Source organism: Cupressus sempervirens, chromosome 5 (assembly GCF_028749045.1).
Source record: "Cupressus sempervirens isolate cs-2001-9-10 chromosome 5, ASM2874904v1, whole genome shotgun sequence".
Lineage (NCBI taxonomy): Eukaryota > Viridiplantae > Streptophyta > Pinopsida > Cupressales > Cupressaceae > Cupressus > Cupressus sempervirens.
In genome coordinates this window covers 259,323,413-259,390,260 of record NC_143122.1, presented here as the reverse complement: position 1 = coordinate 259,390,260, position 66,848 = coordinate 259,323,413, and the positions used below count along the sequence as shown (strand labels likewise).

The window sequence follows — 66,848 nt, the reverse complement described above, 5'->3', positions numbered from 1 at the left end:
ACACTAACTAGCTTGCTTGACACTCTCTTATGAACTTAGTTAGGCTATACAAATGACTTAGCTAAACCTTACATCTTTGATATGTCTTGGTGTGTCTATCCTTTGTGTCTTAGAGTATGTCATCAATACACTATTTCATTAATGGCTTAGCTGATCCTTATACTTCATTACAACATCATAACTTCAACCTTTTTCTAGGTACTCTAGTTACATCTTATTGATTGCCACCTCCTTGTCAATCAACCAACTTGTAGTATTTGGATTACTAAAGCAATTGTCATTCCTGCAAGTAGCAAGTTTGACATCAATGACAAAGCAATGGTTGAAAACATTCTTTATTAGTTCCATTACTCCTCAATCATGAGCTTTTCAATCATTTCCAACACAAATTACCCAAGCTTCTATTCACAACCTATGTCTATCCATCTATCTATGGATGGAATATAGAACTAGACCTTAATTCAAGACCCCTTTTCTTCCACAAATTCTTCCAAAAATAACCAAAAAACTTACTATTTCTGTTAGAAATAATACTTCTTGATAATCCATGCAATCTCAAAATCTCTTTAAAGAAAATTTTAGCAACATGCTCAGCATTGGATGTCTTTTTACAAGGTATGAAATGAGCCATCTTAGAAAACCTATCCACAACAAAATTTATAGAATCATACCCTTTCACTATTTTAGGAAATCCAAGAACAAAATTTGTATTGATGTCACTCCAAGGTTTCTCAAGAATAGTAATAGGTGTATACAAACTAGTATTTTGACTTACTCCTTTTGCAACTTGACAAACTCCACAACTCTTCACAAATTTTTGAAAATCCTTATACATTTGTGGCCAATAATACTTATCTTTTAGAAAACTCAATTTCTTATCAATTCCAAAATGTCCAACCAATCAACCACTATGCTTTTCCTTGATCAAATTAACTCTCATAGAACTTCTAGGGATACACAACTAAATTCCTTTAAACAACATAACTTCTTAAATGAAATATTTGTCATACTTATGTGATTTTTTAAATTTGGTGCTTTGCACTCTCTCTACGCCTCAAAAAAATCAAGGTCGGTATTATACAATTCTTTCATTTTATCAAAACCAAGAACTTCAGCCTTCATCTTAGTCAATAAAGAACATCTTTTCTCAATGCATCAACAACTCTATTAGTAACTCCACTCTTATGTTTGATAACAAATGTAAAATTCTGCAAGTACTCAACCCACTTCATATGTCTTTGATTCAATTTATGTTGACTTCCCAAGTATTGTAAAGCTTTATGATCAGTATAAAACACAAACTCCTTAAGAATCAAATGATGTCTCCACTTCTTCAAGGCTTGAACAATAGCATTAAACTCTTGATGATACACATAATACTTCCTTTTAGCATCATTCAACTTCTCACTAAAGAAAGCAACAAGTTTACCTTCTTGACTCAATACAACTCCTATTGCACTACTACTTGCATAACATTCAACTTGAAATACCTTATTAAATTAGGTAAATCCAATATAGGTAACTCAGAAACCTTTTGTTTCAAAGTCTCAAAACTCTCATCATCTCCATGTGTCCATTTGAAACTCGTTTTATCTGCTCTCATTGTCTTAGTCATAGAATTACAAACAAAATTGAAATTATTTATAAAATTTTTGTAAAAACTAGCCAAACCATGAAATGATCTTACCTTGCCTACATTCTCAAGTGTAGGCCATTCCAAAATTACTTTAACCTTCTCAAGATCCATCTTCAAATCATTAGCTAAAATCACAAATCCCAAATATACAATCACTTCTTGCATAAAAGAACACTTCTTCAAAGTAATCATCAACTTCTCCTTTTTCAATCTCTACAATACTTGTCTAACATGCTCAAGATGTTCTTCCCTAGTCTTGCTAAATATTAGAATACCATCAAAATAAACAATCACAAACATATCCAAAAATCTTTTCAGAAATTCATTCATCAATCTCATGAAAGTACTAGGTGCATTAGTCAAACCAAAAGGCATAACCAACTATTCATATAAACCATCTTTTGTCTTCAAAGCATTCTTCCATTAATCACCTTCTCTGATTTGAATTTGATGATATCCACTCTTCAAATCAATCTTGTTACAATACTTTTCTCCATTTAAACAATCCATTATGTCATCCTTCCTCGGCATAGGAAGCCTATATTTCATTGTAATCTTGTTAATATCTTTGGAATTAGTACAATTTCTCCATTCTCCATTCTTCTTAGGTGCCAATACAATAGGTATAGGACATGGACTCAAGCTTTCTCTGATCAAACTTTTCTGTAAAAACTCATGCACTTGTCTATAAAGTTCTCCATTCTCTATAGATGTCAATCTGTATGGTGCTCTGTTCGGAAAACTAGCTCTAGGAATCAAATCCATACAATGACTTATATTTCTCATTGGAGGTAAACCATTAGGGATATCCTCTACAAAAATCTCTTTATACTCATTTAGCAATTCTCCAATTTCTTCTGGTACTCGATCACTACTATCAGTTGTCACTCGATCACTACTGATTGGCACTCGGTTAAAAATATTTTTTGGCATTCGATTAGTATTGACACAATTCAATTTTCTTGGAATTATAGTAAAACAAACTTGATTGTTTTTCATTTCTTTTTAAATTATTTCCCATTAACGATGAAAATTCTCACAGTAGTATAATTAATTTTAGAAATAGTAGTCTACCAATATAACTGGGGGGGGGAGGGTGAATTAGTTAAAACCCCAGTGGCAATGATGCCCACAAAATGATGTACTAATATGAATATTCCTTATTAGAGGATGGACCCTATTAGGATTCTATTACAACACTTAGTACAAAGAGTCCCTATTAGGAGACCTTGAATCCTTGTTAGGAGATTCCAACCCTGTTAAGAGTTGTAGAAGGCAGTTGAACTAACTATCCAAATAGTTTTAGGATTAGATCAACGAACCCACTATCCAATTAATCTAGGAGCAATTCCTTTTCTAAATAATATATGTGAGATAATCTTTCGCTTCTTCCTCTATCCAGTACAATGGACTTCTTCACCTTCAGATCATGCAATCAGATCTTGAGCTTAGTATCCATCAATAGTAACCCTTAAGGTCACATACATGCATTAGAAAATTACTCTACTCTGCTGCTTTACAATTTGCAATTCTTCTCTACTTCACGATCTCAATCATGATATCTAAAACTTGGAAAACATCTTTCCTTTATACCTAACTCAATATTAAATCATTGAGTTGGCTTCACATTTTATCATATCTTAATCAAATGAAATGCAAATTTAATTAATGTTGTTAGCTCATAGTTATACCCAAACTTTCACACGTGTGACTTCTATAGATGTGTACTTGCTGACATCATCAGTGGTTAGTGTATTACCTTCAGTTAACTATGCAACCCTTAATTCTAAATACTATGCGTTGTATTGATTATACAATGAAATTGTTTTCCCAATGCTCTGTTTCCATGTAGTTCTCTGTAAATCATTAATATTTTTTGTACTCTATTGATTCAAGTTCTGCACACTTGCCTATGTGTCCAATACATACTATAGTATGTGCTAGTAACTACACATAAGTAGATATGTAATGTAATGGCCTTAATACAAAGATCATAGTTTGTTGCTTTGTCAGTCTTTACAAACTCATTACTATGTTTTCATCAATGACAAACACAATCATAACAATGTTCTACAATGCTCCCCCATAGCATTGGCATTCATGCTAACAATATCCCCCTTTGGCATTGATGGCAACATAGATGAAAAAATCTAGTTCCAAGAATACCAATAAATCTCTTCATTAATCAGATCTTGTTTCATGCAAATCATTTATTGCAACACTTCTCCCCCATGGTACAAACTCTCTCCAATGTTTTTCATGTCACTCTCTCCCCCATTGACATCAATGTTAAAGATAGTACATAAATGGTTTAGTTATTTGAACATAGAATAATCTATCAACACGACCACAAGGTGGTCTATTGCTTTACAACTTTTGCATATATCTCTATAAACAATGCAAGTGTATAAATACATTGTTGCATACCAATTACCTATTACCAAGAGTCCTTGACTGACTCTATTCATCATAGATACTCCCCTATTGAGGAAGCATCAACATTCAATCCATTCTAATAATGGTGCTATATACCTTGGACTGATGCACTTTTGCATCTTCTATTTTGAACTAGGCAGGGGCATAACCCCAAACATACCACTCAGGTACTCAAATGTATCCTTTGGTAAGGCCTTTGTGAAAATGTCTGCAATCTATTCCTTAGTATTAATGTACTCCAGTCTAATTTCTTTCTCAACAACTTTCTCTCTCAACAGATGATATTTTATGGCAATGTGTTTAGTCTTAGAATGCAAAACAAGATTCTTAGACATGTTAACTATACTTGTGTTATGACAATAAATGATAATAGGTTCCCTGAATGTAATTCTAATATCCTTCATCATCTACTTCATCCATATGACTTGATTATAGTTGTTTGCTACTGCAACATACTCTGCCTCTACAATACTCTGTGAGGTACAATCTTGCTTCTTGCTGAGCCAAGAAACTAATCTCCCTCGAAGGAAGAATGCTCCTCCACTAGTGCTTTTTCTTTCATCCCTATCTCTGGCCTAATCAACATCTGTATAAGTGCAAAGAGTAAAATCATTGCTTCTATCATACCAAATGCCATAATCTGACGTTCCTTTCAAATAGCCAAATACCCTCTTTACTGCTGCATAGTGATATTCTTTAGGGTTAGCTTGAAATCTTGCCAAAATTATAATTGCATTAGCTATATCTGGTCTACTATGAGTCAGATACTACAATCCTCCAATCATAGATCTGTACTTCTTCTATTCAATAGAAGGTGTCTCATCCTTGCTTGATAACTTGTGACTAGTTACCACAGGAGTTCCAATAGGTTTACAATCTTCTAAGCTGAATCTTTTCAGAAAATCTTTTAAATACTTTGTCTAAGAAATAAGGATACCTTCTTTGTTCTGAATAGTTTGCAATCCTAAGAAAAATTTCATTTCTCCTATCATGCTCATTTCAAACTCATTCTACATGTCTTCTGAAATTTTTTTGCTAGCTTCATCATTTCTTCCAAAAATGATGTCATCAATGAATACAATGATTATTAACAAACCATTTTCTCTTTCTTTTAAGTACAAGTTACTATTTGTTGTTCCTTTAGCAAATCCAAGCTTTGCTAAGTATTTATCCAATCTTGCATACTAGGTTCTAGGTGCTTGCTTTAATCCATACAAGGCTTTCTTTAATTTTCAAACCATATCCTTCTCTTTTGTCAAAGGAAAACCTTCTAGTTGCTCAAGATAAACTTCTTCTTTATGTTCTCCATTCAAGAATGTTGACTTAACATCCATCAGATATACCTTAAAATTCTTATTTGTTGCATATGCCATGGACATTCTGACTACTTCCATCCTTGCTACAGGTGGATATGTTTCCTTATAATCAATTCCTTCCTTCTGAGAGTGGCCTTTACATACAAGTCTTGCTTTATTCTGTATTACTTCTCTTTGTTCATTCATTTTATTTATGAATACCCATTTTTTGCCAATCACATTTTTGTCTTTTGGTCTAGGAACTAATTCCCATGTGTCATTTTTAATTATTTGCTAAAGTTCCTCCTCCATTGCTTTTATCCAATGATCATCTTTGATTGCTTCATCTATGCTCTTTGGTTCTATTTGAGATATTAGAAATAGTTCTTCATTAATTATGCTTCTTGTCATTACTCCCTTTTCTTTACTTCCTATTATCTGATCAACATGATGATTTCTTATCAAATTCCTATTTGGGGTAGGAGTTGCTGCTTCAACTCTTATTTTAGGTACTGTGCTCTGTTATTCTCTTACTACTTCAGTTTATAAATTATTTTGCAAATCATTATTAGTTTTGAGAAATAGTTCATTGCCTCTATTGGTCATCCTAGAATAATCATCTCCATTAGAGTTATGATCCATCCTCTTTTCCTTAGTGCCAAAATTTTCATCAATTTTAACATTTGTGCACTCTGCTATAGTTTTTGTTCTATATTTGAATCATTTGTAAGCTTTACTTATTAATGAATAGCCAAGAAACATACCTTCATCACTCCTTGAATCAAACTTATTGATATCATCATCTCTTTTGATTTAAAATTTGCTTCCAAATATCTTGAAGTATTTGAATGAAGGTGAGTGACCAAACCATAGCTCATAGGGTGTTTTGTCCATATCTTTCCTAATCTACACTCTGTTTAGTGTGTGTATTGTTATATTCATTGCTTCTCTCCAAAAGGTTTTTGGTACATCATTCTCAAATAACATAGCTCTTGCTACTTCAACAATTGAGTTGTTTCTTCTTTCAGCAATCTCATTCTGCTCAGGTGTATGGGCTGAAGATACTTGTCTCCTGATACCATGCTCTTCACAATAGATATTGAATTCTCTAGAAGTGAATTCTCCTCCTTTATCAAATCTTAGGCTCTTGATTTTAACTTTAGATTCATTCTCAATTTTATTCTTGAATATCTTGAATTTCTCAAATGCCTTTGATTTTTCTTTAAGAAGAGCTACCCATATCATTCTAGTAAAATCATCAACAAAAATCATAAATTACCTTTCTCCATAGAATCCTCTTGTTCTTCCAGGACCACTCAAATCTGTATGAACCAATTCTAGCTTTTGTGTAGTGCAAGACTACTTGCTAGGAAATGAGACTCTTTTCTACTTAGCCAAGATACATTCCTTACAAATAATGTCAGTGTGTTTAGTGATCTTAGGTAAATCTCTCACATCAAATGTATTACTGGCTTTCACAATGTTATCACAGTTAATGTGACAAAATCTTCTGTGCTATAACAAACTATTATCAATCTTAGCTACCAAACATGTTATTTCAGTGGATTTTAAGTGAAATACATTACCTCTGGTTCTTGTGCTAGTACCAAATAGTTTTCCTTTCTTATTTTTTATAATGCATGTGTCATTACCAAACTACAATTGGTAATGTTTGTCCATAAGCTGTCCAACACTCAATAAGTTATGCTTCAGTCCATCAATAAAATAAACATCATCAGTCTATGTTTTACCATCTAGTGTAATAGATCCAATTCTTGTAATGTGACCGGTTGCATTGTTCCCTACTCTAACAATTCCTCTATCGTGGCTTCTAAATTTGACAAACTTGCTCATATCACCAGTCATGTGAACAACCACTATCAATGATCCAATCTTTCTTTTCAACTTGTGAGATCAACACACTTTCTTCTCTAATTTATATATCAAGATCATCCTCCTTTATAGCTATGAATACAAAGTCATCTTCACTTAAGTTTTGATCAAATTCTTCTTCCTCTTCTTCTTCATTAGCATATAAGCAATTTCTAGGTCTTCTAGACTTGAATCTTCTCTTATACTTTCTTTCTCTTTTAGGACACTTAGATGCATAATGACCTTACATGTACAAAATTTAAAGATATTCTTACCATCTTTTTTTCTTTCCACAAGAAGATCCACTCCTTCCTAGATCCTTTCCTCAATAGACTTGTTGTTGCTAGCAATGTCTCCCTACACTTTTGTGTTCTTTGCTAAACTAGGTTTGATATTCAGTGCACTAAATGATGTCTCAACCTTTGCTAATTCTCCATATTGTTTTAAATAAAATTCTACAGCTTCCAATCTACTAAGAAATGTTTCTTTGGTGAAATTAGTAGTACAGGGTATCATTAGCTAAATCATTTGTGCTACTATCTTGAAAGGTGGTGTCAGACTTTTCAAGATCTTCCATATCACTTCATCATTAGATTTCTTTCCATCAAGAGATGTGATTCTTGCAACAATCTCAGATATTGTGCCAACATAGCTTCTTACATATTCATCTTCCATTATTCTAGCATCTCAGAATGCACAATACAATTTTGCAATCTAACCCTTTTTGCATGTGTATCACCCTCATAATTAGCCTCTAAAGTTTTCCAAATTCTGTACTCACCTTCAAGTAGAGTTGCTAATATTGCTTCTCTTTCCCTTATATTGCACATAAATACTTCTCTCTATTCCTTGGTATAGGTTTCAAGATTATATTCTTCTACAATGTTCTTAGATGCCTTGGTTACAAGACAATGTCCTAGACCCATGCACAAGAGATGAGTCTTCATTTTATCCTTCCAGTTGCTGAAGTTTGTGCCATCAAACCTAGAATTTTCCTTCGTAAACAAATTCACCATGGATCTCCCAAAGTTGTTAAACTTCCTTCAAGGACTTGAAGCTCTAATACCAATTGCTAGAAATAATAGTCCACCAATACAACAGGGGGGGGTGTGGTGGTTGAATCAATTATATAAAAAATTGAAACATTTAACCTTTTAAACAATCTCAACCATTCAATCAAAGTAAACTATAACCATAAAGAGATGCATATACATAATTACACCAAATATGTTGACTAGGGAAACTCTTGATCAAAGGGAAAACTTCGATGGGAACGATGTCCACAAAATGATGTACTAATATGAATATTCCTTGTTAGAGGATGGACCTTGTTAGGAGTCTATTGCAACACTTAGTACAAAAAGTCATTGTTAGGAGACCTTGAATCTTTTTTAGGAGATTCCAACCCTGTTAGGACTTGTAGAATGCAACTGAACCCACTATCCAAACAGCTTCAGGATGAGATCAACAAACCCACTATCTAATTGATTTAGGTATAATTCCTTTTCTGAATAATAGATGTGAGACAATCTTTCACTTCTTCCTTTGTCCAGTACGTCAGACTTCTTCACCTTTAGATCATGCAATTACATCTAGAACTTAGTATCCTTCAATAGTAATGCTTAAGGTGACTTACATGCATTAGCAAATTACTCTGCTCTACAACTTCACAATTCACAATTCTTCTCTGCTTCACGATCTCAATCATGATATCTAAAATCAAAAAACATCTTTCCTTTATACCACACTCAGTATTAACTCCTTGAGTCAGCTTCACATTTTATCATACATGAATTAAACTAAATTTAAATTTAATTAATTTTTTTGGCTCATAGCTTGTCATGTCCCCTTTTCAAATAATTAAAAATAATAAACTTTGCTAAGGCAGGCAGGCTCCAAAAAGGTGAAGTTTCGAAAAAAGGGGCTAATCTTTGGAAACCAATGGACTAATAAATAAAAATTATTATTAAATTATATTTTATTAACCCCTCTTGGATGTGAGTTAGGGTTATGTCCTCTTTTAAAGGGTTTGGAGGCATTTTGGGTTCATTCCAGAACTTGATTTTCGCTTATTGCTTTGTTGTTCTTCAGAGGCTGCTAAACCTATGGAGAAGGAGACCCAAGGATGGGATTTTGTAGGTTTCTAGGAAGGATAAGGATGGGATTTTGAAGCCATTCCATGTGCAAGCTCATGCAGAGTTTTCCCTTGTGTTGAACAGTGCAAATTTGTAGGTTTTCGAGTGTGTTTTTTTTGTAAGAGTTTGGTGTTTCTGGTTGAGTATTTCATATCATTTTGGTTTTCTGCTATATTTTAGAGTTTTAGATGTTAAAATAGAGCTGAAGATATGTATTGGGTCATGGTTAAACTTCTATGATAGATTACTAGTGTTTTGTGGTGATTTCGGGCTAATTTGTGTTATTTTCGGGAGCCCGATAAGCATTGTTTTTGTCCTCCGTTTGGGAGCTGTTGTGTAAATGTTATACAGATATAGAAATTTAATTTTGTACGCTATTATGATGCTGAAATTTATATAAAAATTTCCACTTTCATATTTATTAATAATATGTGAAGTTGTGAAGTTTTTGGCACTATTTTGGACATACCCAATTTGGCGTTTATTGTGAAATTGGTGGATCTTTGTAATATTGGTTGTTTGATTTTGAAAATCTGATTAGAGGGTTGAAATATCATATAAATTTAGAAAAGGGGACATTTCAGTGGTATCAGAGCTATGATCTTTCCAGCCTGAGGGTTTGTAGAAGTTTGCATGCAACTAAGTGAAAGAGAAAATATATATTTGCAGCGAGAAAAGAATAAAGAAATTTTGATCAAACCTCTAGTTGAAAGTAAAAGTACAAAATCCAAGGAAGGGAAAATTATGGCTGATCCAGATGAGATGGCAAAGAAATTCTTCCAAGACATCCAAAATACTCAGAAGCAAATAGTGGATAGTTTGGCAGAAACTAGAGAGGCTTTGCGAATATTGACAGAAAAACTACAAAGAGTTGCATCTATTAATGAGAAAGGGAGCACTCTAGAGGAGCCAATAAATCTGAAATCTACACCATCTAAATCAACCAAAACTATTTTCTTACATGCAGATGAGCCACTAGTACCGAATCCAGCCCTTAATCCCGTGGAAGAGGTTACAGGTAACTTGATTGCATTAAGAGCTACTTACAATGGCTTAGATGATGACTTTTGCAATTCGGTTCTTTTTAGAGAATATGTGGATATGATGAACACTTTGATGCCCAAGAAAGAGAATAGGAGGGAGCATGACATAAGTGGAAGAGAGCTCAAAAATAAAATAAGAAAGTTTACAACACCTACTTTTGATGGAACAAATAAAATTTCAGCTAGAGCATGGCTACAAAAATTACAGACTTTCTTCACACTTAACCCCATGAAGGAGAGTGATGCTGTTCAATTTGCAAGTCTACACTTGGAAGATGCAGCCTATGATTGGTGGTATCATGGAATGACTACTCAAGGTCATGATTAGGTAACTACATTTGATAATTTTAGTCAAAGAGTGATAGATAGATTTGACCTCAAGGATGATGAAGAGTACTTTAAAGAATTGTCAAAGTTGAAGCAAACCAAATCAGTTAATGAGTATATAGAAGAGTTTCAAAAAGTGGTTGTTATGGTACCTGATATGAGTGAAAAGAGGATTTTTTATCTTTTTCTTGATGGTTTAGAAGATTCTGTTAAGGGTTTGGTTAAGGCTTTCTCACCCTCAACCTTACAGGAAGCTATCAAAAGAAGCTTGCAACTTGAAACTTGTGTGCCTATGAAACCAGTCATTAATCAAAAACCCCAAAATCTTTGGTAACATAAGGAAAAATTTTAGAAAAAGACTTTCCCAACACTACCACCAAAATATGTGATGAATTTGGCAAAAAATAAGGTAGATGAAGAGACTAGGAGTGAATTACGAAGGAAAAAGCTTTGTTTTACTTGTAGAGAACCATGGGTTCTAGGACACAGATGTTTGGGGAAAGGTCAAGTGCACTATATTGAAGTTTCTTCAGAATTTGATTTAGATGAGCATGAGCAATTTCATAACACTAAGGAGGAGGTAGAAGAAGAGAAAGAAAAAGAAATCAGCAAGGATGGCACTTTAGCAACATTATCAGGAGTCCCAAGATACCATCCCTTTCGAATTCGAGGGGTACTAGCAGGGCAAAGGTTGATAGTTCTTCTTGATAGTGGGGCAACTCACAATTTTATTGATGAGGGATTTGTCATGAAAAGAGAGCTTAAAGCAAAAGATTTTGAGGGATTCAATAAAACTGTAGTTGATGGATTCACTATGCCTTGCACACGGGTGGTGAAACAACTCAAGATGACCTTAGGAGATTATGAGTTATGTGATGACTTCTATATGGTTGGTATTGGGGAGACATATCTTGTATTGGGTGTTCAATGGTTTCACTCTATTGGAGGCTATTACATGAACCATCAAACTATGGAGTTTAAATTTCATTCCAATGGGAAAGAAGTCATATTGAGAGGCTTATCGAATGGAGCACCTAAGGCAGTCTCTGCAAAGAGGATGGAGAGGACTTTTCAAAGAGGACAAGTAGCATGGGCAGAAGGAGTCATAATCCATCCAACAAGCTCTCCAAAGAATCAAGGTAATTTCCATTTTGAAATTCAAAATATTCTTGATAAGCATAGTATAGTTTTCAATGACTTGCCTCTAGGATTACCACCAGATAGAGGTTTTGAGCATGTTATAGAGTTAGAACAGGGTGCCAAACTAGTTATAACAACCCCATACTACCATCTAAGAGGTTATAAGGAAGAAATTGAAAAAACTATTAAAGAACTCCTGGACATGGGATTCATAAGGCCTAGCTCTAGTCCATTTGCATCATCTGTGGTACTTGTCAAGAAAAAGGATGGTACAATGAGAATGTGTATAGACTACAGGGCTCTAAACAAGAAGACCATAAAAAATAGGTATCCCATACCACACATTGATGAACTCATTGATGAGTTACATGGTGTTGTATACTTCTCAAAAATTGACTTAAGATCAAGGTACCATCAAATTCAAATGAGGAGTGAAGATGTGGAAAAGACTACTTTTAGATGTCACTATGGGCACTTTGAATTTCTTCTTGTTATGCAATTTGGCCTCACTAATGCACCTGCAACATTCCAATCTTGTATGAATAAGGTATTCATCCAGCATCTTCAAAAATTTGTTTTGGTATTTTTTGATGATATCTTGATTTACAGTAAGACATGGGAAGAGCATCTAAAACACATAGACACTGTTTTGGGAATCTTGGAGTAGCAATCCTTCTATGCTAACCTATCTAAATGTGAGTTTGGTTTGACAAAGATCTTATATTTGGGACATATTATAAGTTCTAAAGGAGTACAGGTTGATCAACAAAAAATTCAGGCAATTTTGGATTGGCCTCCACCCACTAATCTTACACAGTTGAGAGGTTTCTTTGGGTTGTGTAGCTACTATAGGAGATTTGCCAAGGGATTTTATTAGCTTGCTGCCCCCTTGACTGATTTGACAAAGAAAGGAGCTTTTTCTTGGATAGAAGAGGCATAAACAACATTTGATAAGCTTAAGGAGGTAATGAGTTCATGCCCTGTGCTTGCAATTCCAGATTTCTCTTTACCTTTTGTTGTTGAATGTGATGCTTCTGGAGAAGGTATAGGGGCTGTCCTAACTCAAATGGGACATCCAATAGCATTTGAGAGTAGAAAATTAAATCAATTAGAGAAAGGTTACTCCATCTATGATAAGGAAATGTTGGCAATCATGCATGCAATTCATAAGTTTAGACAATATTTGGTATGTGGGAGATTCATTGTAAAGACAGACCATAATAGCCTTAGGTTCTTCTTGAACCAAAGGGATTTGAATGATCATCAACAAAAATGGGTAAGCAAATTGCAAGCTTATGATTTTGATATTGAATACATGAAAGGAAAGAATAATGTGGTTGATGATGCTCTCTCAAGAAAGCCCACTTTGTGTTCCTTAACATCTATCTCTACTGATTGGAAAGTCTCCATAATTTTAGAGTATGCTAAAGATTCCTTTCCCACCAAGATTTTGGATAAGTTAGTGAATGATAATAGGTACAAGGTTGTTGATGAATTGATTTATTACAAAAATAGGATCTTCTTAGTGCCAAGATCAAAAACTGAGAGGATATTGAGGGCCTTTCATGACACACCTTTGGCTGGTCATCAGAGATACTTCAAGACATACAAGCAATTTCGAGAGTAGTTTTCATGGAAGGGTATGAAGGAGGATGTCCTTAAACACATTAAGGAATGTATGGTATGCCAACAAAGAAAGAGTGAGCAAAATTTTCCTGCAGGGTTGTTGCAGCCACTTCCTATTCCTGAACAAAAATGGGAAAGTATTTCCATGGACTTCATCACTGGGTTGCCCAAGGTTCAAGGTAAGGATTGCATATATGTGGTGGTAGATAGACTAAGTATGCACATTTATTTCCTATCACATCTGATTTCAAGGCATCACAAGTGGTCGAATTGTTCTTCAAGGAAATTTTTAGATTACATGGCTTGCCTAGAAACATTGTTAGTGACCGGGACAGTAGATTCCTTAGCTCTTTTTGGAAGGAGCTCTTTCATTTAGTAGGAACTGAACTCACTCCCAGTACTAGCTATCACCCTTAAATAGATGGACAAACAGAGATAGTTAATAAATGGATAGAGGGATATTTGAGGAACTATGTTTCAAATCAACATCATGCTTGGGTGAAATGGTTACACCTAGGGGAGTATTGTTACAATACATCTCATCACATGTCTATTGGTATGACTCTTTTTCATGCTCTTTATGGTTATGATGCCCTTTCCTTTGTTGATCTAATACTTTCTGATAGCAGAGTACCTGCAGCAAGTGATTTCATCAAGCAAATCAAAGACATAATAAGGTTCCTCAAGGATAATCTACAACATGCACAGAACCAACAAAAGTTATATGTTGATAGGAAAAGGATTGAAAGATCTTTTGAGGTGGGAGATTTGGTATTTTTTAGGTTGCAGCCATATAAGCAAAGAACCTTGAAGAGGAGTGGGGCAGAGAAAATCAAGCCAAGGTTCTATGGGCCTTATAAGATCATCAAGAAGGTAGGAGAGGTAGCTTATGAATTGGAGCTCCCACCAAACAGTAAAATATATAATATTTTCCATGTATCTTTCCTAAAGAAGGTTCTAGGCCAGCAAACCATAGTATCTACAGAATTACCACCTCTTGATGATGAAGGGAAATTAGTTTTGATACCAGAAGAGATTTTGGATACAAGAGAGAAAAGATTGAGAAATAGGAGCGTCATAGAGCATTTGGTCAAATGGAAAGGATTACCACTAGAGGATGCAACTTGGGAAGGAGAACATATTCTTCAGAATTCCAACCTTCATTTCTTGAGGACAAGCAATATTTGGGAGGGGAGGACTTGTCATGTCCCCTTTTCAAATAATTAAAAATAATAAACTTTGCTAAGGTAGACAGGCTCCAAAAAGGTGAAGTTTCTGAAAAAGGGGCTAAACTTTGGAAACCAATGGACTAATAAATAAAAATTATTATTAAATTATATTTTATTAACCCCTCTTGGATGTGAGTTAGGGTTATTCCCTCTTTTAAGGGGTTTGGAGGCATTTTGGGCTCATTCTAGAACTTGATTTTCGCTTATTGCTTTATTGTTCTTCAGAGGCTGCTAAACCTATGGAGAAGGAGACCCAAGGATGGGAGTTTGCAAGTTTTTAGGAAGGCTAAGAATGGGAGTTTGAAGCCATTCCATGTGTAAGCTCATGCAGAGTTTTCCCTTGTGCTAAACAGTGCAAATTTGTGGGTTTTTGGGTGTGTTTTTTTTGTAAGAGTTTGGTGTTTCTGGTTGAGTATTTCATAGCAGTTTGGGTTGCTGCTATATTTTAGAGTTTTAGATGTTAAAATAGAGCTGAATATATGTATTGGGTCATGGTTAAACTTTTGTGATAGATTACTAGTATTTTGCGGTGATTTCAGGCTAATTTGTGTTATTTTCAGGAGCCCGATAAGCATTGTTTTTGTCCTCCGTTTGGGAGCTGTTGTGTAAATGTTATATAGATATGGAAATATCATTTTTTAGGCTGTTATGCTGCTTTAATTTCTATAAAAATTTCCACTTTCAGATTTATTAATGATATGTGAAGTTGTGAAGTTTTTGGCACTATTTCAGACATACCTGATTTGGGGTTTATTGTGAAATTGGTGGATCTTTGTAATATTGGTTGTTTGATTTTGAAAATCTGATTAGAGGGTTGAAATATCATATAAACTCAGAAAAAGGGACATTTCATAGTTATACCCAAACTTTCACACATGCAACTTTCGTATCTATGCACTTGTCGATGTCATCAATGGCTAGTGTATTACCTTTAGTTAATTTTGCAACCCTTCATCCCAAATACAATGTGTTGTATCAATTATACAATAGAAACTATTTTCCCAATGCTTTGTTTCCATGCAATTCTTTGTAAATCATTAATATTTTCCATACTTTATCAATTCAGGTTCTGTGCACTTGCCCATGTGTTTAATACATACTATAGTATGTGCTGGTACCTGTGCATAAGCAGATACATAATGTAATGTCCTTAATACAAAGATCATAGTCTACTGCTCTGTCAATCTTTACAAACTCATTACTATTTTGTTATCAATGATAAACACAGTCATAACAATGTTCTGCAATGCTCCCCCATTACATTAGCATTCATGCTAACAATAACTTCATTTGGACTTTCAATCAAATGTAGTAATATTTACTTATTTGCATTCACCCAAAGAGTATATTGATTCAATCTTCTATCATGTATAGCATGTCTATCATATTGCCAAGGTCTACCCAATAGAATATGACAACAATCCATAGGCATAATATCACACAAAAATTCATCAAAATATTATCTAATCTTGAACTTCACAATGCATTGCTCACTTACCAATATCTTATGCTCATCTTTGATCCATGAAACATGATAGGGTAACTTAGGATGCCTCAAGCCTCTGTAATTGCAACTTTGTAACCAACTCTTCTGATGCCAAATTTGTAGAAATTCCACTATCAATGATCACTTTGAAACATTTTCTAGCCATCTTACATCTTGTCTTGAAAAGACTTCTCCTTAAAATAGGTTCCTGCTCACTTCCATTATTATATAAGGTTCTTCTCACCATTAGATTTTCTCTCGCCTTAGGTCCACTTGGTGAACCCTCATCATCTCCTTGAATCACAAAATTTCTATTACCTTGCCCACTTTTGCAGGATCTACATTCAAAAGATCCATGCCCTTCTTTACTACATCTAAAAAAATTAACACAAAATCCACCTCTAGAATAAGAATTACCTCTTCTTAGTAAGAACTAGTACCTCCTGGATAAGAATCATCACCTTTCCACTTGGTCTTGCCTTTGTCATCATTCGTCCATTTATATTTTCTCTTATCTTGCAAATAATTTTCAGATCTACCACCTTCTCCATAAGATCTACATCTACCTCTATGGAATCTACCACCTATACCTCTTTATCTTTGTGCATGCTTCTTTGTCAAGATCTCCTCAACTTTCAAGGCATATTGGTATGCTTCTTCCACACCTTGCAATTTCACAAAACTTATTTCATCTTGGATTTCAAATCTCAATCCATTTATGTACCTCACAATTTTCTCAACATCATCATCCACATGTCCAGATTTGATGTCCAATCTATAGAATTCCTCAAGATACTCCTTCACAATCATGTCTCTTTGCCTCAAAGTTTGCATCTTTCTCAACAAGCTAACTTGGCAATTAGTAGGAAGGATTTGGTTCTTGACTTTGTTCACCATCTTCACCCAAATTTTGATCTTCTCCTTTCCTTTCCCTTGTCTATGAATTTGCAAATTTTTCCACCACAGTGAGGCATGTCCTTTCAACCTTGTAACTGCAATTTTCGCGTTCATTAGGAGTGTTTTCATACTCAAAGAACTTCTCCATTTTAGAGATCCAATCCAATACAACATTGGTATCCAATTTTCCATCATAAGGAACAACTTCTACAATAGGCTTTGACTTTTCCCTAAACAACACTCTCAACAACCTTGCTTCATCTTGATCTTCATTAGGTTCTAGATTAGGGTTTGGTGCTACTAATTCATCATCACTTACATCATCAAGATGTGCTCCTCTCCTCTAGCCAGCCTCTACAACATCTAATTTGGTTGTAATTTTTCTCAATGTATCTAATATTGCATTATTAAAATTTTCTCTACCTTGAACCATCTTTCCAAATTAGGTTCCTACAAGATTGTAACCATCTACAAGTCATTGGCCAAATCCTCAGATTTGCTACCCCACAACCAATTCACTTAGGGTTCTAGACAATCCAATATCCAAAAAGATGAACCTCAGGCTCTAATACCACTTGATGCAAAGAGGAATGAGAATATACTAGGGCCAGAGACACACCCAGGTTTCAAAACCACCTTGCAAGAGTTAACATAGCAGAATTATAACACAAAGAACAACCAAAGGAGGAAGAAAAGAGAACACTTATTGATTCATCAAATAATTAGCATACATGCCTAACTGTAAGGCCTTCTAGATTATGACCATGTATCAATTCAATTACAATCCTCGATGATCCCATTTCGCATTCCTACTCCTATATCTCTCTAAGTTCTCTCTTTTTTCTCCTCTAAAACTCAATCCTAGACCTCCTTAAATACTTGTGTGGCTACAGGTCAGCCTATCACAAGATTAAATCTTACATTAAATGCATGCAGAATCATAAGTTGGCTCACATCAAATATTAACTACCAATATCAAAATTAAATACATGCAAGGTCGGCCCAAACTGGAACCAGACACAGACAATGGTCAGACAAGGACCAAGACAAATACTAGCACTCAACAACCAAATGAACTTGGCTTCCACACAAACTCGGTATCCAAATGAACTGGCAACTGCAAAAACTTGGAAAGCATACAAACTTGAAAACTACATGAAATTGACAACCATATGAACTTGACATCCAAAGAACACTTAGTAGCAACTATGAAATTGGCATCAACAAGGAAGCTTGACATCCATTAAACACTCGACACCCACTAGGAACTTGACAAATGAAGGATAATTCGGTGGTAACTGAAACTCTGTAGAAACTAACATAAAGAAAAGAAAGTGTAGGATTACAAGGAAACCTAGGATGCTCCTACATCAGTAATAGATGGAAGTGTAATGGTGGAGCTTCTCCTTCTCTCTTCCTAGGTAGGCCTTGTCAAGCATGTCCTTTGATTCAATAGGATATTGTCTTCATCTTCTTCATCCACCTTAGGGATGGTTTCCAAGACTAGAGGAATAGGTACAACCTTTCTTTGTATATTTTTCCTTCTAGTCCTTCTGACTGTAGGTCTAAACCTATCGTTCTTAGCAGTTGAGGGAGATGCATTTTCCTCTTGTATAGGTGGTGATGCCTCTATGCTTCCTACTCTGGTTCTTGTTCTTGTTCCTATTCCTATTCTAGCAGAGGCACTTGTGGAATATCTTGAGCTTGAGCTACTTCTCCATTTTGAGTCTCTTGGTTCTCAGGTGCTTGAGCTACCTCTTGGGCTTGAGTTTCTTTAGCTTCGAGCTTAACTTGCTTAGTAGAATCTCTTTTCCTTTCATTCTTATCTTTGTTCACTCTAAAGTACCCAACATCCCTATCATATTTATATACTATTTCTAGCCTAACTGGAGATTGGGTAGGGAATATTGGCATTATAACTTTTGCACCTTTACCCTTTAATGGGCATGTTGTGGCTTGGAAGGTGATAGTTTAAGGAATTGGGTCTAGCTTAAAGGACTTCAGGATCTAGTCCCTTGTCAATTGGATTATATGTCTCACTCTATGATTGATATCTATATTCTCCTCCCTATCAATCTCTGTATTCATGATTGGCCTATCAAATATCTTGTAACAATTGTACAAGGGATCCAAGGCATCTTGAGTGTCTTGTTGGACAATCTTTAGTGGTATCTTTATATTCAAGATTCTTTGTGCCAGATATAAAGTCATCCTACAATAATACCTAATCTGGATATTAGTCATCTATCATATTTATGCAATGATCTTCTACTACATCTTCATGAAAAAATTACTTTCCTACCAAATGTTGAACTCTGCCAATATTGTTAAAATATGAACGATGGGAGTTGCAATCTTCCAAGGTATATTGATCCCATTCTACATCAAAGGTCATGATATCCTTATTCTACTTTGCTTCAAATGCACCTATATTAATGGGTCATACCCATGTCTTCTTATGTTGTTCCTCACTTTATCATATGTAGATGTGAGTTGTCTTGCAATGTCTAATAAGACGAGCCTATCCGATGGATACCTTGGGAGTTTCTTCAGATTCACCATTATACCAGCTACCCTTAGGTAAGTGAATGTCTTGAACTAGATGTAGTAGGCACCAATTTTTGCAATCCTTGTTTCTGCCTCTATTGACATCCTCTTAGCATAATCACCCTCTATGAATTATATGATTGAAAAAATGTAATGCATCATTCACTATCCTGCATTACTTGCTTTGGTAAAATAGCTTCTTCTTCACCAATTGGGGGTGTACTACATAAGGCCATGCATAAGCATCTTGCATGCTTCCCCTCTTGAATAGTCTTGGATAATCAGTCGTCCTTTTTGCCAGTAAATACACCAAGTATGATGTCATGTAAAACTTGGGGTTGGCTTTGAATCCTACTAGCTACTCATCTAAGTTTTCACTTAGTATTGTGGCCCAATCAATTGGCATTTTAGTTGTTCTGATGGTCTCTCTGAAATATACCATCCAAATTTTGAGATGCCCCACTGCTGGTGGACCCATGACTCTACTCAAAAGTGCAATGGAGTATTTGATATCATCCTTCATATATCCTCTAGTCATATCTAGCTTGTCTACTTTTCATCCCACCAATGTTCTATCTATCAAGAATAATGATTGTATGATTTATGTTTCCTTCTTCTCATTCTCCCTATGCCATCTTTCTTCTTTATGGTAAATTATCTTCACATATTGATCTGCTCTCAAGAGATGAAAAAATTTATTGATGTTCCTTGGTTTTAGATCTAAGCCGATCTCCCCTGTGATACTCTTCACAACTCTTTCTTCTGACACATATTTTTCTACTAATTCCATTACAAGCTCTAAAGATTGTACTAATGTTGGATGTGATGTTGCATTGACCGACCTTAATCTAATCATTTCTGAGACTGTTGGGAACCTCTCATTAGGTTTATTGTAGAGTACCAAGAATGCATTCTATTCGATGTGTCCTAACTCAATATCTCTAATCTCAGAGTGTGCATCTTGAAAGCATGATTTCTTTGGTGCACCTTGAAACTTGAAGACTAGATTTTTGGAGCAATGTTCTCTGCAAGTGAGGACAATGAGGAAGACATTTTATCTGCATAAAAACATTAAAAAATGATAATCCAAAAAGTCAAACCCTAAACAAACCTTAATTACTAAAAACCAGACCTAGAACACCAAAACCCTTGAAAAACCACTAAAAACCCCCTTCTTAGCTCTAATATGAAGTTTAGTGCACCTTGCAAACCTTGATGGTGTGCTAGGTGCACTCAATAACACGTAAAAGGTTATTTAGTGTACAATGGTGCAACAACACAGGTGTGTACCCTTGCACTATTGTGCACATTGCATCTCTATATGCACTTAAGGTGGGGGGACTTAGTTGGATTTACTAAGGGTGAGCACATGCACACCTTGATGGAGTGTGCATGTGCACACCCTTAACTAGTGTTCTAGTGTTAAGGGTTAAAAAATGGTGTGCACATGCACACCTTGGAGTACGCATGTGTGCACCTTTCACATAAGTGAGTTAGTTCTTTAGGTTTGTTGTGTTGTTTTTGCTAGGTATGTGAATAGAGGTGCATACATGCACACCTTGGGCAGGTGTGGATGTGCACACCTTTATTTTTTTAACCTTGTCTTTGGTGTGTGGAATTTTGGAGAGTTTTGCACACCTCTAAGGTTGTGGAGGTACGCTTGTGTAATTATCAAAGAATATAATGGGGAAGAAGGGAGGGTGGTCCCGGGCCTATATATGCTCAAGACCATGTACACCTTTGTGATTGGTGCATGTGTGCATGTGTGCAGGTGTGCACCTTAAAAGGTTGTGCATATGCACTAGTTTATCTAGTGCACTTGCACACATATGATAGGTGTACATGTGTGCTAGGTGTAATAGTGTGCACCTGAACCTCAAAATCACCCTTTATCTCCAAATTTTTTAATTCTAACAACTAGGTTTTTCAACGGAAGGGCTAAGGCTTGACCTAGAATCCAAGTAGAGTCCCAAAAATGACTCAGACCTTGGACCAAGGGTCTAGGAAAGCAAAAAAAATTACTAGGGGGTCCCCATTTCTAGGAGAAATGAGGCATGTGTTGTGAAACCACTTGACATAATCTAGTAGTGGTTGCCAAATTTTCAAAATGTTTCATTTCATATCTTGTAATGAGGCATCAGATGCACTACATGTGGATGAATTATTCTTTAAGGACTACTGAGATTACATGGGTTGCCTAAAACTATTATTTCAAATAGGACTACTAAGTTTACTAGTTATTTCTGGAGAACATTTTGAAATAAATTTGACAATGAGCTTAAGTTTTTAGAATTGCTTTAGAATAACTAAGAGGGGGGCTGAATCAGTTATTCAAGGTCCAATTGTCCAATTCAAACTTTCCTTCAAGTGTAGTGAACTAATTTATCCATTCATTCATCCAAGCTATGACTTATCTAATCAGCAAATTACTTGTAAATCAACATGCAAGTATAACACACAAGAAATCAACACATGACATGGTGATTTATGTGGAAACCCAATTTGGGAAAAACCACCAGTAACATGCTACTCAATTTTCACCCTTTTGAAGTGATGCCCTATTAAAAGCTTACAACACACTATTAAGTGTGACCTTGTTAGAGGATTTAACCACCCTGTTAGAAGTGGGCCTGGTTAGAGGACTTTAGAACATTCACTTGGAATGCCACCATGTTAACAAATTTACAACTAGCTATAAGGCCAACCTAAGTCCATAGGATTTTTTGATCTAATACAATTGCTAGAGAATATTAGAAAACCTTGACCTAACTATAACATACAACTTATCTTGCAGATCTCAAATCACTTCTTAGCTCATACCCATGTCTGGCCTTCAATCTCTGCAACTCTAAACAACTTGCCCTTTCTTTCAAGCTTTGTCTCCTTGAGTCTTCATACTTAATTTACTAGTACAATCATCTCTTCATGACCACTCGTAGAAGCAGAGTCTCTATGCTCTTCCTTCTCCTAAATGTCTCTTTCCTGACACCCTTTCAATCACTTCGCAGATTTTGGCACTTCTGTAGCAACAATATTAGCAGCTCTTTGCTTCTTGGTTTATGACTTCTTAAATAGAAGTCCTAGAGTTCCTTTTCCCACTCGATTCTTTCATTTTTCAATTTCAATTCACATGGGTTAGGTAGGATTCATTTTATCTAACCCATATTCTATTTCCTCTAGAAACTTCTTAAATAATCCTTTAGAATTCACCCAAAAATGGTTTACATAAGATTCTGTGCCAACAACTCATTATTCTTATCTTCCAACTTATTCACAAAATTCAATGCAACTACTATGTTGGCTCAGATTTGGCAAATCTTCATCATTTGAAATAATGCAGTAGCTCGGCACTATTGAAATACTGGTGCTTGACACATACTATGTTACTCGGCATCAACTACGTTTTCCCTAATGCTCAGCACCTAAAGATCAATCGGCACTAATTGGAAATTTTATGATGCTCGACACTTGATCTTTACTCGGCACTTGAAGATCACTCGGCACACACTAGAAATATCTATTACTTGGCTTCTACTAAGAATTTTCTTGGCTCCAACTGACTTGCTCAGCACCCACTAATGATCTTAGTTAAAGTTTTACAGTCAACCTTGTTACAACTTCTTCTTCCAATGTATCTAAGTCTAACCAACCTCTATATCTTTGAGTATGTCATCAATACATTGCTTAACCATTGTCTTAACTGGTCCTTGCACTTCATTACAATATCATAACTCAACCTTTCCTTTAGGTACTCTTGTTACATCTTGTTGATCAAATCCTCTTCATCAATCAACTAAGTAATAGTGCACGAATCTTATAAGCGAATATCATCCCTACATTTAATAGGTTTGACATCAATGACAAAACAATGATTGAAAACAATCTTTTACAACAATGTCCCTCTTTGATCTTCAATAACAATGAGCTTTTCAATCAGATTTCCAACATAAGTTTAGTTTTACATTATATCCAAATATAGATGGATAAACTAAAGTTGTGAATATGAGTTTGGGAAATTTACCAAGATGTTTGGTTGGAGATAAGCCTATTAATTAGGATTTGATTTTATCACAAGTAGAGTTTTCATACATCAATTATGTGAATAGAAGTAAGAATACACCTTTTGAAATGAAACACATCCTAAAGGAACTACTGATCTAAGAGATTTGTATACTCAAATGAAGAGAAGTGTCAAAGGAGAGGAATTTATGGATTTCATGAAGACTCTACATGAGGCAGTGAAGAAGAACTTAGAGATTTAAATCTTTTGAGGTTGGTGATGAGGTTATAGTTTACCTTAAGAAGGAAAATTTTCTAGTTGGTACCTCTAGTGAGTTGAAGATGAAGAAGTTTGTTCCTTGTAACATTATGAGAAAGTTTGACAGTGGAAATGCTTTTAAAGTGGAATTACTAGAAGATATCGATATTTCATTAATATTTAATATTGCAAACATATTTCAGTATTTTGAATTAGATGAGGAATTAAAATATAGCCTAGATTATCCCAAGAGGAAGGTTGACAACATTGAGAAGGTTTTGAATAACAAAGTAAGTAATAGCACTAGAGGAAAAGACAACATAGAGTACCTTGTTTAGTGGGAAGCTGAACTAGTGAAAGAGAGTTAATGGATAATGCAAGTTGACTTGGATCTTTATGATTTAGGTTAGAGCATTAGGGTTCCCTAAAGTGGACGTTAGTTCTTTATTTACTCTAGGTGTCTAATGTGGGAGCATCTTGGGTAAGTGAGAAATCTCGCATCAACCAAAAATATTGTTTTTTTTTTAATCACATTTTTTGTTCATATAGTAGTTGTTGTTACTCATGGTTCCAAGTTTTGCATAATTGGCATCTTGTTTTGGAGCCACAAGTGATACTTACATTAAATGCACGAAATCCAGTGTTCATTGTGCTTGGATTTACATGCCTCTTTCTTTTCTTTCTTTTCATTGTGTGTTTCAGGTAGTGCATTATAGAATTTATTCAATGTATTTCCTTTGATGATGTGGAATATTGCACGGTTAAAGGAAATCTCTTGGATCATGTATGGACCTATTCTTAAGAGTACGAATGCTATTTTAATCATTGATTGTTCTATTGTGTTATCTTCCAAGGTAGGACCTATTTGTCATTAAATGTGTGATAGTTCATACTTAATGCATGGAAGTATCAAGGAAGAGATAGGAAGAGTTATGATAGTATAAATATAGTAGAGAGTAGATGGAAGATGAGGAAGATGAGATTTTATCCATTTGATTGCAATTTCTTTGTGTTGGTCATAACCTAGAAGGCATCATAGTGGGCATGTTGGATGTTTGAAATTATAATTATAATGTGATTTGTCTAATCAATTAGTAAATCTCTTGGTTCTTGATTCTGAATTTATTTTTACTTCCATGTGTACTCTTAGCAAGGTTTTAGGAGATAGGACTTGGCTCCTTTCCCCTACAAGCCTTGCATCAATAAGGTAGTGCGAAACTCACTTGGAGATATTCACACTTTGGAGAATGAGAAGAATAAAATGTTGGGGAGATTTAGCTTATTGAGAAGCTTAGCGACTCCAAAGTTATACATGCTATTAAAGGAGTTGGATAATTTGATTGTATAAAGGAAATTCTATGAGGCATTTACTTGTATGGACTTAAATTGAGAAGAAATTATAACTACATATGTAATTCACATAGTTATACATGTAGTAAAATCAACAAAAAGGTCATGGGATATTAAGTATGAGACCTTGAGACTAAATTCTTCAAATCTCATTAAGTATGTAAACTAAATATGTTTTTGGATGCATAAGTTTTACTTGTATATATCTAAGTTACCTTTTCCATTTATTTCAAAGGAGAAGTGAGTACAACTAATGATATTTATGAAAGGGGGACCTATAGATAGCTAATATGTATAAAAATAGAAATAAATATGTATGAGATAGTAATGTTATGTGCATAAGGAAGATAAATTTTGGTGGTCAATATTTTTCATTTTGAAGTTTTTGAGCACAATTTTTTTTTCACTAAGTGTTTCCATTCATGCCAAAGGGAGGGATTGTTACAAACTAGGATAAGATAAGTAATTGGATGTTGTAATTTATGGAAATACTATACATGGTTAAGGTATATCATCATGAAGATATAGTTTTGATATGATAAAGTAATAAAATTTCCTAAGTATAACAAAGGAAAATAGGGTACAACCAAATTATTTTCTTTAGTGAACTTCCTTGGAAGTAGATACAAGGCTATAACTTTGGGGATAATTTAGAATGAGGAGTATGCTTGATAGAATTATGTTATCTTATGTTAGTGTGACAATTGGCATATATTTTGGATGAATAATCAATTAACAATTTGTTATCATAGAGGTAGAATACATTGGACATAATGATCATTTCGACTAAGATATTCCATTGAATTTTTAGATCAAGGACTTAACAATGTAGAGATGAGAACCTAGATTTTAATCCTTACTTATCAAATTTGAATAATATATTTTGGTAATGTGTTACTTGGTTAGTAATTCAAGCTAATTGAACAAAGAGTTAGGGAAACAGGTATAAAGGCATAATATTTTGATTAATGAATTTTCCAATGGTTAGGATATGAATTTTTTTTGATATGTGAGCTTTATTTATGATAGTTTGATTATGTTTTGATGACCAGAGAAGATAAAAGGCATATGGGCATGATTAGATGTAAGGAGCAATAAAGGACAAATCAAATATTTGTGATACCAATATAGTTAAGATTATAAAACTCCTAATAGGGTTTAGGCATGTAATAAGTTCAAGTACTCTAACAAGGAATATACACTATATATGTATATAATAGACCCCTGATAGGGTATAAACTTTTTACATTGTACTTTTGATTAGTGGATCATTTTGTGGGTATCATCTCCACTAGAGTTTTTTCTTGGTCAGGGCTCCCCTAGTTAGAAAAATATGACGTTGTTAGTTTTTTTTGTGGTATGTTTATTATTATTATTATTCAATTCATTGATATATGCAAGTTTATAGGTTATTTCTGAAATCCATTATTGGGCAAAAAATGTTGGAATGGTGATTATTCTAATAGCTACTGCAAAAAAGGAAAAATAAAGAGTAAATCATATCAAAAAAAATAAAATGTATATCTAGCACTAGATGAGACAGTCATCATTAAGAATATATAATTGTTTTTAAAAAAATTGTAGATTTGATAGGGAAAATTTTTAAGGGAGGAAAATAATTTCATTTCTGATAACTTCAAGTACTTATAATAGAGAAACTCTAAATTGAAAACTAATATTTCTTTTTTTGTACTAGTTATACATGTCATCTATAACATGTTTTGAAATCAAAGAAAAAAGGATTATTCACATATAGTTGTTTGGTAGGATCAACACCCTATTATTTTAGCAATTAAAAAATGGACTTAAAAATTTAAAAAGTGTATAAATTCTTGCTCAAAAAGTTAAACATTATAGGCATCAACTTCATCCAATTTTACACATTTCATTAGTTTAAATCAACTTCAAATTATAAAACACAAATGCCACTTTTATGTCATTAAACTTGAATGATTTGTGTGTGTCAACCCTGTTGTTATAAAAGTGTGACACAGGTATGCACTTTTACCATATCAACTTTTTTTTCCTTCTAGTATTTTGTAGGGGTCTTGCTAGGTGTGTGATGGCTTTTTTTTCATTTATTTGTTACTGGTTTTTTGTGTTAGTCTTTATTCTACTCATTTTTATTTATTTATTTATTTCTAGGACATGGGGGAGGGGGAGCTTAGTCAAATGCATTAATAGGTTCTTTAATGCTTAATCTTTTGTAATCTCATTGTATCCTATTTTTGGTTCCTTCAAAGCCTATTTTTACATTAATAAAAGACACACTCTACATCTATAATTCATAATTGTGTGATGTTACACATTGTTAATCAAGGAAATGTAGAAACCGATTTTTAACTAAATGTAGGTGTGCCTAAATATAATAGAATATTGGTTAAAATAGACATTTTAGATTGATTCATTATTATTATCAAGATATCTATATTTATTATATGTTGAACTCATGATAATAAAATTTATCGTCAACTATCATGTTCAAAGAATATATAAGAATTTGATATTCATGTCTACAAATCTAGTACTTGTTCTTATGGAAGTGAAGTTAATACACATATATTTTAAACTATCCTAAAAAAATTATCTACACTAAATACATTAATTAAAATGATTCACTTTTATTTTTTATATCTATGCAAATAATGTGTGGTGTTTCTAGTTCCTCCCTTTGGTAGGAATACTAATGGAATCATTTAGTGCCAATATTCGATTTACTTTACCAATTAGATTTCAAAATTCTTTAACTCTATAATCTATTATATAGTTTACTTTTTATTACATATTTTAACATATAAAAATATTATTTATTTCAATGTTTATTAGCTCTGGCTAAAACATGCAAGGAGACATTTTTTTTTAGAACAAAAACTATAAATAAATTAAAACATCAAACAAAATCCTGTCAAAAGTCACTCAGAAATAAATACACTCTCAGTTCAAATTAAATGCTTTTATAATTTTATTTTTTCTTTTATCAATTTTTTGTTTGTCACACTTTGATTCCCTCTACCAAAGTAGCACACAATTTATAGTTTCCCAACCTATCACTTTGACCATGCAGGTCAATGAGCAAAAATAGACCACCGTCATGAAGGATTGTTATTCACCAAAAGAAAATCCTCTAATCTAACCAAATAACTTGGGAGAAAATTTGAAGGAGTCACAAATTATTAATTTTTTGGCAATTTCTGTGACTTGCTTGGAAATGCACTTGAAGCAAGACTTCAACAAGATTTTTAAATTTAAATACTAATTAATTTTTACAATTAAACTTAAAGGTACTTTTATTTAAATTAAATATTACATTTTAAAGTATTTTTATTTAAATTAAACATTTTAATGATTGAATGTTTTTAGTTTATAAAGCTATGTAGACATTACAATATTAAATTGCTAGCATATATAAATTGATTTTAATCTACTTCAAAAATATTGATAATATTTAAATTATGAACTTCATTATATTTATTTATGAATGGTTAAATGATTGATATTTTCTAAATAATTATTTAATATCAAAGACTTGATTTTATAAAAGAGAAGACATAAAATATTTGACTTTGAAAAATTAAATTGAAGAGAAAATCCAAACTCAAGTAAATTAACAAACTTATTTATCTAAATCTTTAAAGATGAGAATATGATTAGATAAATTAACAAACTTATTTATCCAGCATATTTAGAGTTATGAAATTTAAGTGATATTAGTGTTATTATTACATTGGATAGTCAACAAACAAACATTATTTCTAACAAACTATTCTCTATAATAGTCTCATCTTAGTTAAAGACTTTTTCATATAATTTTTGGTTGTTAAATTCAATCTCATTTCACTATTCATAACAACTCGAAAACCATTACATATTAGGAAGGAACTATGACACTTTACATGTCATGTTTAAAATATTTCATGTAGAGATTCCATAAGTCTAGGATAAGATTATTTTCTAAATTCAGTGTATTAGTACACCAACCTATGCATTTATCTATAATTATAATAAAAGATAAAATTATGAGATGACTAAAATATATTTAAGTGATGTATTATTTATCTCAAAATATATAAAAAAAATTTACTAACTCCCAATTCAAAATAATCTCTCAATATTAGTTAAAATCATTGAAAAATACATATTGAATTTTAGGTATCAAATAAGATAGATAAAAGAAATTTATCTACAAGGATTCTTATGTAAAATAAAATATAAATAATAATGATTATCTTAATATTCCATGTTTAGTAGACCAAGTAATCAACATTGCCTATTATTTTTGCATGTAATGGAATAAAGTTTTGCAAGAACTCCAACAAGAGGAGAGTTTACATATGTTGTAGGTTCAAGCATAGTAAATTGAGACCTAATATCTACAAAGTGGTTAGATCTATCCAATCCTCCCACTACTGCCCCTGTTAATAAATTTGGATATGAAGCATTTCTATGGAACCAATCATTATAGCCATCTTTGCATGAGATATTTTGTGGGTGTTCGTGAATAGAAACAATAGATGCTCCTCTATGATGTGCTTGTTGTGGATATTTGTTACTATATCCTACCATGTATGATATATTCAAAGGATTCCTCCCCAATAAATAATCTACTTGTAAACATTGAATACGAATTTAAAGTTAGAACTAATTTCATTATTATATAGCTACCATTCAAACACAATTAGCAATACATTTTAAAAGTTAATTACCTGTATCTTGGCAAAATTCATAACATAGGCTGCTTTAAATCCAACTTTTCCACAAAAAAAAAGTTTGGTTATTACCATATAGTAGGTCACTATAAATTGCTAGTAGAAAGGAGACACTAGTAACATATTGGGAATTTACATTGTCTCTAATGTACAACAACCCTCCTATAGAAAAATTTAGATCAAAATATGTTAGCTTTAGAATTTGAATAAATTTATTAGGATTTTTTTTAACATAATGAATAATGAGCTTGAGGTTACTTGGTGTTCTACAAACTGAACAAATTGGACTTTTTGGAAGAAGTGAAACATATGAAACTTTTAGCATGGCTTCTATAGCTTGAGAATTGTGAGTGTCCTTGGAAATACAACTAATTGATTCAAGGGGTTAGTGATTTGCATAAAGTTGGAAAAAGTGGTATAGGAGATGAAATGAAATTGAAATGATGTGTAGTTTTAAGACATGGGTTAAATTTCATGTTTATATAATTTTTCTTCATAAAGTAAAATGGTAAATGACTTACGGTAGTGAGAAGTACTTGAGCTCGAGCATATTTGAGGTCCCAAACAAATTCAATAACATATGTGTTTAGATCATTATGTATTTTTATATAGTTAGAGTAGTATGCAAATTTGGTAGCTTTGTAAAGCCAAGATGCACCCCAAAGAAGCTCATCCTATTGAATTAAACATAACTTTGTTAATACTTAAAGCACATTAAATAATCAAATTTTGAGTTTCTATTATAAGTCTTCCACAATCATGAATGTACAAATATCTTCCAGATCAAACAACACAAGTGTTTTTTCCTCAACATTTTGAATCACTTATATTGAATCATTGCTAGGAGAAAATACTATAGTATATTCTTTTGGTGATCAACATAATCTTTTCTCTAGATGATGAATTATTGTAAGTGACTCAAAATATTGAGAAAAAATATCTCCCACTGTTTTATCTAGAAGAAATATGTTTGTAATATTTTGACTTTTCACTTACCATATAACCAAAATAAAAACAATAGGAGGGACACTCTCCCTGGTAGGTGCCATTATATTTGTTCGCAAATGAAAAAAGTTGCAATCAAAATGGTGAAATTCAACAACTTGTATTAAAGAAACACTATTTTGATTTATTAAATAAATGAATCGATAATTTTTTTTCTCTATATCTATTAAAATAACTCTCGAAACTAATTAAAATTATTTAGCAACCTACACTATCATCAAATTAATTATATAGGTGTAGTTCTAAAATTTGTTAAGTGATGCCATTTTTAAAAATGTTTTTATGCATAAACATATCAAGAAATGAGATTATCTTGTTGAGAGATGGACTTGTTCCTCTATCCTTTTCCTATATAAGTGTAGAGATTATTCACCTACATTTTAAATTATTTTCTCATTCAAAATAAGGTAGGGCCAAAAACATAGTCCTTACCTTTCTAACATTCATGTTTACATTTAGTAGCCTAGTAGCCTTAGTTTTCCTCCATGAGCAAAGTGTACATGATCTTGAGAACACATTCCTTTATAAAATAATAATGACCCTTCTAGGGAAATATTAAATACCACTACCATATATGTATTTTGAAAATATTTTACTTTTAAGAAAACTATAGAGCACAAATCTAATTTGTCTAAGATCAAATATCAAAAGAGAAAATGAATCCATGAATGTAGACTTGAACCAATCCCATGGATTTGAATATAGAGAAGACCTAGATCTATCACACAATTTAGGATATTTTATTAGTAGACGATCCACATTTCTTTAAAAGATGTCAACTTATTTATCAAATTTTCATCAAATATGTGCTCTCTTTTTTTCATAATACTTGGAAAACTTTGTGTTTTGCCATTGCATGTGACTCACTAGGTGAAATTGTAAAAATTATTATGTTGATTTTGAATAACAAAAAAATAGTCTCTCAAAGAGAAGAGTCAACATAATGGTATGGATCTTAGAAGGCTACCATCTTCATGAGGAAGGAGGACATAATGAATGGTTTCAACATTTATTTATAGAATTCTATAATGTAATGTGAATTGAATCCAAAGAATAAGGTGTCAATTTATAGCTCAAGTAATGCATCTAAATGTGTGCCCTCTGATTAATTTTTTATTGACAAAAATTACTTTAATAGCTCACAATCATAATATTTTATTTGAATCTTTCTAAAGATTCTTCTTGTTATGTTGTCTCAAGTATTGCAACACTTGAATTTTGTTTTAGCTTTCTCAAAGTGAATTCTACCTAAACTGCTCTAATCCTAAATTCTTAGGATTGAAATTTCTTGCACTATAGAGAAGGATAGATTTTAAGTAATTTTTTTTTTTGTTATTTTCTTGATTTGCGCATTTTTAGTTTTTTTTACATAGAGGCTTCAATTTTATTTATTGAATAAATAAATTAACCTAAAGCACTTTTTGTGTGTTCTTATGAGGATATCTTAAAGATAAAATAAATTATAAAATGTATTACTAGAAATGTCCTATATTTGATGTTATATCTTTGGTGTATATAAGTGCATAATATTTCATCCTTTATTTTTGCACCCTATTGTTCATTGGAGTAAATTGTACAACTTTATAACGCCTAAATAGAAACTAGCCTTGGAAATATTTTATTTACGCTCCTTAGAATAAACTAATATTTGAATAGTAGATCAAAGTAACTTATAATATATGTGGAGTTCATGATTCATTATTATGATAAATTAGACAATATTGACAAAAAAATCATTTTATTATTATTATTATAGTTAATTATCCACACATTCAATCATTTTCCATTTCATGTAATGATATTGTCATCATCTATATATGCTATTATTAACACAATTGGCTAGTCATTAACATAGTGATAATGTTTCTTTTCTAAAATTACTTTAGATATAATTGTACTATTTGCACCTTGCACCATATTCAATCTATATAAGAATACCTCTAGGAACACTCTTTGAGGTTAAGTTTGAGCCAAAATTGAAAGAGAGGTTATCCACTATTATTTGTAGTTTAAATTTTCTCATTTTATTGAACCCTTTTTACCCTCTTGAAAATAGTTCCTAGCCTCAAAGCTAAAGTTTTGTTTAAGTCCACTAATCTTTTAAAGACCCAACATGTGTCAAATAGATAATTTATTCTTTGGAGGACCATAAATTCTAGAAAGTGATCTTAAAAAGTTGTATTATTTCTAGATATTTGTGTGATTAGTAGGCTTAGAAAGGTCTAGTTCTTCCCTTCATCCTTATAAAATAGAAATTAGTATAAATTAGAAGAAAATTTAGCAGAAAATGTATTTGGAAGGTTTGGGAATGCATCAAGTCACCTCTAGATTCCAAGAGAATGATTTGAACTAGAAATTTATTTCATAGTCTCCTAGGATTTTACTTTTTATGACCAACCTTTTTCTAAAGTAACTTGAGTCCATAAAGTTAAATAAGGTGAGGTATTTATTAATTTTGTGCTTATTATCCATTTTTAGGAAGACATAGCTATCATGGTTTAAATATACGCACAAATATAAGCTTCACAAATAGAGTTTAGATCCTCTCAAACTAATATGGAGTTTATAGAGATAGAATCATTTCTTTGTGATTCAATAAAGGAAGGGTTAAGTAAAATATCTAACACTATCATAGTGAATTATAAAATCTTTGAGGGCAAATTTTCAACTCTCTCCTCTTTTAGCCATAGTTCAAAAACTAAATGTAAGGTAAAATCTACAATTGACTGAAATTTGATGCTATCACAGGTTTCAAATATGCTAGTATATATCTCGTGACCTTAAACTCACTCAATCTCCATGGTGTCTCTACTATTAAGTTCTTCCCATTAGACCTGACCTTATTAATTTTGATATTTCTACAACATCCATTATTTATGTGGACATTTCAAAACTATAAAATTGTTTCTTGATTTTTCTGATTAGATCAATAACTTGAAATTACATACAATCAAGTATTTCTAGATAGAAGTTTCTTCAACCTTTAATTATTTAAGTAACTAGCTTAAGATTCTTATTATATTTGCACAAATTTGATACAATTTTAAAGTGGATATTGTATTCTGCAAATAAAATTTAAAAAATAACTTTATTTAAATTTTAAAAAGTGGATGGATGTCCTTTTCTATTTGTATACCAAAACTATTTTATCCTTATGATTAAGCCAATAAAATTTCTCTATAGATTTCTCCTTTTGTATATTGCTTATTCAAAACCCTACAAATGTCCATTTCATTATTTTTTGTCATGTATCGAAGATACTTCCCCACATAGTAACGATCATAGATATAGCTATATATGTATAGTAGTTGTTGAAGATGTGTCTATCATGGGTTCTCAGGATCCCTAAACTTCAGCATAGTGGTTGATCCTCAAACATGAATATTAATTTGCATCTGTCCATAACTATGGCCTTCTTGGTTGACATAATAGCATCAAGTTTACTTGATTGGACCTTATTATTTCTCCTATTCATATGAAACCTATTTACATAGAAGAATAAGAAATAAAATAAAAACCATGTCAATTTTAATAGAAATTGTTGAAGATTTATCACGATCAGTAAGCAGATATGATGCCTTAACTAGAACACCACGAAATGTCTATGTTTTCTCAATGTTAACATCATTAGGTGCGTATGGTACAGAATCAAGAAGAGCATAGTGTTACTCACTCAATACAGGCTATAAAGAATCAATGGTAACATACCAATTTAGAACGTTGAAGAAGAAGTTTTGAATAAGGAGCGTATGTTCCTCTAAAAACAATAGAGGAGGCAGCAAAGGCTGCAGCTGTTTCTGCTACAATTTCTGAGCTAGGGGTGTTTTTATCAATCTTGTAAAGAGTTCGAGGAGTATCCATATCCTCTGGTCGCTCCCAACAATTGTGGTCTGCCACAGGATCTTGATGCAGGAGCATCTTGCATGGGAAAATTATTGGAAAAAAAAAAAAAATTTGGAGGAGAGAGAAAGTGACGAAAATTAGAGGAGAAATAATAAATAAATAAAAAGGGAAAAAGGAGAAAAAGAAAAAAAGAGGAATTTCTATTTTCGAGGTGCATAGGTGGCATAAAATAGAAAAATAAGAAAAATAGTTGTCATTCCATTAATCGAGGTGTGTAGGTGGAAATTCTAGAAGGTTTTGGATAAATCATGTATTTAATATTTGTTGGGTGCTTAGTTGTATTTGGGTGGGAATTTAATATTTATTTAAAGATAGTTGTATTTACCTTTTATCCCACATTGGTTGTGTTTGTAATGTCTTGGATTAGAAGTGCCTATTTAAGCAAGGCTTATTATCATTTGTAATCAAGTTGGAGAAATAGAAGTTTTTGAATTCTAAGCTCTTCGAATGTAATCTCTCTTAAGGAAGCTTGAGAAGTAGAAGTTCAAGAAATGGAAGCTCTTCTAATGGAAGTTGGAGAAATAGAAGTTCTTGAATTGTAAGCTCCTCAAATGTAATCTCTTCTAATGAATTTCAAATATTAATGGATGCTTTATGAAGCAATTTTGTCATCTCTCTATCTCCATATTGTTGCATTTTTGGTTGTGAGTTGATACGGGTGGTGTGGCCCGTCATCAGATCTCCAACCTATGTTTTTGTCATTGAATCAACCACATTAACATATAGTTTTGCAAGGATATATATTGAATGCTACTATTTAAAATACACAATTATCTATTCTAGTAGATTTGAGTGATGTAAATAAAGTATGATAACATTCAATATATGAATATACAATGAACACACTGATTAAGAATAAGTACCTGTGCCCATATCTGATTTGGAGTTTCAGTGGCCTTGAGAAAATAATCAGTACCCCATTTGATAGCATCTCTTACATTCTGAATGTCACCTGCAACTGTCAATTCTTTCTCATAATGCAATGCCCCCCAAGACAATGTGGTGATAGTGATAGTCAATTTTTTCAAACAAAAATTGAGGAATTGGAAGGAATAACACTCACCTAAGAGTTGTAATAAATAATTAAACTAAATGATTAAAATTTTTTTTAAAATTATTTCAATGTATTTCTTTAATCAAACAAACTATTTATAATAATTCTACAAAATAAGACATATATATATATATATAATTGATTATATTATTATAATATATATTTTTCTATTCTAAAATCTATCTACAATAATTGAAGTGTTCTAAAATCTCTTTGAACAAAATAGATAACAAATGTGCTAAAAATTAGGAATAAGAGAAGCAATACAAATATTCTGATAAAATAATACTTCCCGCAAACTCACAAATCCCCATATAAGACTCTAATCCATTCATCCAATTAAAAGCTAGAAAATTAATATATATAAATTCTGAAGTTAAAAAATTGACATGTATTTCTTCATGAACATAATACTTATAGAAAAATGTGAAATGAAATGAATTTGTATTGGTAGAATAGAAATAATTTAATAACAAGTTAACGTGAGTAATCCAAAAAATGACGCAATGGTACTTAGCCTACCCTACCGACAAGTACTAATAACTAAAAAAAAGCCTAAACAATATTTTTCCCAATTTTAATCAATTTATTATTTGGATCAAATATGCCTCACTATGCTGGATAAATCCGGGCCAGTAAAACCTTCCTCACGCAGTTTGAGTTTCTTGGCATCTATGGACTCGTACTAATTAGTATGTTGGGGAAGCATCGTTTAACAATTTAGAACTCCTTCCCAGCATAATACTTAAGCACTATATTCATAATGGCCAAGTGACGTGAATGTTAGCCAATCACTACCATTGATACCGCAAGCCCATAAATCCTAACAGCAAAGTGACAAACAGTTCTTAGAAATAAGCTATATTCTTATGATCACATCACTCTTATGATTTTGTTTAATTGTCTCGTAAGGCTTGCATCATCACTGAAATAAAATAAATAAGTCAATTGTTAATAAAAATAAACCCATATTAAAGTAAGATAGATTGGATAAAAATATATAAGTTATGTTGCTATCTAGGGGCAGTAAGAGGATATAAATGCTATAAAGTTTTGGTTGTAATCAAAAGGTGCTTCAATTTGAGCTAGAAGTCTTAAATTTGCAAATTACATTTAGTAATAGTTATTATGTCAAAGGTGCTCAAGTTAAACGCTGATAAAAATATGATTCAATAAATAGAAAAATCTAAGTTTTGTGGCTATTGAGGGGGTCATAAGAGAACATAAATGCTATAAAACATGAATTTTAATCAAAGAGTGCTTCATTTTGGGCAAGATGTCATAAGCATACAAATTAAGCTCACTAATAGTTAATTTGTTAAGGGTGGTCAAATCCGACCTTTAATGAATAAATATAAAATAAAACACACATGGACATAGCTTTGTTGTTAACAATTTGTAATAAATCAAATAAACAAATTACAAGAAAATGAGGTTTACTAAAATAAAATAAAGAAAATAAATTTGTAATTTGTTAAAAAATCATATTAGCTTTTAATAATATTTTAGTATAATACTACAAAATTATTTTTTAATGTTTTATATTTTTGACATTCTACTAAATAGTCACCCTTCTATCTCTACTCAAGCTTTATTTTCCTAGGTAAGACATTCAAACTAATTAAATTTTACATACACTTCATACCGTGTTCATTTATTTGTATAAACTACCTGATCTAGATTGCAACAAAACACACAAGAGCTTATCATAGCTACATTCTCAAGTATTTTAATTTCTTTTAATCTACTTTATAAAGGTTGAGAATATTTTTATAATCAACCCAAGATAAGGTTACTTTTAGATATATAGTACCACACTATTCCCTTAGTATATTGTGTGTTAGATCTTATTTTTGTTACCCTTCAAGAAGAGGCTACATTCAAAGGTATTTTTCTTAGTAGATTGATCACAAATTGCTTTTATCAATAATAAGTTTAAGGTCTTTGAATTTAAGTTTTGACACCCTTGAAACTCAAGAAAGATAATTTATTTTTATTTATGTAGAAACTAAGAACTTTAAGAACCAAAAATAGTCATGAGAAATATATGGTGCTATAAAATTAGAAAATAAGGGTGATGGAGATATCAATAAAATATTAGGGATACAATGATGGTCATGGATACAAACACATGAAGGGATGAATATAAGGTGTATTTTAGGAAGAGTGGTAGTTGTCAATATAAAGTAGAGAGGGATATATGAGAATGTAAGTTATCATATTAGTCGACAATATCTATAAGATAGTAAAATTGGAGAACTAGAAGAGATATGATAAATGTATGATATATTTATGTATCTAGGTAACTAACATCAAATATTTTATTTTAATGATGTTAAAATAATATCGTATGAGGGATAATCCACATGTAGAAATGCCTGATATTTTGTATTATCTCCAACTTACTAGGTTAGAAAATATAAGGTTATGTAATGAATTGATAAAAAAATATGTCATTGGGGCAACAATGAGCTTCATGTTGACATGTTACTTTTAAAGGGTTTGGGACAAATTCTCTAACCTTGCAACCCAACTTACAAAAAAGAATTATACAAAATTGAATAATTAGGAAATTAACATGAACTTTGACTAATAAAAATAAAATTCTAACATGCATGCATACCTCCATCATTCTCCTTTGGTTGAAAGAACACAACTCCTGCAAGATGTTTTTGACTATGTACTTCTTTTCTAGATATATTTCATTCATTGTATTGAACATTAATTTTATTGACTTGAAGCAATGCATGTTTGTTCCTTCTTCTAGGTCTTCCATTTTTTTGACATTTTATCATTCATCTATGTAATTATCACTAGATCCCTCTTTCTCTTATCTTACCCCATATTCTACTCAACATTCGCTTATCCTTTAGAATCCATAATTTTATTTTATTTGCATATACTTTTGTACCATCACTACTTATGTCTTTAACATATAATATATCAACATATTCACCATTACCTTAAATATTCTCGCAATACCCTTGCAAGATTGCATATACCTCGTCAATAAAAAAATCTATAAAATATTCATTAGAAACCTTATTGTCAACATGCATGTCCACTTGCTTAGTTAAAACATCAGATTTAGGTAGTTGAAAATGACAACAAGATTCTCCTGGAAATTGTTTTACCTTATCTTCATCAATTATTGATGTCAAAAAAGTCATAGGTATACTCACCATTTCATTTTCACCTCTTCCTTTTTTTTTTTGTCTTTAAATTTCCTTTTCTTCGTTTGAATAATCTTTTGAATAGGCCATGTGACCTTCTTCTTAATTGGTAGGTACCATTTTTTCTTTTCTAGCTCAACTAGCTTTCATAATAGTTCCAAACTTTGTTGTATTTCTCTTAATATTTCTTTCAACTCTAATTGTCTCATGTCTTCATCCTTCCTCTTCCTCTTCCTCTCTTTTCTTTTATTTTCTTCTTTCTTCTTCTAGAAATACTTCTTTTATAAATGTATCTCTTCAAACAAGTCCATTAACCTTTCTTCTACTTTGGCTTTACCTCAATTCTATCTTTTCACTTCTCTACCATGACTTTTGGAAACTAATTCCTCTTCTTAACCTACATAAACATAAACTAATAACCACACAACTACAAAAATCTCATTTTTCCAAGACCTTATGAGCTCTGATAGCATATGATGTAGCCAAAATTCTACAAACAATTAATAGAAATATAAGAGAAGAATGAATACTAAAAATGATTTGGTATCCACAATTATTCTTTATTAATATTCCAAATTCTTTTCCCCTTACAATGAGAGAAAGTACAAATTTAAATACAAATCCAAAATTATCATTTTTGGCATTTGTTCATAAAACTATTTTTTTACCATTTTTGGTAAGTTTTGAAACAACTCAAAAATAGTGATTTTTTTCATGAAGCTTCCTAAAACTAAAATACGTTGAACTGTCAACTAACATTTGAAATTGGAAATAATATTTTGATGTTATTTATAAAAATCAACTTTAAAAAAAAAAACTAAGAAAACCATTAAAAGCTTTAAAATTTACTAAAGCTCCTGAACCAAAAAGTGACTATAAGTGTTGAAATAATTGATTAATTGTGTATTATCTTTGATGTTACACAAACTGTCATATCATTATCAGTCAGTGTATGCCAAGCTCACTTAGGCATTGAAGATAATTTTCTATGCCTACCAAGCATTCTAGAGTTTGTTTAGTTTAGAAGGCAATGTCTACCGAGTTCACTCAGGCATCAAAGGAAAGTTTGCAGAAGTTGAGTGTTAACCGAGCTCACTCAGTTAATGAAGGAAATGTTGGATGGAACCAGTGTTAATCGAGCTCACTTGGTTACCAAAGGAACTATATGAATATGCAGTGTTGACCAAGTTCACTTGGTTAACACATAAAAACCGTTTCTAAGTTAGCATCTACCGAGCAGGGTCAGGCAATGAAGGATTTTCTTGTTTTGACATATTGAGTTCAATTGATTTATTTGTTGGTCCTAGCCGAATGAGAAGATGAATATTAATTATTCTAAGTTATATTTGAGCTGAATTGATAATATGAAAGATATAAATAAAAGGTCAACTTGAGGGTTAGAAAGTGTATGAAGTGTGAAAGGCATGGAAGATACTTGAAGATTTGATGATGCTAATCTAGGAAGTGAATCAAGAAGGATAAGCAGAATATCCTTAAGAAACTGAAAAGATATATTTGATCAAGAAGGATCAAGTATAAGCCAGAATTGAATTTGTAATCAGCAATTCAGTTGCATCCAAATTAGGTCATGTCATTGTTACTCTCTAACCATTATAGTAGTGATCTAAATCTCTTAACAGAGTTGGCTTAACAGCTATTTGTAAATCCTCTAGCAAGGTGGCAATTCTATTGAATTGTCTAAAGACCTCTAACAAGGCCACTCCTAATAGGGTGATTAAATCCTCTAATAGGGCCACACCTAACAATGTATTTTGTAACCTTTAATAGGGTTGGGTCCTAATAGGGCTCACTTCAAAAGAGTGAAAAATAGTAACTAGTTGCAATTGGTGGATTTTCCTAAATTGGCTTTCCACATTAAATCTTGGTGTCAAATGTGTTCATGCTATTTTTTTATGTTCTTGTAACTAAGTTAAAATAATTATTACTCACAAATAACATCTTAAGATTTTCATCTTAAGTGTTTGCCAAGCAATCTCAATATTTATCGAGTTATAGTATTTTCAGTGTGTTTATCGAACTTCAATAGAGTTCAATTTTCAGAGTTTATTTTGTAATAACATCTAAGGGATTTTGGATTTATTTTTTGTAGTAACTGATTCACCCCTTGCCTCTTAGTTACTCTTATATTTCCAACAATTGGTATCAGAGCTTTTGGTGCTTGCAGAGAAAGTTTTAAGGACCTAAGCTAAAAATCAAGATGTCTTACTAAAGAGAGATTCCCAAGATGAACAGAGACAACTTTGCAGCATGGCAAGGACTTATGAGATTACATCTTGAAATTATCAGTGATTCAGGGTGTAAGTATCTTGATACTAAATACAAGATGCCTTCTAGAACATTATTAGTTGAAGACATTATTGAAAAGAAGAATCATAACATCACGATGATTGATATTACATCTGCTCTTAGTTTGCTAAATTTGATGAAGTCAAAGACTACAAAATAGCTCATGAAATGTGGATCAAACTAAAAGACATGGAGGAGATGACAATGTAAGAAGAGCTAAAGAAGAAAGTCTTAGAGGTCATTTTGATCAAATGAAAATGAAAGAAGATGAAAATAGTACAAAATACGTGGAAAGAATCAAAGCAAGTGTAAGCACAATCAAAGCATCTGAAGGAAACATTGATGAAAATACTTGTAAGAAAGGTACTCAAAACTCTTCTTCTTATCTATGCAATTAGAGTGTTTTCTATTCAATAAATGAGATTTGATCCAAATAAAAAACTATCTATAGATGCTCTAGTTAGGAGATTGATAGCTTTTGAGTTGGATAACTATGATAACTATGTTCCTAGTTCCAAAGGTATTGAGTCTGCATTTGAAGCCAGACTCTCACTCAAGAAAAAGAGTAAGAAATCAAAAGACAATCAATTAGAAAGTGAAGAAGAAATAGAAAATTTTTTTGACAGTGATCTTGAAGTTGTTGAAGCCCTACTTGCAAAGAAATATTCCAAAGGCAAAAGAAAGTACAAAGGCAAGATTCCTCTAATCTCTTTTTCTTGTGAAGAAATTGGTCACATTGCTACTAAGTGTGCAAATAGAGAAAACAAGGATGAGAAGAAAAGAAATAAGTAGAAAGACAAGAAGGAATTCAAGAACTACAATGACAAAGGTAAAAATCTTGTTTTATGGCTAAAGATTCTGATAATAGTGAAGATGAAATGGTATATATTGTTGTAAAAGATGAATCCAATGATGAAGGACATAAGATGGCGCTTATCTCTCATGTTAGCAAAAATGATACTTGGATTATTAACAATGGCTTCTCACATCATATGACTGGAGATAAACAAAATTTGAGCGCATGGAATATTATGATGGTGGTAGTGTGAGATTTGGAAACAATGAACCTTGTTGCATAAAAGGAAGAGGATGTATCTCTTTAACCAATGAACTTATATATGTGATAAAGCTTATTGGGTTGAAGGACTAAAGCATAATCTACTGAGTGTGGCACAATTGAATAACATTGGATTCAAGGTAGAATTCATGGATGGAAAGGCCAAATTGTTGGATGGAAAAGGAAATCCGGTTGGATCTGGTAAGAAAACAAAAGATAATCTATTTTATCTCTATCTCAATGAAAGTTCATGTTTTATTGCTCAAGTAGAAGAAAGCTGGTCATGACACAAAAGATTATGTCATGTAAACTTTGATAATTTAGTTAAGATAAGAAAACATAAAAGAGCAAGAGGTATTTCTAACTTCAAGAAACCTGAAATGGGTCTATTCAAAAGTTTCCAAATTGGTAAGATGGGAAAGACTAGTTTCAAAAGCAAGAACTATCATTCTGAAGAAATATCAGAACTTGTGCATACAAAATTATGTGGACCTATTGGAATAGAGAGTGACAATGGAGAAAAAAATTTCATTCCTTTTGTTGATGACTATTCTAGAGTGATGGTTGTAATGTATCTAAAAGAAAAATCAGAAGTTTTTCAAAAATTTAAGTGGTGTTTGGCAAGAGTAAAAAAAGAAATTGGAAAAAAATTAAAATGTTCGAGATCAAACAGAGGTAGTGAATTCATCTCCAATGAATTCAATGAATTCTACATAGAAAAAGAAATTAAAATACAAGTATCAGCTCCTAGTACACCTCAACAGAATGGTATAGATGAAAGAAGGAATAGATCCATCATGGATTGTGCAAGAACATTGATGATAGAAAAGAACGTTGCAATAAAATACTAGAAGAAAGTAATCAGCACTAAAGTTCATACTTTGAACAGAGTATAACTGAAGAATGACTCAAATCAAACTCCTTATGAACTATGGTATGGCTACAAACCTTAATGTAAGTTACTTAAAAGTATTTGGTAGCAAATATTATATCTTGAAAGAATCTAGGAAAGGTAAATTTGATGTCAAAGGTGGTGAGGGCATATTCCAAGGATACTCATGTAGAATTAAAGCATACAAGTGTTTGAATTTGTCTACTCATTAAATCATAGAGAGTCCACATGTGGGAATTGATGAGTTTGCATAAAAGAATGAAGAAGAAAGCAACAGAGAGCTAGAGGATTATAGAAGATTTGTTTACTATGAACCTAATACCTTGCCAAATCTATCTGAAAGAAAGGAAGCTTCACCTCCCAAGTCCCCAAAATCTCCAATAGTTACCGAGTTACAAACAATGCAACCTGAGTCATAGTCTAAAGGACCCGAGTCAGAGTCTATCGAGCTAGAGCAAACTATCTTTGATAGACCCGAGTCATAGACAATGGGACTCGAACTTAATATTGAAGTTCATGATAAAATAAGTGAAACTTATTCCAAATCCAAAGAACCTATGTTGGCAAAATATGTTAGAAGGCATCATGCACTTGAGCAAATCATTGGAGACAAATTAGATAGAACAATGACAAAAAGAAAATTGAAAGGTACATGTTTACTTGCTAAATTAGAACCTAGAATTATTAAAGATGCTTTAAATAATGAAAGTTGGATTGAAGCAATAAATGAAGAAATAGAACAGATAGAGAAGAACAAAACTTGGACTCTTGTTCCTAGACCCAAGGATAAAAATATAATTAGCACAAAGTGGATATTCAGAAACAAGATGAATGAAGAATGAAAAGTTTCTAGAAACAAAGAAAGTTGAGTATGTAAAGGCTATTCTCAAGAAGAAGGTATTGATTATGGTGAAATTTGTGTTCCTGTTGCAAGATTAGAAGGTGTTCTAGAACTTTACTAGCATATGCAACTCATTGAAGATTTAAAATTTATTAAATGGATGTAAATTTTGCATTCTTGAATGGAATTATTGATAAGGAAGTCTACATTGAACAACCTAAAGGTTTTGTAGATTCCAACAAAAAGGACATGGTCTAAAAATTACACAAGGCATTATGTGGTCTCAAGCAAGCTCCCAGAGCTTGGTATGAAAGAATTCATAACTACTTGATACAGATTGGTTTTTAAAGAACAAATGATAACAATAGTTTATATATCAAAGAAGGACTAGACAAAAAGATTGTGTTGGTAGAAATATTTGTTGATGATACTTTATTCACAAGAAATGATGACTTGTGCAAGGCATTTTTAGAAGAAATGAGTAAAGAATTTGAGATGTCTATGTTTAGTGAGATAAAATTCTTTGTTGGATTACAAATTCAATAGAATAAAGATGGTATGTACATTAAACTCAATCTAAATATATCAAGGAGATACTAAAGAAATTTGGAATGCAAGATTCAAGACCAGTTGGAACTCTTATGTCTACTAGACATAAGCTTTCCAAAAATGATGATTTCAAAGAGGTAGATCAAACCACTTACAGATTAATTATTGGAAAATTGTAGTATGTAGTACACACAAGGCCTAATATTGCATTAGCAACCGGTATGGTGGTAAGATTCTCAGTAAATCCCAAAGAAAATCACATGATGGTAGTTAAAAGAATCATGAGGTATCTGAAAGGTACTAAGGAATACAGTTTATGGTACAAAATAGGAGGCAATTTGGACTTTAAAGTATTCACAGATGTTGATTGGGCAGGAAGTATTCATGACAGAAAGACCACTAGTGGTGGAGCATTCTTTCTTGGTAAAAGACTAGTGTCTTGGACAAGCAAGAAACAAAATTGTATCTCGCCGTCCATAGCAGAGGCAGAATATGTGGTAGCAATAGTCAATTATTCTAACATTGTTTGGTGCAAAAAACTAAATACATATATGAAGATAGAGATTAAGGATCCAATAGTTATATACTATGATAACACCAATGCTATCAATATATCAAAGAATTCAGTAATGCATACCAAAATAAAGCACATTGCTATAAAATATCATTTCTTGAGAGAATTGGTACAAGATAAAGAAGTCAGATTGGAATATGTAAATACAAAAGAATAAATTGCAAACATATTCACCAAGCCATTACCTAAGGATGCATGTTTGTATCTAAGAGGTAAGCTAGGGGTCATTCCCTATCTGAAGCTCACTAAATAAAGTTTAGTGATGCATCAACTAGAGTGTTATTGAAGATCAATCAGCTGGTGTACTATTGGCAAGAGCATATTGCAAATAAAGATCAGTACTTGAGGTACATTGATATTAACTAAATGATGTCTTTGGCATGAGATGCCAAAGAGAGAGAAGTTTACTATCATATCTCATAAAAAAATTTCTTGAAAAGAGGGAAAATTTTGCTATCATAGAAATCTTGTAAAGAGATGTCAATAAAGGAGAATGAACTTAGCAAAAGTTCTAGCAGATAGAAGCTTTATGATAGAAGGAGAAACTGAAGATAGAAAGTGTTCACACTGATAGAGGGAGTTCTCATGGATGAGAATTATAATGAAACTAAGGATATGTTATTTACTTTATTATTGCTCCAAAATTTCATTGTGTTATGACATGTTGTGTTGCCATCAATGCCAAAGAGGAAAATTGCTAAAACAATTGATTAATAGTGTATTTTCTTTGATGTTACAGAAAATGTCATATCATTATAAGTCAGTGTATACTAAGCTCACTCGTGCATTGAAGATAGTTTTTTATGGCTATCGTGCATTCTAGAGTTTGTTTAGTTCAGAAGGCATTGTCTACTGAGTTCACTCAGGTGTCAAAGGAAAGTTTGCAAAAGTTGAGTGCTAACTGAACTCACTCGGTTAATGAAGGAAATGTTGGATGGAACTAGTGTTAACTGAGCTCACTTGGTTACCAAAGGGACTATGTGAATATGCAGTGTTGACCAAGATCACTTGGTTAACATAGAATTTTTTTTTTCGAGTTAATGTCTACTGAGTAGGGTTGGCCAATGAAGGATTTTCATGTTTTGGCATGTTGAGTTCAATTGATCTATCTGTTGGTTCTAGCTGATTGAGAAGATGAATATTAATTATTCTAAGTTGTATTTGAGATGACTTGATAATATGAAAGATATAAATAAAAGGTCAAGCTCGGGGTTAAAAAGTGTGTGAACTATGAAATACATGGAAGATAATTGAAGATTTGATGATGCTAAGAGGAAGTGAATCAAGAAGGATAAGAAGAATATCCTTAAGAAGCTAAAAAGATAAATTTGATTAGGAAGGATCAAGTATAAGCCAAAATTGACATCTATAATCAACAATTCAGTTGCATTCGAATCAGGTTATCTCATTGTTACTCTCTAATCATTGTAGCAGTGATCTAAATCTCTTATCAAAGTTAGCTTAACAGTTATTTGTAAATCCTCTAGCAAGGTGGCAGTTCTATTGAATTTTCTAAACACCTCTACCAAGACCACTCCTAATAGGGTGATTAAATCTTCTAGCAGGGTCACACCTAATAGTGTGTTTTGTAACCTTTAACAGGGTTGTCTCCTAATAGGGCTTACTTTAGAAGACTGAAAAATAATAACTAGCTGTAATTGGTGGTTTTTTTCCAAATTGGGTTTCTCTGTTAAATCTTTGTGTCAAATGTGTCCATGATATTTCTTTTATGTGCTTGCAACTAAGTTAAAGTAATTAGTAAAAACAAATAATATCTTAAGATTTTCATGTTAAGTGCTTGCCAAGCAATCTCAATATTTATCAAGTTACAACATTTTTAGTGTGTTTACTGAGCTTCAGTAGAGTTCAATTTTCATAGTTTATTTTGTACTGACATATAAGGGATCTGGGATTTATTATTTGTAGTAACTAATTCACCCCTCAGCTCTTAGTTACTCCTCTTATATTTGTAACATAAAAGCTCATGCATCAACAAGTTGTGAGGATATGAAGAGGGTCTTAATCTATGTCTACATATATCTATAGATCTTTTTTATTCATATCATTAATAATTTAAAATATATTTTATCTCTACAAAACTATAAACGGTTCTACATGCTTCTAATATTAAATTTGGTGTAAGTTTCTCTTTAACACTCTTATGTTAGATCCCTAGTGTTATTTGAAAATCATGCCTTGCAAATTGACACATGCACCCCAAACTAGTTTACAGTCTCATCCTCTGAAACTTGTATTATATCTTCTACTAGTTTGTTTTTCCACTTGGCCATGTATTCCTTGTGATCCTTATTTTGAGTATTATATCTTATGTAGAAATCCAATATTTATGTGATATATTATATTACTATTTAGGTTAGTTTCATATATGGTAATTTTTTTTTTTATCATCATGTGCTCCCAAGCAAGTGGAGACTTTCAAGGTTAAACATGCATGAAATTTCTACACCCTCTGGTAAATTTACTTCATGTATTTTTTTGGAATCAAATTTTATGATTATTTTGCAAGGCCCAAATTTATTCAACTTTACATCTTATTGTATGCATTTTTCATAAATCTCTCATTTAAAAGATACACTATTAACTCATCACCAACTCCAAATTCTTTCTACTTTTAATTAGTGTCCACTTGTTCCTATAACAAGTTATTGATTATCTATAAGTGTTGCATAGTTTCCTTGAGCATAGTCTTCATGTACTATACAATATAATTTGTGTTTGCACTTTTCTTATCTTTTAAGATACTAAGGTATAATGGGTGAACCCACAATAATGGGTTACACCTTTTTGCCTAAACTGACACTTAACTGTGAATTTTCAAGAAAACTTTCACTTTCGGATGCAAATTGCCATTTAATGGTTAGGAATTTGAAGATGAAGTAAATTATAGTCTTTTAGGATTTTCTATGTAGAATCCAAATATATTTTTAAATTTTTTTAAAAATTGATTTGATTGAATTATTTTTTTCTCACACGAAAATTGGTATGTTATCAAAAACCTAATTTTTAAAAAGTGACATTGTTTTTGACACACATAACATTTTTTCTACAATAGATATCAATGTGATTCTTTCAAATTTAGTTTGTTAACATCCATACCAAAACCATGGAGGTGATCTGATGTCTTTATCCTTAGTATTTCACATTTTAACAAAGTTTAATGTTGACCTAACATGAATTTGGACATACATGGCTTTTGACACTTGTAACTTATTATATATTTATCCAATTTCAAATTTTTTTGATTGAAAGAGGACTCAAATATGAAGACCATAGTTATTTTTCAATTTTTTAATCTCTTAGTTACTATTTTTCAATTAGTGTCCAATATATAGGTTTATTTTTTTATAACAAACCTCTGTTCAATTCATGTGCAAAAATGTATATCTAAAAATTCAAAATGTAACAAATTCATAGTCATTAGAAAGTTCATTCAAAGTACTTATGTCATGCAAAAGGACCTGATTTTAGTGCTCCATCTGAACCTGGCAACAGAGCCTGGAAGCCATGAAATGATAGCAAACCTTCTCCCACTTCAAAAAAACCAAAACTTTCTTAGTTTTGATAGAAACTAAGTTTCTATCAAAATAAAAAACATTAGTTTTGATAGAAACTTATGGCTCTAGTTTTGATCAAAAGAAGAGCAATAGTTTCGAATGAAACTACTTACTCTAGTTTTGATCAAAACTAGAGTCTGCCCTAAGGGCTTTTAAAAAAATAGAAATTGTCTTATACATAAAAAAAAAATTTCAATTCTAACATTTAAATCCACTCAAATAATTCGCACTTCAATTAGGAGGGAGGAAATATTTTGCAACTTTTGTTTTCAAATTTTGGAAAAATAATTTGCGACATGGGTGATAAAGGTAAAAGGGCAAGTAAATATTCACGAAGAAGAACTGACGAACAAGAAGAAGAAAATCATCAAAAAACTTTAGCAAGATATTATAGGAGGCAAGGTATGTACATGTGCAATATATTTTTTCCAATGCATATATAGTTCATATAGTGTGCAATCTCATTATAGACTTTTTTTATGTATATAGTTTGGAGTAGGGTTTATTTAATTAGGAATATGGTAAATATAAACTTAGGGTTACTATTAACTTAATATTAAGGGTTTATTGAATTATGAATATTTAGCATTAGGTTTTATTAAATTATGAATATTTACAATTTTAGGGTTTATTACATTATGGTTTTTAAATTATGAATATTCACAATTAGGGTTTATTACATTATTGTTTTTAAATTATGAATATTTACAATTAGGGTTTATTAGATTATGGTTTTTAAATTATGAATATTTACAATTAGGGTTTATTAGATTAAATAGTTTTTAAATTATGAAAATTTACAATTAGGGTTTATTAGATTATGGTTTTCAAATTATGAATATTTACAATTAGGGTTTATTACATTATGGTTTTTAAATTATGAATATTTGCAGTTAGGGTAACTTATTAGATTATGATTTTTAAATTATGAATATTTAGAATTAGGGTTTATTACATTATGGTTTTTTAATTATGAATATATTTAGAATTTGGGTACATTTTAATTATGGTATTTTAAATTATGAATTTATTTAGGACATAGTGAAATAAGACAACCTATTGAGAGTGGAGAAGGTTCATCCCAAGTTCAAACATGTATTTATGCACACATCTCTCATAAGTATAATCTCTAGAAATTCTAGATTTCTACCTATGTAGAGGAAAACATTATATCTTTGATTTTTAATTTTAGATACAAATCCCCAAGAAAAAACTTTCTTGATTTGATTTGTTATATCATGCACGTGCAGTAGTAGATGATGAAAATGTTGGACATGGGGAAATTGAAGATGAAGCAATGGATAGCAAAGAAGGAACATTTGAAGGTTAGATAAAATTGTATTTAATAGTTCATTTGTAATGTATATATACACATATGTAAACACTAAAGAAAAATTGTATCTTAAGTCTTTATTTTAATTTTTCTTGCAACCTGAGATCAAAAAAAAAATTGAGAATGTTAATCTAGCTCAAAGTTTCAAGAGAAAAATTAATCATAGAAACATAGATCATTTAATTGAAATGAATGTGGAAAAATTGAGAGAATATGCTAGTCAACATACACATAATACGAAGAGGAAATTGAATAAAATGTCTAAAGAAATAATTGCACAATTTGAGAATCTTGATATAGTGGAGAAAACTCAACTATTATCAATTTCACTTCTTAAAGATGAATTAAAAGAACCATTAAAACTATTGTGTATAGATACAAGTGTAAAAAAGAGGAAGACTTCTAAACTACATAAATATATTGTTGAAAGTGTTAAGGAAGGGTTACACTCCATTGGGAAAAAATCTAGATCTACAGATAAATCTATTGCATGAAGAGTGACACTAACATTTGTTTTAAATAAGAAATTATGGTAAAAAAGACAAATGTCTTCACTATCATCTCATATTGGGTATAGTTTAAACTTGAACCCATAAAACTTTCACAATTCATACATCACATGCATTAATATACTAAAATAACATGTAAAGCATATGCATCAATCATGTAAACATGTAATCAAACACACACATAACACTAGATATGATTACCTAAGAACCCTCCAAGTGAGAAGATGACACTCACAAATCTTCACTACTACAGCAATAAAGTGTATCCAATGAAGGTTACAATGTTTTGACCCTAAATCATGGTCTACCCTGTGAAAGGCCTGCCTTGTTAAAAGCTTACAAAGATTGTCAAGTCCAACCTTGTTAAAGGATTTTAACACCCTGTTAGAAGTGTGCTTGGTTAGAGGACTTCAACTTATATTTAAGTAAGCACCCTATTAAAGGATTTCATATAGCCTATTAGGACTACTCTATTAAGAGATTTAACTGAAATCACATATTAAAATGTCTCAGCATAGATCCTGTGATTGGCACTTGCTTGCCTGATAACATATCACCTCTACCCAATGTCTAATTGATCCTTCATGATATAATGTCTCCAATGTTGTATCCTTCTCTATCCTATATTCTTCTATAACCGATTCTATAATTTACTCTTACTACTAAGTCACCTTAAATGCACTGCCAACTATCTTTTTTGCTCTACCAATTTGATCATTCACCCCTTTTATGTTGTTAAAGAGTTTTAGGGCTTCGTCCTCCTTAAGAAGACTCTGGTGGCTTAGGGTTAGGTATGAATCTACGACTGAGATTCATCCATTTTTACACTTAAACCTTCTCATTTTTTGATTGGCTACATGCAATTGCATAGGGAATATGCATATTGATTCATCCTTATCTCCAAAAGATCATAATCTATCCTTAAGTTAGCTCACAAACAGTTTACATAGTTTTTTGTGCCATTACAAACAAATATGTCAAAACTATTTTACTTTGCATATGAAGTCACTGATGCTCGACATGCACTATATTTCTACTTCTAAATCGATACTTGCATTACTCGACATTCACTGTTTACTTAGCACTTGAATCACTCTGCATGGTCTATCTGCTTAGCACTTGAGTGACTTAGCACATGAGTGACTTGGTACTCATTGTAACTCAGCATGGTCTAATATTTACATGTTGTGCTTGGCATGTATTACTAGTTCAACATGAACTAAGTAAATGGTTTAAGTGTGTTGACACTAACTTGTCAAAACCAATCTAAGATAAAAAAAATCTTTGCCTTTGACATGAGTGTCAAAAATACTTGAATATACATTATCATCTTCAATCTTCTCAAGCATAACATATCCATGACTTGGCTTATATACAAAAACTTCAAAATTTTGAAATTTTGCAATAGCCTATATACCTCAAAATTGATAACTCCCCTTGAGTTAATGTCTATGTTTTGTATCCAAAATCTATGCTCCTCTCTGACTTCAATGCACTGTTTCTGATACTCTTTCATATGAAATGCTCTATCATAGTTGATATTTATATTTGTTTACTTCTTTCCTCAAAAATGAATCTCAAAATTATATCAAAAATGTATATCACCCCAATGATATAATTATGCTATTAGGCTCCCCCTTTTTTTATTTCCTCCTTTATTTTATTCTTTGCTCCTCTTTTGTTCATACTCCCCATGGTATAATTCTTCTCTCTTATGAATATTTCTCCCCCTTTTTGACACCTATGTCAAATGGGTTATACATGTATAGTGTGTTTGTCCAAAAAAGATTTATGGACTTCCATTATGATTTTAAGAGCTACAACCTAGTTGTCACATGCAACATCCAATGACTTGATCTGGATAGCAAGCTTAGCAACAAGGTGCACTAGGCCATCTAAGGTAGAAATATTGGGGTATTTCTTTAGTAGAGTCTTAGCATAACCTAGTTCCTTTTGCAGTATCTCCATATGTGGGGTAAGGGATGCCTATATACATGTCAATTTGGCTCTTATGCTAGTCTCTTATGTTGTTAACATAGCTAATTGAATTTGTATCTAAAGCAATGTATGAAAATGCTTCTCACTTTGAGTAGGGTTTTGAGGTAACCTTGTACTTGATATGTTGAGATTTCTCTCCAAGCTCAAAATATGATGTCTGGTTTCTTGGGTGAAGAGTGTAGGGTCACACAATTTGGTGTACAATGAAAATATATTCTCAACTACCTTCTTCACATCCTCAACCTTTGTAGCGAATGCAACTTCAGTAAGTGCTATATCACCAGATATCTTTTCATTTACCTTTCTTTGGAATCCTTTTTCAGACCATTCTAAGAGTTTAGCATTAGTATCAATATCTTCATTATTGACCTTTTCCAATATATCTAATAATTGTTCTAGTAGTTTCTTGATCTCTTCAGGAGTTCGTAGACTAAATGCATCCAGAAAGATGTCTTTAATGTCTTAAAGTGCTTACTTCTTCTTGTTCTCTCCTAAGAATTTCTTGATGCTTTTTCTTCTCTAAGGCTTGTTGCAAAATGCCTATTTGGTCTAATGTCATTGTATCATAATAAAATTTATGTATCACTATCTCTTCATCAAGAGTGATATCTCCATAGTGAATTACCTTTTCAACTTTTGAAGAGATAGAGCCTGGCACTAAGATTTGCAATGGTATTGCTTCCATGCTCAGCTTTTGAAGTGTTTGTGTTAGAGGAGTGCCACATGTTGGTAGGGTTAGCAGTACTTGGATGGCCTCTTATTCCTTCACTTTTTGCATTTCTTCACTTTCTTCAAATTTTCTCTTGTTTATTACAATGACATGACTAGCACCTTGTTCTTGTGCTTCAGGTACAAATGAATCTATCTATCCCACTTTTTGTTGTCTAGTAGTAATGTCTTTTTCTTCTACAGTTTGCTTCTACTCAACTGCGTCAATTTTAACAAATGTATCAACCTTAGTAGATGTATCTACTATTGTTTGAGTCAAAGGTTGTTCTTGAGTAACTGAAGTGATCATAGAAGGTGGTTCTTGTGGATTCACCTTGTCCCTTGTGACATCATTTACTACCTTTTGGAGTTCATCTATACTGCCAAAATTGGATTATCACATAACTTAGCTTGCAATGTAGATTGGTCCAATATCTTCTTTAAGTCTTTTGTAGTCAAGAGATTGATGTTCTAAGCTGAAAAATCAGAGACATCCTTAACAATAATAGTTTTAGTAGACTTGACTGTATCATGTGGGGGATTGACACTTGGCACTTGTGTGTCTTGCACACTCTGTTCATCTTGTTGTTATTCAATTGTTTCCTTGTCATCAGTTTTCTCCCCCATTGTATCATCTTTCTTATCATCATTTTCCTTGTCATCATCATTTTCATCTTCATCATTATCATCATCTTTACCTTCAGAGAGATCAACTTCTTATTTAATAGTGGTCAACCCATAGATAAGTTTCCATATTTGGGTTGATTTCTTGACCACATCTTCAATATTATTCTGAAGAATGTTGAAGGCTCTATATTTAGGTGTAAACCTAGTAGCATATCTTTTGATAACCTTAGAAATTTGTCCCTTTGTTAGCTCTAGCATCACTTGAGCTAATATTTTTTCTCTAATCTGCTTTTCCAAATTCAAACAATAATGCCACTTTTTCTCAACAATATCATATAAGCCTTTTGGTATTGTGTTGGAAAACTCTAGTGGAGTGTTCTTAAACTTAGACATCATAGCATATAATTCCTTTTCCACTTGATTCTTTTCTTCTTTCCCAACTTTCTAAACCAAATAAATATGCATTATTCTTGACATTTTCACCACTTTGAATTGGCTTAAATCATTTGATTCAGTCCTTTCTTCATCCAAATCTGGTTGTACCACATATTTTCTTCTTTTCCTTTTTGCTCTTGGTCACCTTGCTTTGTTTGCTTGGATTTTTCTTTGGCCTTCTGAGTTGTTGCTTGTATGTTGGCCCTAGTGGTAGGTGGACTTGGCTTGGCTTGGATAGGTTTGACAATTTTCTTTACCTTAGACATTGGTTGTGCCTTAGCCTTCATTTTATTTGGCTTGGCATGAGTAGGTGCTTCCTCATCACCTTCTATTTGGCTAGTTCCTCCTCTTTCTTATCCTCTCCAATGCCTTGATTCAATGCAAGAGTTTCTTGAGTTTGTTCTTATTCTTCCTCTTCATCCTCTTCATCTCCTTCCTCTTCTTTCTCACCTGAACCCTCACCAAATTTGGCCTTTAGCATCTTGAGTAGTTTATCTTTCTTCTTGAGTGTGGAGGGAGTTTTCAACTCCATGGTAATCTTTGATTTAACCATTCCATAGTTGCCAAATATCTTTTCACTTTTATCAATTTCTTTTCCTAGGAGTGCTATGATGGTTGTTGAAGCTCCATCAACATTAATTTCATACCCAAGTGATCTTAACCATCTAACCCTTGGTGTGGTAGCTTGCAAAAAAGTGTAGTCAACATTGACCAGAAAACATATATCATTATAATGTTGCTCAACCAAAGAAATTAGTATCCTCATTCTTTCCTTCATTGATTTCTTGAAATCTTCAAAATAACTTGTCATCAATTATTCAAAATTTCCTCCCATTTTTTCAATGAATTCATTAATTTGTTCTACAATTGACCGATTTGTTTTCCAACTTATAGTACCAAAAGAGGGAAATGTATTCTACACATAAAAGAATATGCAGACTAGAATTGAACCAAATTTGCATTGAGCACTCTTGGTCTTCCTGATTGCTCCAAGATTTTCCATTAGTTGTTGTAGTTGAAGAGTAGCCAGATCATATAAATGATCTTTCTTTACAATTTTGTAGCCAACATCCACATCAATATAGGGTACACTATTCAATCTACCAGATTGATAGAATCTATGAGAAATTACCCTTACAGCAAAGTTCAACAATAGATCAGCAATAGTATCTATTGTCATGCCTCTTTTATTCCATTTCTCTCTAGTGTTTTTCTCTTTTACTTCATTTAAATCACTCCTCAAAGTCTTGGGCTGATCTAAGGTTGGGTAGCCAATAACCCTATGATGGGTAGCCAATAACCCTATGAATTATTCTTTTGGTAATATTAATCAGTCCATCCTCTAGCCATAAAGATCCATCATGTATTTGACTCAACACAATTCTAATCCATTCAATTTTAAATACACTAGAAAAATGTAGGGCACACGTTAAACCCTTCTTCTCAATGATTTTATACTCTTCCTTCATAACACCATTTTCACATAACCTATCACATGCTTCTTTGATTTCTAAGTCCCCAACGCTACTGTAAGAATTTGGTATAGCTCTAATGCCATGTAAGAATTTGCCTAAGGGAAAAATTCACCTAGGAACTAAGAACTCAAACACAAGCACAACTATAGACAAAAAAATGGATATGATCAATTAATCAGAGTATGTCTTAATACATTGCTTTGTTTAGTATATGATGTATGCAAACACAGTAGGAGTGTCTGTATATAAAGACCTCTTAGGAAGCACCTAGAATGTCTCTAGAAAGAACTAGGAGATAAGATAAGCATCATGACAACTAAGCACATTCCTTATCCATCATTGTAGATGAGTGGATGAGAATGATGAGGTTTTAGGCACCATGTGCTTAATTAGTGTGCTAACTCATGTGTTGTAGACACCATGTGCATAAAAGAGGTGTGAACTTCTATGTTGTTAACATGACAACTCACAATAGTACACATACTCCTAGGTGGCTAATAAATAAATAATAAGTAATATGCATTAACCTAAGTAAAGTTAAGTAAGTGTAAATAGTGAATAATTATTTACACCAACACCCCCCCTTAAGTGCAACTTAGGGGAATGCTCTTAAGCTTACAAAAACTAGGATGAAATGCATAATGGGTCCCAACTACTAGGCCATGTTAGGTACCCATGTACATAATGATATGTAAATCTCTCATAAAGCATAGAAAGAGGGAAAACCTCATGGGAAGAACCCTCCCCCAAAAAGAGAGATAAATAGGGATGCATGGATGGATGGAGTAATCAAGACCCCCCCATTAAGACATACATCAAGTATATACAAGAGAAAAAAGGAGAAGGATAAAACCCCCTAAGAGGAAAAAGTCCCCCCCAAAAAGGAGAAGAAGGAGACAAGGTAGTCCCCCCTACTAAAGGTAGTGTACCAATCAATGAGAAATGCTCTAACATACAACTTGATCCATGATATTTGAATGATGTTCCTCCCCTTTGGAAGAAACAAAGGCAAGGGTACAAAGGAGATGTGTCCCCTGTATGGAGAAGGAATCTCTATGATGAACGGTATCTCTAAAACTTGTTCAAGTGTCCCTGTGTCGATACTGATGGTGGCTCCCTCCAATAGTGCTAAGAAGAAGTGAAAATCGAGCAAGGAGTGATGTAGAATCTGTTTCAAAAAACCAACAGTCTTCTTAACTGATAAAGAGACCACCTGAAAATGTTGTACATAAGTATCCACAATCACATCAGCCCATAAAGATTGATCATGTAGAGAATGGACATGAGGGTCGAAGTAGGCCCTTGCAACAATTGTAGAAGGATCATCCTTGGCAAAGAGAAGTGGTAGATCATCAAAGAAGTCTTCCAAATCTATTGTGTGTGACTTCATGAACAGAGTTAAAATGTCTAACAAGAATTCATCACCTGGAACTGGAAGACCATGTGTACCCTACTATGCTAAAGTACATGAATCTGTCACTGTGGCAATATAATTTGCCTAAAAAAGAAGACAAATATCATCAAGAATGTCTCTCACATCTTCAATGTGAGACTTCAAGAATAGGCTTGGAAGGGTGAGAAGGAATTCATTGCATGAAGGTAAAGTAGGAAGACATAAAGGGTCTTGTTACACTGGATCTAAAGCATCTATTGTTGTATCAAGATTAGTACAAGCAACAGGAGCTCGAGGTGATAAAGGTTCCTGCTACACTAAATCCAAAGCATCTGGGGCTAGAATAGGATCAGTAAGAGCAACAGGAGCTAAAGGTGTGATCTCATCTGAAGAGGAGTCAGCTACAACTGGAGGTAAAAGATCTTCTAGGAATGGAGGAATGTTGGGATCTCCATAAGTCTCCCAAAGATACATCCAAAAAACATATGGATTAGATGACTTAATGTTAGACATTATATCTAGAATTTTGTCATCCATAAATAGAAAGAGAGTATGCCAAATGAGAAGACTTATGTTCGGATGGTAGGTAAGGCCTCTCACAAAGTCAGGCTGTCAAATCGAAAAGCAATTTGGAGAGGGGTCTGGAGCAAAACTTGTTATGTTAAATTTGATGGTCAAATAGTCATTGCAATAGTTATAAATTTCTTTGGAATGACAGTCAGATGGGCATAATTTTTTTCCTGCAGAAAGATAACATCAACAAAAAAATGCCCCTTGTTGACATGTCAAGTGATATGGCTATCTATACTACTGGCGTGCTGACATGTCATTATCAAATTCCACATGGTACGTGGTAGTTTTGGGCTTACGTGTCGCTTGCTGACTAGGAATTGTGCGAACTTGGCTTGATTACATGGACAAATAAAGCTATTCTACATGTCAAATGAGTGTCATACCATGTGGACATTGCTAGAGATAGTGTGGCAACTGTGTGTACAGGGTTTCATTGTGCGGTAATTTCATGTGGGAAAATATCCTCCCAAAATGTGTCATTGTGTGGGTGAACGTTTAAACACGTGGGTAAGAGTTTCCAATCTGGCTGGGAAAATGCACGCAGAGGTGGGAAAGCTTTTTTGATGCCAAAATTCTGTGAACCTACTAGAATCTCTACAAGCCACCAGAAAATGAAAAAATTGGCAATGAAACCCTTTGGTCAAAGGCATTCTAACCTACTAGAATATGCCAAACTGTTGGGATGCCTTCATTGTGTACACCCAAAAAAACTTAAAGCTACCACCAGTTTTGTGTGTATGTGAGCACTAGCAAGATGTTGATGGCTAGTGGAGGGATTGTTTAGTCCCACATTGGCAAGAATATAAGCTCAGCAGTAGTTTAAAATAAATTTCACTTGGTATTGAAGTAAACCAAGCCCGCTAGTGTGTTGAGACTTGGTGGCCAGTTATGTTGCCACAATCTGTTCTATCTAGTGTATATGCATGCCAATTTTTAGTGGGGTGTCAAAAAATCATATAGAGCCCACTGTTTGTGCCAAATTTTGACTGTACCTTCAACAATGTTCTAGCCAAATTTAAATGGCCTACAATTAAATAATGAACCCTCTTGCAACAAATAAAATAAATTCCTCCAAAGAAGGCAAAGTTGAGGTGTCACTGCCTAGTTTTGCTATAAAAAATTCTCTAAATTTTTGCAATTATTCTGACAAAAATAAATAGCAGAGAAATAAATACAAATCCAAAAATTAAATCACAAATCTAAAAATAATGACCATACCCGAACTACAAATTGGGGCCTCCGAGTTCTTATTTGTAAAAAAAAAAATTGCCTCACGATTGAATTTGGGCCAAGGTAGCTGAATTTATAGTCAATCTTCACTGGTTCAGCATTCCAGACATAATGGTGAGGTCAGATCTAGCTCTAGACGCTCCTAATTTCTACAGTACTCTAGATTTAGGCTAAGGCATTGAAGCAACAGTGGTCTCAAATGGCTATGTGATGAGAGAATCTCCAAGAGCTCTGATACCATGTAAGAATTTGGTATAGCTTTAATACCATGTAAGAATTTTCCTAAGGAAAAAATTCAGCCAAGAACTAAGAACTCAAACACAAGCACAATTGTAGACCAAAAAATGGATATGATCAATTAATTAGAGTATTTCCTAATACATTGCTCTATTTAGTATATGATGTATGCAAACACATTAGGAGTGCCTGTATATAAAGGTCTCTCAAGAAGCACCTAGAATGTCTCTAGAAAGAACCAAGAGATAAGATAAACATCATGACAACTAAGCACATGCCTTATCCATCATTTTAGATGAGTGAATAAGAATGACAAGGTTGTAGACACCATGTGCATAAAAGAGGTGCAACTCCTATGTTGCCAACATGAAAACTCACGAGAGTACACATACTCCTAGGTGGCTAATAAATAAATGATAAAGAATATGCATTAACCTAAGTAAACTTAAGTAAGTGTAAATAGTGAATAATTATTTACACCAACAACTACCAGTGTTACAATTATAACATCTTCTTACATCTTGCACCATTATAACATTCGATAGGATCATTAATAAAGTGCCAGAAGGATCTTGATTGTAGGCTATGTTAGGAATGACCTTAAATATATGTTATTTGACTTCATTATTGATAAGGTGAACTTTCAAAACCTCTTTCCCTTCTACATTTTATGAGCTAGACGCCATTTATCAAACTAGGGTTTATACAAAGTAAAACTGCGTAGCTCAACTTGTGATAAATACCTTGTGATATCCAAAGAATTGGTGTGAGATTGCTACCAAATTCTTTGCAAATAATTTGGATAGGTTTTTGAATTGCCTTTCACCCTTCTCACTCTTGCTCAAATTTAAAATGATGAATAATGAGTGAAATCGATCATATATCCTTCAAAAATCTTGCATTTAATGCTTAGTACTTGTACTGTTGTAAGCTCGGCATCGACTCAATTTTAGAATCACTTGACATCCTTTTATATTTCTACCACTCAATAGATACTGTACGCTCGACATCAACTGGCTAGTTTGATAGTTTGACATCAACTAGCATTCCACTCGGCATACATATGAAAAATTTCATGCTTAGCAACATCATGAAAAATTTAAAGATTTAGCTTGAATTAACAACAACATCTTGTATCTTTATTCATGCTTAATGTGGTCTTTTCAATATTGTATCTTTTGGAACTAATGTACGATATAATGCTTGAGTATCAGTCCCACATACCTCTTGATTGCCTAGTTACCACCAACTCATTATCCTTATCTTTCACTTGGTTCACAATCTTTTAAATAATGTAGCAACTCAACATTATCTTTCTTATAATGCTTGGCACATATTGTGTTGCTCAGTATCCACTATGAAATTACTCGACACGAACTAAAGTTTACTGGTGCTCAACATCAACCAAACTTTACTTGGCATCCACAGTTCTTCTCAGCATACACTAGAATCAACTTTTACTCTGCTTCAACTAATTTTATGCTTAGCTTGCACTGACTTGTCTTGACACCTTCTATCCACTCAGTCAAGCTTGGTAGACAAACTTTATGTAACTTGTTCTTCTGAACTTTCTTTGTGTAACCAACCTTTGTAACCTTAAGTAGATTATCAATACATCATGTCATCACAATCTTAATTGATTCTTGTACTTCTTTACATAATCATAACTCAACATTTCCTCTAGGTTCTATTATTACATCTTTGATCAAATCATCTTCATCAATCATCTAAGTGATAGTACTTAAATCATATAAGCATTTGTCTTACCAAAAAATAGCAGGATTGACATTAGTGAAAAAAAATGATTGAAGCATACTTGTATGTTCTTAACAATCTCTCTTTACAATCTCCCTTTTTATTAACTTCTTTAATCCATTCTCAACAAAATCTACATTTCTGAATGGCATATTAGAAAAAGAAATTTACATAGAATGCCCAGAAGGTTTTGTTGATGTTAACAAAAAGAACATGATATAAAAATTACACAAAGCTCTATATAGTTTGAAACAAGCACCAAGAGCATGGTATGAGAGGCTTTATAAGTATCTTGCGAAGATTGGATTTGAAAGGATTGATGATAACAACAACCTATACATAAAGACAGAAAAAGGAAAAGGTATTTTGCTATCTAAAATATTTTTTGATGATATCATATTTGGAGGTCAAGATGCCTTATGTAAAGATTTTACAAATGAAATGAAGAAATAATTTGAAATGTCTATGTTTGAAGAGATCAAATTCTTTGTGGGTTTTCAAGTATATCAGATGAAATATGGTATATACATCACTCAGTCAAAATATGTCAAATAAATACTAAAAACTTTGGGATTGTAGGATTCAAAACCAGTGAGTACACCTATGGTGACAGGAATCAAGTTGTCAAAGAATGATGATTTATCTAACATAAATCCAACATTGTACACGTCTATGATTGGAAAATTGCAATATGTGGTACGTAGCAGACCTGATATTGCATTATCTATAGGGATAGTTGCAAGATTCTCTGCAAATTCCAAGGAGAATCATTTAATGGTTGTGCAGAGAATAATGAGATATCTGAAAGGAATAGAAGAGTATGGTCTAAACTATAAGAAAAATGAAAAAATTAAATTAAGAGCCTATACTTATGTTGATTGGGCTGGAAAAATTGATGATATAAAAAGCACCAGTGGAGAAGCATTTTTCTTAGGCAAGAGACTGGTTACATGACTAGCAAGAAACAAAATTGCACCTCACAATCTACTGTGGAAGTTGAATATGTTATTGATGTTTTAAATTGCACAAACATTGTACGAATCAAATAGCTACTCAAAGGTATGGAGGAAGAGATCACAGAACCAATGATAATTTATTGTGATAATTCAATTGCTATCAATATATTAAAGAATCTTGTCATGCACACAAAGACTAAGCACATTGCAATTAGGTATCATTACTTGTGAGAATTAGTTCAAGAGAAAGAGATGAAGATGAAATATGTTAAACAAAAGAGCAAGTTGCTAAAATCTTCACAAAAGCATTACCTAAGGAAGCTCATGAGTAACTAAGAAGTAAATCAGGGGTGATACTACTATCAAAAGATATCTAAGTAACAGAGAGGAGTTCCCTGCATAAATTAAGTTGATGTTCATATGTTACAAAAAGATGCAAAGGATCTTACTTTAGGAGTTTCCTAAAGTAATCAAAAGAGCTGAAACTTCAAATCAGTCACAAGCAAGGTGGTAGAGGGAAAAACTAAAGAAACTAAAAAGCTTATATTTGCATATTAAGATGACAAGTCCTTGGTAATAATGTCAAAGAGGTAGAGATTTACTAATTAAGAGGAAGATATCAAAAAGATAATTGTTGATATTGTCAATCAGAGTACAACACAAATATGACGAGGGAGATAGAGAAATAAAAGAAAGAGAGAGAAATCCTAATATCTACCTAGTAAGAGGGAGATATAGTAAAAAGGAAGATATAAGATGAAACTCAGAGGGAGTTATAAAGAGTTTTCTAACCTATTTAGAAGATGGAAGTTGTTGATAGAGGGAGAGATTTCAATATAGGGAATTATTTTCTTTTTGGTATTGGTATTGCCTTAGTATTTTAACCCAGTTAGTTTTGGTTGAACAAGGTGTTTACCATTTGGTTGATCAGTTTAGTTTTCCATCAATGCCAAAGAGGGAGATTGTTGGCAATGGATTGAAGAAGCTAATCAAAGAGGGAGATTGTTGAGAACATACAAGTATGACCAATATGCTTCAATCATTTTTTTGTCACTAATGTCAAACCTACTATTTTCTAGTAAGACAACCACTTATATGATTTAAGTACTATCACTTAATTGATTCATGAAGAGGATTTGATCAAAACATGTAATAACAGCACCTAGAGGAAAATTTGAGTTATTTTTATGTAATGAAGTATAAGAATCAGTTAAGACAGTGATGACATGATGTATTGATAATCTACTTCAGGTTACAAAGGCTAGTTAGATTAAGAATTTTTAGAAGAACAAGTTACACAAAGGTTGTCTGCCAAGTCTTGATAGAGTGAAGAGTGGGTGCTGAGCAAAGTCAAAGAAAGTCAAGCAAAAAATTAGTTGGAGCTGAGTAAAAGTTCATTCTAATTCATGCCGAGTAGAAAAATAGATGCCAAGTAAAGTTTAGTTGATGACAAGCACGAGTAAACTTTAGTTCATGTCAAGCATATTTACGGTGGATGTCAAGCAATGCAGTATGTGTTGAGCATCAGAAATGAGATAATGTCAAGCTACTACATTATTTAAATATTATGAATTCAATGGATCTAAGCCAATAAGTTTGTTTTCTTGGAATTTGTGAATCAAGTGGAAGATAAGGATGATGAGCTAGTGGTACAAACTTCAAGGTAAACCATTTTTAGGTGAATTCAAAGAGGATTCAAGCATAAGTTTCTAGAAGAGAGATGAAATGTGGGATAGATTCATGGTATCCTACCTAATCCATCCTAACCCGAAATTAGACAATAGAGAATGAGCGGGAAAAGATCTTAATTTTTTATTTATAGGAATGGATGGTCAAAAGAAAAGAGATGTAGTGCATGAAATTAAGGTAGATAAGGAGTCAAGGGTTCTACTTCATTGAGTGACCTAAGAAGAAACTGCATTGGCATGCTAAGCAAGAAGGCTTAAGGATATGAATGCTTGAAGGGTGAACAAGCTATTAGAGCTGCAAAATATGAAAGCCAAGTAGAATTGAGAACTAAAATAGTGATCTGTAATTTGCAAATGAAGTTGTAAGTTGGTATTAGATCAAATCTTACTGTTACTCTCTAACAAAAATTGTATCAATCTAGGGTAAATCCTTTGGATTAAGGTTGACCTAACAGTCATTTGTAAATCCTTTAACCAAGTGACATTCCAATTCAATGGTCTAAATTCCTCTAACAAGGCTCACTCCTAATAGGGTGATTGAAATCCTTTAATAGTGTGTATTGTAACCTTTAACAAGGTTAGCCTTTCATAGGGCATCACTTGAGAAGAGTGAAAAAGTAGTAGCATGTTACTGGTGGTTTTTTCTAAATTGGGTTTTCATGTAAATCATTTTGTCAAGTGTGTTGATAAATCTATTATATTTCATGTTTATATTTTTGCAAGTTGATTTGATAGTGACCTACAAGTTTTAAGCGGTTGCATAATCTTATGGATGAATGCATGATGGATAATGTTTTATGGGTTCACTAAGCCATGAAAAGTTTTAGTTATACATCTGGACCTTGGATAACTAATTCACCCCCCCTAGTTATTCTAATGTATTCCAATAAAAACTACTAATTCTACTTGAGTTTTAAAAACTATGCAATCAACATGTTAGAGTCCTCATGCGACCTCAAAGTAGCTCAACAAGGGTGCCCATAAGAGGCCTTGTTGGTGTGCCCAAGTTGGAGGGATGTGGATGTGCTCTCTCAAACACAACTATTGAATGAATCTCAAAGTGATAAATGAGAATGCAATGTGAAATATGAATCTAAAATAAGATGAGTGAAGAATGCTTCAAGAGATGGATATGGAAGAAACCATTCTTGAGAGCACTCAATGGATAATGGAAATAGATACAAGAAATAAAACTAAGAGTGAAATATTATCATGAAAAATTCAAACATAAGTGCAAGAAATCTAACATCCACCTTTAAGGGTTAGTAATATGAAAATATTTGAAATAACTAGAAAACTCTAAGCACAAACTAGCATGATAACAATGCAAATGAGGGAGATGAGAAATGCTTAAGATAATGGCTCTATTTATAGGCTTGACAAAGGTCTTGGGGAGGTGGCATCTATGTGACACATAGGTGCCACAAGGGAGACACATGGGCTGAGGAGAAAAGCCATGCAAAGGTCAACATAAGCCTTTTTGGTGAAAGGGATGGCTCAAGGTTTTCTCACACATGTGTGAGAAGCCTTGGAGAAAGGAAAGGGGAACAAGTGTATAAGAGTTGTAAGAGGCTTTGAATAAAATAATAAAATAAAAACTTTCTTGGATCTTGAGTTTCTCACACATGTGTGAGCAAACACTTAGGGACTAAGATGTGTTTATAAAGGTCTTTAGGATAAGATTAGGATAATTAAGTGGGGTTAAGTAGTGGGTAGACTTAGAAGGATGAGAGTGATGGGTGGTAGACTAGGTTTTAGGATGGGATTAGGATTAAATTAAATAGAAATTAATTTAATCATCAGATTATAGATTTTAATAAAGTGGAGTGAATTAAATAAATTGGAATTTATTTAAAAGGGGATTTATGGAGCACTACACATTAAATAAATTTAATTAAATAAGTAGAAGAATATGACAAATATAATTAATAATTAATAATTAATTAATTAATTAATTATAGTGTCAAGAGAGATATTAAATCAATTAATATATTGTTTAGGACAATTTTAAGTGTCTACAATAAGTTTAATATCACTCATAGATTGATGCAAATAATATTGACATGTTTGAATAATTATTGATCAAGCACTACAAAGCTATGTACTATGATGGCTGTAAATTTTGCATAAAAAGGTTAAACAACATGAATAAAACTTGTGATTCTGGGATAAGTGTAGTCTTTGAGATCACTAATAAATCATCTAGAAATGACATACATCTATTGGAAACAATTGGAAAATTATATTTTGTCTTTGATGTTACACAAAATGTCATATCTTTACTAGTCAGTGTATGTTGAGCTCACTTGGGCAATGAAGACAACTTTTTGTGTTTGTTGAGCATTCTAGTGTTTTCCAAGTTTAGAAGGCAGTGTCTACCGAGTTCACTCAGGCATCGAAGAGAAGTTCACAGAAGTTGAGTGTTATGCTCACTTAGGTAAAAAAGTAAAGTTGAATGGAACTAGTGTTAACCAAGCTCACTTGGTTACCAAAAAAAGTTTGTGAAGATGTAGTGCTAGCCGAGTTCACTCAATTAATGCAAGAAAATCATTTCTAAGTTAGTTTTTACTGAGTAGGGTCAGCTAGCAATGGATTTTCTTGTTTTGGCATATTGAGTTTAATGGATTTGTTTGTTGGTTCTAGCCAACTAAGGAGATGAATATTAATTATTCTAAGATGTATTCAAGCCAACTTGAAAATGTGTACGATATAAGTAAAAGGAGAAATTGAGGATTGAATGTGTGAGTATGTGGAAGACTAGAAGATGCTTAGAGGAAGCAAAGTAGAAGTATAAATAGAATATCCGTGAGGATCTACAAAGATACATTTGATTAGGAAGGATCAAGTATTTGAGCCAGAATTGAGATCTGAAATCAAAAATAAAGTTGCATCAAAAATTAGGTCATCTTATTGTTACTCTCTAACCATTGTAGTAGTGATCTAAATCTCTTAATAGAATTGGCTTAATAGCTATTTATAAATCCTCTTACAAAGTGGCATTTCTAGATTGAAATATCT

At 32.5% G+C, this 66,848-nt stretch overlaps 1 pseudogene; it reads right to left on the bottom strand.

The window, feature by feature from the left end:
* Positions 1-29,534: 29,534 nt before the first annotated feature.
* On the bottom strand, positions 29,535-36,259 carry LOC149555530 (endoglucanase 16-like; annotated as a pseudogene).
* Between the last annotated feature and the right edge of the window lie 30,589 nt (positions 36,260-66,848).